This window comes from Cervus elaphus, chromosome 4, assembly GCF_910594005.1.
Source record: "Cervus elaphus chromosome 4, mCerEla1.1, whole genome shotgun sequence".
Classification (NCBI taxonomy): domain Eukaryota; kingdom Metazoa; phylum Chordata; class Mammalia; order Artiodactyla; family Cervidae; genus Cervus; species Cervus elaphus.
Window position 1 is genome coordinate 50,920,929 of NC_057818.1, and position 71,937 is coordinate 50,992,865.

A 71,937-nucleotide genomic window follows, 5' to 3' on the forward strand; every position below is an offset into this window, starting at 1 on the left:
TTGTTCTCCAGCTGGGACGTGGTGATTGGGTTTTTGATCTGCTTTCCTATCTTGTGCATCATTGGCCCCAACTGTTCATGTGGGGTCTTCCTGAAAGAGGGACTGAACTCTTGTCCCCGAAATTGGCAGGTGGACTCCTAAGCACTGGGCCGCTGGGGAAAGCCGGAACAATATATACAGAAAGGCCAGATCTGGGCCTCCTGTGGCCCTGGGCCTAAATGCTCACATCAGGAAGCCTGTGGGAGGTTTCTCTGCCCCTTTCATCCCCCTGACTTTATCCTCTAGGCGCCCATTTCTCCTCTGGGCTCCACTGGTATACTTCCTGATTAGGATGTGATTTGGTTTCAGAAATGGGCTTCTCAAACCATGCAGTGCCACCGCAGCCTCTCTGAATATTCGGCTACTGAGCAGGATTGTCTCCAAACCTGTCTGGTCTCAAGTCCACAATGTGAGCCTGCGGACCTCCACTCCCCTTCGCGTTTCTCTGAACCAGATGTGCACTCCAGCCGCCTGGCCTCCGCCCCCGACAGAGGGCTCCTGTCGACTCCCACCCCCACCCCTGCGCTTTCTCCTGCTGGAGACCCGCTCCCAGGCTAGGGTCCACGGTAGAGACCCTGGGCTGGACATCAGGCAGATCCCGCCAAAAAAACAGACCATCCACTGCACCGCATGTACTTATATCTTTATTTCACTCTGGTATCAGATTTCGAGTTTTTTTTCTTTCTTCGCGTTGTAGATGGAGGTCACCACGGGTCGGGGGAGTGGGGCATGGACAGGGTGTTTGGGGATGCGAGGAGAAGGAGTCTCATGGGTTGGATTCAGAAATAAGAATGTGAAGCGGAGAACGTGGCCATGTATCCATCTGCAGCCCTTCACGTGGAGCATTCGTGAGGCACGAGGCTTCCCATTTCAAAGAAAACTAAAGATTCAGCAAACTTACAAGATATTGCTTTGGAGGGAAAAGAAGGCTCACACGTCAGGCAAATCCCAGTGCACAGATCGGTACCCCAGGTGCAGGAAGGAGGACACCTTCCAAGGCCCGAACCTGGGCTCTTGTCTACCACTCAGAAATGAAGTGTCCCAGGAGACACACGTGCCGACAAAGCAGGAGATCTTCCTGGGAGAGGGCACCCGGGTGCAGAGCCGTAGGGGAAGGGAACCCAGGAGAACAGCTCTGTCACACGGCCTGCAGTCTCGGGTTTTATGGTGATGGCATTAGTTTCCGGGTTGTCTTTAGCCGATCATTCTGACTCAGAGTCCTTCTGGTGGTGCAGGCCTTCTTCAGCCCAGATGGATGCCAGAGAGAAGGATTCTGGGAGGTGGTTGGACATGTGGTGTCTCCTTTGGACCTTTCACAAATTCTTCCTGTTGGTGGAGGCCCATTAGTCCCGCGTTCCTTGCCAGAACCTCCTGTTGAAAAACAACTCATGGCAATGGTTACTAGGTGCCTGGCCAGGGTGGGATCAGTGCGCTTCCCCTAACACCCTGATCACCTGCACCATCTCCACTTAGCTGCAGAGGAAAGACTCAGCAGGCAGCTGAGAAGAGCTGACCAGTCCTGGGTAGAACAAGGTGAGCAGTCTTTGCCAGAAGACCGCCAAGGTCCCACTGACCAGGCTTTGTCTGAAGGACATTGTAGCCCTGAATGGCTTCCGCCAGAAGGACACTGTAGCAGTTGAATATACTCTGTGAAACGTTCCAAAGAAGAAGAGAACGACAAACAAGAGGCACAGGAAGCATATGAGCAAGCTACACCTGCTGCGCTGCAAAGAAACAGCAACTTGAGAGGCAAAAAAGGAGAGAGGAGAGGCTCCAAGGCTCTCCAAAAACAAGAAAGTGCAAGTGCTCAAAACGTGGAGCCAAAACACTCACAGTGGCCAGACAAATTCGAAATCAGAAATGGAGTATTTTCTAAGAAAATACAGGAGAAGAATTAACGGGAAAAATTTAGGGTACAAATATCTACTTGCTGTTGAGTACTTTTGTATAGGGACTGTCCCTCCTAACATGTAACTAGATTTGTCAACATAAACTGGGTTGCGAGGAGATAGAACAGAAAAAAAAAAAAAAAAGGTGTAGAATTCATGCTGTTTTCAAATAATTTCAATTCTCGTTCAGAGTTCAGTTGATCGGTTTCCTGGAGATGCGACAAGGACGTCAAGAATCATTCAACCAAACGTTTCCAAGTCGCTTCAAACGTCGTTTAAACCGGATTACTATCTATTGCTTCATCAGGTTATTTCTGAAAGCAATACGACATCTTGGGTGCAATGGAAAGGAGAATCCAGGTTCTCGTAGCACCAGCAATCTTTCCTGTTCGAAAGCTCCAGATAGGTTGCATTGCATGCAGACAAATCAGTTTAATAAATTCCTTTATCACGTTTTGGTACGGTAATTCATTTGGCAGGAAGGGCATCATCTTGCCCTCGAGATAAGCCCACACAATGTGGCTTAGAAGTCGCAGGAGTAGGTCTTGCATGAAGCAAGTCGTTATCGCTATGTCGCAACACATAACGGATATCTCGTTTTGCTTTTGGTCAGGCCTGCGTCTTAATTCATAGAGGTGCCTCAGTGGCTCTGCAGAGAGGCCAGTGTCATTACAAACAGAAGTTGAAAGTCACCTAGTGAGGAGAGGCACCGCGCAGGGTGAGAGACCCAAGGGGAAGCGCCAGGTTTTCAAGAGCTTGTGGCCTCTTGAAGGGGGCGTGTCTAAGGCAGAGCTGAGAGCTGGTTGTTTTCAGAAGAGGGGGCAGGAAGTGGCGAGTGGGGTGGGGCCAAGCCCCCTGCTCAATATCGGTTTTTGAATACCCCGGGTGTGTTTGGAGCTCTGGAGGTGGTCTCTGATTCCCGGGCCCTGGACGGGGAGAAGTTGGCTAGGTGTGTGAGAATCAAATGCGGAGGTGCTTGTGTCTCCATAGAGCTGAGAAAGCTTGCTAGGGCTAGTGTCGTTGCACCCGAATCCCTGGGCACGTTGTGGCCATCAGAAGCCATGCAGAGACTCCAGGTGGCGGGAGATACATTTCCCAAAGCTGCTTTAGTGCAGGAGTCTCTGAGGGCACTGACGGGCCTGTGTGTTGACTCTTAACTTGGAAGGAAAACGTGTAAATGAGCACTGGGTTGCCTCAGAACCCCGGGAAAGGACTAGGAGGTGTGAAATGTCTGTGTCCTTAGCACAGAAAAGGTGCTTGCACTGCATCTCCTTGAAGGCAGATGTCATCCTGTAGCCTCACACGGCCGCCCAGAGAAGTGTGGTGGGTCCGGCTGCTCCACACTCAAACCAGTAGAGCGGCCAGGTTGGTGGAAAGGAAAGTTTGCTTTGTTTCAGACGCCGGCAGGTCGCGGGGAGGATGGTGGACACCTGTCCAGAGGCCGACTGACCGCTCCCCCACCCTAACCCTTAGTGGCAACCAGTGGGGCCAGAGCTTTTCCAGACAGAAGTGTGAGGGGGCCGCTCTATGCAGAAACAGCCCAGGCAGCTGGTTGAGAGTCACCTTCAGATCGGTCATCAGTGGTCTGACCAACATCATCTTGATTGTTTTCGGGACAGTGAACTTTCAGGTCGAGGGTCGGTTCGATTGCTTGGCGAGAGGCCAGACAGGAAGTTCAGGCAAGGCTTTATTGGGGCTCTGGGTGCAGGAGGAAGGGAGCCAAACAAGTGACAGGTTCCCCTGGTTTGCACCCCAGCGGGATGGGGGGAGGGTGTCAGGGCATGCGGGGGACTGTGGTCCCTGAAGTGGGGCGAGTGCAGGCTGGGTCAGGGGTTGGGCTGGAGGGGTGAGATCGAGGTCTGCCCCCTCCCCACAGCCTTGGTGGGGTGTGTGCAGGCACCACAGCCAGGCTCCCGCTTTTGTTCTCCAGCTGGGACGTGGTGATTGGGTTTTTGATCTGCTTTCCTATCTTGTGCATCATTGGCCCCAACTGTTCATGTGGGGTCTTCCTGAAAGAGGGACTGAACTCTTGTCCCCGAAATTGGCAGGTGGACTCCTAAGCACTGGGCCGCTGGGGAAAGCCGGAACAATATATACAGAAAGGCCAGATCTGGGCCTCCTGTGGCCCTGGGCCTAAATGCTCACATCAGGAAGCCTGTGGGAGGTTTCTCTGCCCCTTTCATCCCCCTGACTTTATCCTCTAGGCGCCCATTTCTCCTCTGGGCTCCACTGGTATACTTCCTGATTAGGATGTGATTTGGTTTCAGAAATGGGCTTCTCAAACCATGCAGTGCCACCGCAGCCTCTCTGAATATTCGGCTACTGAGCAGGATTGTCTCCAAACCTGTCTGGTCTCAAGTCCACAATGTGAGCCTGCGGACCTCCACTCCCCTTCGCGTTTCTCTGAACCAGATGTGCACTCCAGCCGCCTGGCCTCCGCCCCCGACAGAGGGCTCCTGTCGACTCCCACCCCCACCCCTGCGCTTTCTCCTGCTGGAGACCCGCTCCCAGGCTAGGGTCCACGGTAGAGACCCTGGGCTGGACATCAGGCAGATCCCGCCAAAGAAACAGGCCATCCACTGCACCGCATGTATTTATATCTTTATTTTACGCCGGTGTCAGATTTCGTTTTCTTTTGTTTTTTCTTCGCGTAGTAGATGGAGGTCACCACGGGTCAGGGGAGTGGGGCATGGACAGGGTGTTTGGGGATGCGAGGAGAAGGAGTCTCATGGGTTGGATTCAGAAATAAGAACGTGAAGCAGAGAACGTGGCCATGTAACCATCTGCAGCCCTTCACGTGGAGCATTCGTGAGGCACGAGGCTTCCCATTTCAAAGAAAACTAAAGATTCAGCAAACTTACAAGATATTGCTTTGGAGGGAAAAGAAGGCTCACACGTCAGGCAAATCCCAGTGCACAGATCGGTACCCCAGGTGCAGGAAGGAGGACACCTTCCAAGGCCCGAACCTGGGCTCTTGTCTACCACTCAGAAATGAAGTGTCCCAGGAGACACACGTGCCGACAAAGCAGGAGATCTTCCTGGGACAGGGCACCCGGGTGCAGAGCCGTAGGGGAAGGGAACCCAGGAGAACAGCTCTGTCACACGGCCTGCAGTCTCGGGTTTTATGGTGATGGCATTAGTTTCCGGGTTGTCTTTAGCCGATCATTCTGACTCAGAGTCCTTCTGGTGGTGCAGGCCTTCTTCAGCCCAGATGGATGCCAGAGAGAAGGATTCTGGGAGGTGGTCGGACATGTGGTGTCTCCTTTGGACCTTTCACAAATTCTTCCTGTTGGTGGAGGCCCATTAGTCCCGCGTTCCTTGCCAGAACCTCCTGTTGAAAAACAACTCATGGCAATGGTTACTAGGTGCCTGGCCAGGGTGGGATCAGTGCGCTTCCCCTAACACCCTGATCACCTGCACCATCTCCACTTAGCTGCAGAGGAAAGACTCAGCAGGCAGCTGAGAAGAGCTGACCAGTCCTGGGTAGAACAAGGTGAGCAGTCTTTGCCAGAAGACCGCCAAGGTCCCACTGACCAGGCTTTGTCTGAAGGACATTGTAGCCCTGAATGGCTTCCGCCAGAAGGACACTGTAGCAGTTGAATATACTCTGTGAAACGTTCCAAAGAAGAAGAGAACGACAAACAAGAGGCACAGGAAGCATATGAGCAAGCTACACCTGCTGCGCTGCAAAGAAACAGCAACTTGAGAGGCAAAAAAGGAGAGAGGAGAGGCTCCAAGGCTCTCCAAAAACAAGAAAATGCAAGTGCTCAAAACGTGGAGCCAAAACACTCACAGTGGCCAGACAAATTCGAAATCAGAAATGGAGTATTTTCTAAGAAAATACAGGAGAAGAATTAACGGGAAAAATTTAGGGTACCAGTATCTACTTGCTGTTCAGTACTTTTGTATAGGGACTGTCCCTCCCAACACGTAACTAGATTTGTCAACATAAACTGGGTTGCGAAGAGATAGAACAGAAAAAAAAAAAAAAAGGTGTAGAATTCATGCTGTTTTCAAATAGTTTCAATTCTCGTTCAGAGTTCAGTTGATCGGTTTCCTGGAGATGCGACAAGGACGTCAAGAATCATTCAACCAAACGTTTCCAAGTCGCTTCAAACGTTGTTTAAACCAGATTTCTACCTATTGCTTCATCAGGTTCTTTCTGAAAGCAATACGACATCTTGGGTGCAATGGAAACAAGAATCCAGGTTCTCGTAGCACCAGCAATCTTTCCTGTTCGAAAGCTCCAAATAGGTTGCATTGCATGCAGACAAATCAGTTTAATAAATTCCTTTATCACGTTTTGGTACGGTAATTCATTTGGCAGGAAGGGCATCATCTTGCCCTCGAGATAAGCCCACACAATGTGGCTTAGAAGTCACAGGAGTAGGTCTTGCAGGAAGGAAGTCGTTCTCGCTAAGTCGCAACACATAACGGATATCTCGTTTTGCTTTCGGTCAGGCTGTGCCTGCGTCTTAATTCATAGAGGTGCCTCAGTGGCTCTGCAGAGAGGCCAGTGTCATTACAAACAGAAGTTGAAAGTCACCTAGTGAGGAGAGGCACCGCGCAGGGTGCAGAGACCCAAGGGGAAGCGCCAGGTTTTCAAGAGCTTGTGGCCTCTTGAAGGGCGCGTGTCTAAGGCAGAGCTGAGAGCTGGTTGTTTTCAGAAGAGGGGGCAGGAAGTGGCGAGTGGGGTGGGGCCAAGCCCCCTGCTCAATATCGGTTTTTGAATACCCCGGGTGTGTTTGGAGCTCTGGAGGTGGTCTCTGAGAGCCGGGGACCTGGACGGGGAGAAGTCCGGCTAGGTGTGTGAGAATCAAATACGGAGGTGCTTGTGTCTCCATAGAGCTGAGAAAGCTTGCTAGGGCTAGTGTCGTTGCACCCGAATCCCTGGGCACGTTGTGGCCATCAGAAGCCATGCAGAGACTCCAGGTGGCGGGAGATACATTTCCCAAAGCTGCTTTAGTGCAGGAGTCTCTGAGGGCACTGACGGGCCTGTGTGTTGACTCTTAACTTGGAAGGAAAACGTGTAAATGAGCACTGGGTTGCCTCAGAACCCCAGGAAAGGACTAGGAGGTGTGAAATGTCTGTGTCCTTAGCACAGAAAAGGTGCTTGCACTGCATCTCCTTGAAGGCAGATGTCATCCTGTAGCCTCACACGGCTGCCCAGAGAAGTGTGGTGGGTCCGGCTGCTCCCCACTCAAAGCAGTCGAGCGGCCAGGTTGGTGGAAAGGAAAGTTTGCTTTGTTTCAGACGCCGGCAGGTCGGGGGGAGGATGGTGGACAACTGTCCAGAGGCCGACTGACCGCTCCCCCACCCAAACCCTTAGTGGCAACCAGTGGGGCCAGAGCTTTTCCAGACAGAAGTGTGAGGGGGCCGCTCTATGCAGAAACAGCCCAGGCAGCTGGTTGAGAGTCACCTTCAGATCGGTCATCAGTGGTCTGACCAACATCATCTTGATTGTTTTCGGGACAGTGAACTTTCAGGTCGAGGGTCGGTTCGATTGCTTGATGAGAGGCCAGACAGGAAGTTCAGGCAAGGCTTTATTGGGGCTCTGGGTGCAGGAGGAAGGGAGCCAAACAAGTGACAGGTTCCCCTGGTTTGCACCCCAGCGGGATGGGGGGAGGGTGTCAGGGCATGCGGGGGACTGTGGTCCCTGAAGTGGGGCGAGTGCAGGCTGGGTCAGGGGTTGGGCTGGAGGGGTGAGATCGAGGTCTGCCCCCTCCCCACAGCCTTGGTGGGGTGTGTGCAGGCACCACAGCCAGGCTCCCGCTTTTGTTCTCCAGCTGGGACGTGGTGATTGGGTTTTTGATCTGCTTTCCTATCTTGTGCATCATTGGCCCCAACTGTTCATGTGGGGTCTTCCTGAAAGAGGGACTGAACTCTTGTCCCCGAAATTGGCAGGTGGACTCCTAAGCACTGGGCCGCTGGGGAAAGCCGGAACAATATATACAGAAAGGCCAGATCTGGGCCTCCTGTGGCCCTGGGCCTAAAACCTTCACATCAGGAAGCCTGTGGGAGGTTTCTCTGCCCCTTCAACCCCCCGACTTTATCCTCTAGGCGCCCATTTCTCCTCTGGGCTCCACTGGTATACTTCCTGATTAGGATGTGATTTGGTTTCAGAAATGGGCTTCTCAAACCATGCAGTGCCACCGCAGCCTCTCTGAATATTCGGCTACTGAGCAGGATTGTCTCCAAACCTGTCTGGTCTCAAGTCCACAATGTGAGCCTGCGGACCTCCACTCCCCTTCGCGTTTCTCTGAACCAGATGTGCACTCCAGCCGCCTGGCCTCCGCCCCCGACAGAGGGCTCCTGTCGACTCCCACCCCCACCCCTGCGCTTTCTCCTGCTGGAGACCCGCTCCCAGGCTAGGGTCCACGGTAGAGACCCTGGGCTGGACATCAGGCAGATCCCGCCAAAAAAACAGACCATCCACTGCACCGCATGTATTTATATCTTTATTTTACTCCGGTGTCAGATTTCGATTTGTTTTGTTTTTTCTTCGCGTAGTAGATGGAGGTCACCACGGGTCAGGGGAGTGGGGCATGGACAGGGTGTTTGGGGATGCGAGGAGAAGGAGTCTCATGGGTTGGATTCAGAAATAAGAACGTGAAGCGGAGAACGTGGCCATGTAACCATCTGCAGCCCTTCACGTGGAGCATTCGTGAGGCACGAGGCTTCCCATTTCAAAGAAAACTAAAGATTCAGCAAACTTACAAGATATTGCTTTGGAGGGAAAAGAAGGCTCACACGTCAGGCAAATCCCAGTGCACAGATCGGTACCCCAGGTGCAGGAAGGAGGACACCTTCCAAGGCCCGAACCTGGGCTCTTGTCTACCACTCAGAAATGAAGTGTCCCAGGAGACACACGTGCCGACAAAGCAGGAGATCTTCTTGGGAGAGGGCACCCGGGTGCAGAGCCGTAGGGGAAGGGAACCCAGGAGAACAGCTCTGTCACACGGCCTGCAGTCTCGGGTTTTATGGTGATGGCATTAGTTTCCGGGTTGTCTTTAGCTGATCATTCTGACTCAGAGTCCTTCTGGTGGTGCAGGCCTTCTTCAGCCCAGATGGATGCCAGAGAGAAGGATTCTGGGAGGTGGTCGGACATGTGGTGTCTCCTTTGGACCTTTCCCAAACTCTTCCTGTTGGTGGAGGCTCATTAGTCCCACCTTCCTTGCCAGACCCTCCTGTCGAAAAACAACTCATGGCAATGGTTACTAGGTGCCTGGCCAGGGTGGGATCAGTGCGCTTCCCCTAACACCCTGATCACCTGCACCATCTCTACTTACCTGCAGAGGAAAGACTCAGCAGGCAGCTGAGAAAAGCTGACCATTCATGGTGAGAACAAGGTGAGCAGTCTTTGCCAGAAGACCACCAAGGTCCCACTGACCAGGCTTTGTCTGAAGGACAGTGTAGCCCTGAATGGCTTCCACCAGAAGGACACTGTAGCAGTTGAATATGCTCTGTGAAACGTTCCAAAGAAGAAGAGAATGACAAACAAGAGGCACAGGAAGCATATGAGCAAGCTACACCTGCTGCGCTGCGAAGAAACAGCAACTTGAGAGGCAAAAACAGGAGAGAGGAGAGGCTCCAAGGCTCTCCAAAAACAAGAAAATGCAAGTGCTCAAAACGTGGAGCCAAAACACTCACAGTGGCCAGACAAATTCGAAATCAGAAATGGAGTATTTTCTAAGAAAATACAGGAGAAGAATTAACGGGAAAAATTTAGGGTACAAATATCTACTTGCTGTTGAGTACTTTTGTATAGGGACTGTCCCTCCTAACATGTAACTAGATTTGTCAACATAAACTGGGTTGCGAGGAGATAGAACAGAAAAAAAAAAAAAAAAAGGTGTAGAATTCATGCTCTTTTCAAATAGTTTCAATTCTCATTCAGAGTTCAGTTGATCGGTTTCCTGGAGATGCGACAAGGACGTCAAGAATCATTCAACCAAACGTTTCCAAGTCGCTTCAAACATTGTTTAAACCAGATTTCTACCTATTGCTTCATCAGGTTCTTTCTGAAAGCAATACGACATCTTGGGTGCAATGGAAACAAGAATCCAGGTTCTCGTAGCACCAGCAATCTTTCCTGTTAGAAAGCTCCAAATAGGTTGCATTGCATGCAGACAAATCAGTTTAATAAATTCCTTTATCACGTTTTGGTACGGTAATTCATTTGGCAGGAAGGGCATCATCTTGCCCTCGAGATAAGCCCACACAATGTGGCTTAGAAGTCGCAGGAGTAGGTCTTGCAGGAAGGAAGTCGTTATCGCTATGTCGCAACACATAACGGATATCTCGTTTTGCTTTCGGTCAGGCTGTGCCTGCGTCTTAATTCATAGAGGTGCCTCAGTGGCTCTGCAGAGAGGCCAGTGTCATTACAAACAGAAGTCGAAAGTCACCTAGTGAGGAGAGGCACCGCGCAGGGTGCAGAGACCCAAGGGGAAGCGCCAGGTTTTCAAGAGCTTGTGGCCTCTTGAAGGGGGCGTGTCTAAGGCAGAGCTGAGAGCTGGTTGTTTTCAGAAGAGGCGGCAGGAAGTGGCGAGTGGGGTGGGGCCAAGCCCCCTGCTCAATATCGGTTTTTGAATACCCCGGGTGTGTTTGGAGCTCTGGAGGTGGTCTCTGATTCCCGGGCCCTGGACGGGGAGAAGTTGGCTAGGTGTGTGAGAATCAAATACGGAGGTGCTTGTGTCTCCATAGAGCTGAGAAAGCTTGCTAGGGCTAGTGTCGTTGCACCCGAATCCCTGGGCACGTTGTGGCCATCAGAAGCCATGCAGAGACTCCAGATGGCGGGAGATACATTTCCCAAAGCTGCTTTAGTGCAGGAGTCTCTGAGGGCACTGACGGGCCTGTGTGTTGACTCTTAACTTGGAAGGAAAACGTGTAAATGAGCACTGGGTTGCCTCAGAACCCCAGGAAAGGACTAGAAAGTGTGAGAAGTCTCTGTCCTTCGCATAGAAAGGTGCTTCCACTGCATCTCCTTGAAGATGGATGTCATCCTGTATCCTCACACCGCTGCCGAGAGAAGTGAGGTGAGTTTGGCTGTTCCCCACTCAAAACAGTAGACAACCCTGGTTGGGTGAAAAGAAACTTTGCCCTATATCAATACCAGCAGGTCAGGGGGAGGCTGGTGGACACCTGTCCAAAGGCCTCTTGACTTATCCCCGAACCAAACCATTAGTGGCAACCAGTAGGGCAGGAGCTTTTCCAGAGAGAAATGTGTGGTGGTCGTTATGTGCAGGAAGAGCAGAGTCATCTGCTATATTTTGAAAAAAAAATAAAAGAGAATTAGTTAAGACTTGTTATCTGACTGACCAAGGTTTATAAAATCTAATTGCTAGTGAGTAATTCCCATATCGACTGTCCCTCCTAACAGGTAACAATTTTTCATCATAAATTGCATTCTGAAGGAAAACAGTGGCAACTTATGTCCTGGGTGCAGTCTGACCATCATGTACTTAACATCTCCACTTGGTGCTTTGGTATCTATAAGGTGGCTCATGGGATATGACTCAGAATATTATCTACAGCCCTTCGGAATCAACTAAATGTCCTTGACTGTGCTTAATGACTACGTCATTATTATTTAGTTTCCTTTGACTGTTTTCCTTTGCTTTCCCATCTCTCACTTCTTTGATTGCAGTCGTTTTTTCACTACAGTTTTCCACTGACAGAAGTCAGGCAGGTACATGGTAGGGAATGGGGGGCAAGGACCTTAGGGTCCTGGTCCTGCTTTGAATACCTGTGCTCCTGGAGAAAGGGGGATGCAGCTAAGACATTGTCTGCCCAGAGGGTGTGCAGTAGAGATGGTGAGGCCTTGGGTACCTGTGGGAAGCCTGGAAAGGGGGATTTGTGTCCTTTTGGGCGTGGAGGCAGTCTTAGATGAGAGACTGTTGACATAGGCACTGAACAAAACAAAACATGTGCCAATTGTTGACTGAACAGAGTTAGTGGTTTTGATAATATTGGATGTTGGGTCTGGGGGCTCTAATAGATGAAGCCACAGTATTAATAGTAGTCATCCAGTATGGAATGGCCTAAATTTTTCCCCAAAATTTCGGCTATCCAAGGTTTGGCTGTCAAATGGAGAAGTGGGGATAATCACCCCTTTAGTAATCAGGGTTTTACAAAATTTTCATCTTTGAAGACTATGTTTTCATTTACTTTGGAGCACATTAACTGTTTTAACTGGGGGTGGGGGGAGGGTCCCTAGGATGTTGTTTTAGGAAACCAATTTGCAATCACAAGAAAATTGGTTTAATTTTAATGTATGTTACAGTGTCTCTGCCCATAAAGGATATTTAAAACAATGGCTAGTATGACTATGGGAAATTTAGGGCAGGCCTCAGTTCAAGTGAAACATTATATTCTCTTTTATATGTAGTTGGGCTTCCCTGGTGGCTCAGATGGTAAAGAATCTGCCTGCAGTACAGTAGATGGGGTTCCATCCCTGGGTCAGGAAGATCCCCTGGAGAGGGGAATGGCCATCACTCCAGTGTTCTTGCCTGGAGAATTCCATGGACAAAGGAACCTGGAGGGCTACAGTCCATGAAGTTGCAGAGAGGTGGACACAACTGAGCAATTAACACTTTAACTTTTCATGTGTAGTTACCTTCATTGCCAGCAGATTCGTAACCACTTAGTCCACTAGGGAATCCCCAGATGTCTTTTTATCCAAGATATTTCTGCAAACACTTGGACACACAAAACTTCTCATATATACTATTTATTAAGACAGGATCACACCTGGGTATGAATGTGGCTGAACTTCTGGGCTTTCATTTGTAAAAGCATGAGGCAAACCAAACATCAGGGTCTCTTACTGGTAAAGAATGAGTGATTGGATGTGGCGGGGGGGACAAGCTTGCAATCAATGCTGATGACAGCTATTCTCTCCAGGCTCGAGTGCCCTGAAGTTACAACCCCTAAATCTTTCAGAGTGCATTTAGTGCAGTGAAAGTTGCTTCAGTTGTGTCCAACTCTTTGCAACCCCATGGACTGTAGCCCCTCAGGGTCCTCTGTCCATGGACTTCTCCAGGCAAGAATACTGGAGTGGGCTGCCATTCCCTTCTCCCTGACCCAGGTATTGCATTTCAGGCAGATTCTCTATCATCTGAGCCAGTGAACTTAAAGTATTTCTAAATGACTCACCTTGGGGAAGATGAATAATCTCTGAAGAGCAGGGCTGTAGGCACTTACATTGGGCTCATTTAAATCTGGGCACATAGGACCTAGAATCCAGGAGGTTCCAGATGACCTCTGTGCTCACAAGGCTCCTGCTATTCAGAGCTGTGGCTGATTCCCTCTGGGTAGATTCTGGGGAGAAAGGGCTTGTCTCTGATGAGGCTGGTGTCCCTTCCCTTGTCCTCAGCATCCCCTTTCTCACCTACAGCTTCCTAGTCTCTGTCTCCAATCCCTGCCCACATTATGCCCTCCTGGGGCCCATGTGGAAGCCTCCCCTAGCCTCAGTCTACCCTTTCCCATCCTGCCTATCATATTGTCTAGGCAGTCGACAGCCCTCCTCTGCTTGCTGAGCTCCTGATCAACAACGTGGGAAAAGGCAGGACAGAAGTGGGAGCTGTCTGTGTTGCTGGAGTGGATCAGCTCAGAAATCTTGCTAGGAAAGGAGGGCCCCAGGAAGGATTTACAAGGTAGATCACACTTGTGTTCTGTAGTGTTTTAGGTTGCTTCAACAGGACCGCCATGCCTGGACATGTGAGACCTTCTCCAGCAGGTGTGTTTCCTCCATCTCCAGCCCAGATTCTCACCCGAGTGGTCTAACCACAAATTAATGTTCCCTACTGTCATTTATTGTTATTGCAATATTTTTTTTCCTGTGTTTTTTTTTTTTTTTTTTTTTGTGCACTGGGTCTTTGTTGCTGTGTGTGGGCTTTCTGCTGTGAGTGGAGGCTACTCTCTAGTTGGAGTGCGCACGCTTCTTGTTGTGGTGGCTTCTCTTGTTGTGGAGCACAGGCCCTAGGCAGGCAGGCTTCAGTAGTTGTGGAGCATGGGCTTAAATGCCCCAAGGCATGTGAAATCTTCACAGACCAGGGATGGAACCCATGTCCCTGCATTGGCAGGTGGACCATTAAAAAAAAAACCACTGGAGCAGGAAGCCCTACATGTATCTTTCTTGGTACATGTAACTCTTCTTCATTTCAATGGTAGATTGAATCCTACTGCTGCTGTGTAACCACTAAGTTGTGTCTGAATCTTTTGTGACCCCATGGATTGTAACCCGCCAGGCTCCATGAGATTTGCTAGGCAAGAACCGTGGAGTGAGTTGCCCTTATCTCCTCCAGGAGATCTTTCCAAGCCAGGGGTCGAACCTGTGTCTCTTGAATTGGCAGGCGGGTTCTTTACCACTGAGCCACCGGGCAAGCCCAGGAGGACCCTGAGGTGTACCAAAAAGGGACTCAGAGCCAGGCCAAGGGAGATGATTGGCTAAAGGAAATCCGGAAGAAATGCCCCATAGAAGTGATTCTAACTACCATGAGGCCCGACCCCCCCACTCTTTCTGAGCCCTCTGGTGTGTCTATCCACAAGCACCCTTTCCCTCCTAAGAAACACTTTGCTTGCGTCACCACTTTCCATCTCTAGGTGGAGATTCACCGCTACATAGATAATGAGTCAGGTTTGTCACGGCCATTCTCCCTGGCGGTCCAGTGGTCAGGATCCAGTGCTCTCCCTCCACAGCCCGACCACGGCCTCTGGCCAGGAGCTGAAATCCTGCTTCGAGTCACTGCAGGCCGAGGTCAGCCTCCTGCCTGGCTGTGTGCTGACCTCCTCCCCCTGCTGAGCTGAGGCTCCAGCCAGGCACAGGGCAGGGGAAGGGCCAGATCTGGAGGAGCGAGGCCAAGGGATCTGAGCCCCCCTGGGGCTGAGGGCTGGGGAGGTTTTCAAAGGGCACATTCTGGAGGGGAGTCTGAGGGGCTCAGTGTGGGGTGCAGGGGTAGCGCTGTGGCCCAGACCCGGGAGCTCGAAGGCCAGTTCCTAATCTGAGCAGAGGGGCTCTGGTGGTCTTGAGAGAAGTTGAGGGTGCACAGGACCCAGACGCCAGTCTTCAAGGGACTGAACAGGGTCAGAGCAGAGGGAAGGAGAAGCTCTTGTGAACCCTTAAGGAAATGCATTATTGTGTTAGAGGACTTATCACTGTGGGATGTTTATGACCAAGATTTCAGTTTGCTTATGATTTATACATCCCAACTCTTGCCTGCCTAACCAACAAGACTTATTTGAACCTGGAGAGACATCACTAACATGATGATACAGTGTTCAGGAGACAAAGATTACCCAGCTTGCCTTCCTGTATTGGTTCCTCCACTGCAAGAACCAGGAAAAATACAGAAACCAAATATGTGCTGTTACCGGCAACGCACAGATGTCACCTTCCTGCCTGTGTGCCTGTTCAGTCGTTCTTTGTGACCCTTTGGACTGTGGCCCCCCCAGGCTCCTATGTCCATGGGATTTCCCAGGGAAAAGTACTGTAGTGGCATGCCATTTCCTCCTCCAGGGGATCTTACCGATCCAGAGACCAGACTCGAGTCCCCGGCGTGTCCTGCATGGCAGGCACATTCTTTACCGCTGAGCCACGCTGACAATGTATAGACTTCACCCTAAAGATCTGAAGGGCATCTGAACTCTCCTGTGGTCTCCTGCCTGTTTCTGGGCTGACTTCCTTCTCCTGGAGGGCTGAGATTCCAGTCAGGGGCAGACCAGGGGAAGGGCCAGATTGTAACCAAGCAGGACCCACTGAGGCATTCCCAGAATAAACCCCCAGACAAGCCCTCCACCAGCCTTTTGTCTGTAGAAATTCTTTCACCAAATAATCCATCTAGGGGCTTCCCTGGAGGTCTGTTGGCTAAGTCTCCACCAGTCAAATTCATGGGGTGAAGTCAGGATCCAGGTAGGGGAACAAAGATCCCTCATGCGTTCTGGTGAGGTTGGGGCGGGGGGGAAGGATAAATTTCATCAGAGCAGTAAGGACATCCTGAAGGGGAAAATGTCAAACAAGAAAAAATAATAAGACTTGAGCCATCAAACAAATTCAAGGACTTTTCTTCCTCAAGGTCTCTGGATAATATTCTGTGCCTTATGTGTGAGCTATTTTGCAGTTACCAAACCCCCACCAGGCTGAAGAAGTTAACTGCCGCCCACAGCAGATATACCCCAGACTGGTTGCAACAAGAAGGTTGATGCTGCAGCCTCCCCACTACCTCAACACCAGCCAGGGCTCCATAAACACTAAAGACTCCACATACCCGCTCTAGGCTGGGACTCATGGTCTTGGGGGCACTAGGCCAATGTGGCCTAATTTTCCTAGCAAAGGAGTAAAGCTCTTTCTTTCTACCTCACCCCAAATTCTTTCTTACAGACTTCACTCTGCCTTGGTGTGCAGAGGCTGAATTTTGGTAACAAATTTGGAGTCCTGTGTGGGGTTGGCTTAGGGGTGACCCCACGGGTGTCCCCTGGCTCCATCACACTCTCTAGATTTTTCCCCCATGCAGCCTCTTTCCAGAAGTTTGGAACAGTGGGAAGATTCCTTCAGAGGCCTGATCCCAGAAGACCCGTGTCAAGAAGGCTGAGCCCCAGTCATACTCAGGGACACCAAGGCGGTAGAGGAGGGAAGAGGAAGGGCCGCCCTAAAGGGTGGGGAGGCCACCTTCACCTCAAGGATGTTCCTCTCTTCCTCCAGCCCATGCCAGCTTGAATTGGTGCTCCAAGGAATTATTTTGAGGAAGGAGAAAGATAGCATCTGGGGCATCAAGACATTTTGGTCAGCATCTGGGTGAGTCCCCCGCTATGTATCCGAGGTTCCTTCAACAGGTCCACCTAAGGATGTTGTTTCCATGTGGGGAATGCTGAGTGCCTGTCTGGTTAGTTTTCATGTTGGAAATCCCATGTGTGAGGTCTAAGGACTAAGGTCATGGACGTGGCAGGAACTGGAAGCAGCCACTCTGAGCTTTATGCTTTCTGGTGTCTCTCGCCTGGTATAAGATTTCCATCAGTTAATGAGGTCTGGTTTGTATTTGGCTCATGGGTGTCTATTCAAAAATGGGAAATGCTCCTTTGATTCCCTCTGATAACCTCCTAGGACACATTTTGGAAGACTAGTCAACCTACAGAGAAGGCAACGGCACCCCACTCCAGTACTCTGGCCTGGAAAAGCCCATGGACAGAGGAGCCTGGTAGGCTGCAGTCCATCGGGTTGCCAAGAGTTGGACATGACTGAGCGACTTCACTTGAAGTTTACACTTTCATGCATTGGAGAAGGAAATGGCACCCCACTCCAGTGTTCTTGCCTGGAGAATCCCAGGGACGGGGGAGCCTGGTGGGCTGCCGTCTATGGGGTCGCACAGAGTCGGACACGACTGAAGTGACTTAGCAGCAGCAGCAGTCAACCCACAGGTTTAAACCTATCAACAAGGACAAAATAGTTTAACACTATGGAGTCACAATATTCTTTAGACTTTGGAGAAAATGGTTGAGATGAAACTCTTTTGAAATTTCAGAACTGGTTCCTTTTGCATGTGCAGTTGGAGAGAGATGGCTTGATAACACACTTTAGTTTTCTAGAACACTCACCCTGAGAGAACAAAGATACTCCTAGGAGAAAAGTTGATGTTAAGCCTCACCATGTCCCTGAAGTATTAATACAAACGCAGCCCACATGGCCTGCGTTTCAGCCTTGGCTTACTTAGAAGAATTGAAACCGAGTCGGGGGCAGGGGTGGAAGGAGGGAAGAAAAAGAAGCCTTTGACCTCAAGTGTGTACATTTGACTATTCTCATTGTTTTTCATAATCCAACAAGTTTAAATGCAGTGCCTGATTCATGAAATGTAAAATGATGAAACAGATCTCTGCTCGTGTGTATGTCTCAGTGAGTGTCTTTATCTTTAGAAAATATTCCTGAGACTAACTTTTAAATGAGCTCTATTCCATTGACTTAAAGAAAAATAAGCACTTACAAATTTCTAAGAGTCACAAAATCTGAGAAATGTTCAATATTATTTCTGTGTCTGGTACTGACATCAGTTTAGCTTCGTTAATTATGTCTGATTACTAGAGGCATGAGACACCAACATTTAGCCTCAGCACCAACTTTCATTGTACCGAGTTCTACTGCTAGTCCGTAGGTCACACCTGTTGCAAAATGTGTCAGCACGAAAGTTCACTCACGCTGATATATTGTCATAAATATCTGAGATAAATGGTATAAAGCCTTTAGGTAAGCTCTTTAAAAGAATTGTATTTTGTTTTTCTGGATTCTCGGGAATTTAAACAACTAGAGTTTTGTTAAATTAAGTTCAAGGATGAGAATTCATTGAAGATTAAATTAATTTTATATAAAATACTGAAACATTGACTTCTGAACAAGTCTATGTTTACTTACCTTTGCCTTTTATGAAAAAACACTAAATATATTTCAGTTTCATAGTAGATATCTTGTACCACATAAAGAAAAATTTTGCCATAAAATATGTATGTTTTATAGGGTATAAAATTTAATATTGTTAAAGAAAATAAATTGCTTGTTTCTTGGTTTTAAGTTTTAAGACATTAAAAATTCAATATGTTTTAATATCTGCTAAAAATATATAATAATAAATTATAAATATATAAATAAATAAAACATTACATATAAAATGATATAATATATAGCATAATAATATATAATAAGAGATTATATAGTCAGAGTATATATTATTTTATACAATATATTGATATTAATATATATTATAATCAGTTCAGTTCAGTTCAGTTGCTCAGCCGTGTCAAACTCTTTGTGACCCCATGAATCACAGCACGCCAGGCCTCCCTGTCCATCACCAACTCCCGGAGTTAACTCAAACTCATGTCCATCGAGTCGGTGATGCCATCCAGCCATCTCATCGTCTGTTGTCCCCTTCTCCTCCTGCCCCCAATCCCTCCCAGCATCAGGGTCTTTTCCAATGAGTCAACTCTTCGCATGAAGTGGCCAAAGTATTAGAGTTTCAGCTTCAGCATCAGTCTTTCCAATGGACACCCAGGACTGATCTCCTTTAGGATGGACTGGTTGGATCTCCTTGCTGTCCAAGGGACTCTCAAGAGTCTTCTCCAACACCACAGTTCAAAAGCATCACTTGCTCAGCGCTCAGCTTCCTTCACAGCCCAACTCTCACATCCATACATGACCACTGGAAAAACCATAGCCTTGACTAGATGAACCTTTGTTGGCAAAGTAATGTCTCTGCTTTTAAATATGCTATCTAGGTTGGTCATAACTTTCCTTCCAAGGAGTAAGCGTCTTTTAATTTCAAGGCTGCAATCACCATCTGCAGTGATTTTGGAGCCCAGAAAAATAAAGTCTGACACTGTTTCCACTGTCTCCCCATCTATTTCCCATGAAGTGATGGGACCAGATGCCATGATCTTAGTTTTCTGAATGTTGAGCTTTAAGCCAACTATTTCATTCTCCTCTTTCACTTTCATCAAGAGGCTTTTTAGTTCCTCTTCACTTTCTGCCATAAGGGGGTGTCATCTGCATATCTGAGGTTATTGATATTTCCTTTATAATACATTAATATAACATTATATATAAATTATGATTTAGATATAATATACAATGTACATTTATAATATATATTATATATATTGTAATATATTATATATAACATATTATATATAATTTTATATATGACTAAAATATATAATGACATATTATATAATGTTATATGTGATATTATATATTATATAATGTTATACATTTTAATTTCTATATATATTTTATATAATACATAAGATATAGTATAAGTAATATATAATTTAAATATGATATATATTTTATATAATTATAGTAATATGTACTGTACTTATTGTCATTAATAATATATTAATTAAATATTAATATAAAATTTATTTTAGATAAATTTATAAAAATTTTAAAATTCATGTAAATTTTAAAGATATAAATTATATAAATTTTAATTTATATTAATAGTTAATTAATATAGTATCATTATAGTATATTAAGGAAAGGTTGATGTTGAATCACATGAAGATGCCGGAGGAGAAGAATTCAATCCAGGGCCAGAGACGAGGCTTCATCGCTCAGAGCTTTTGTGTAATAAAGTTTATTAAAGTATCAAAGGGATAGAGAAAGCTTCCGACATAGACATCAGAAGGGGGCAGAAAGAGTACCCCCTTGCTAGCATTAGTCATGGAGTCATATACTCTCAAATTAGTTATTACAGTGAATCAAAAGAATGTCTGGAGTTTGTAAAGACCTCACCAGACCTACTCCCATAATTTACATTTTGAGATAACAGGATTAGCCAGAAGGTTTTTTTTCCAGAGACTGTCCTCAAGCAGGATACATTATTATTATATAATCCTAAGGAATGTAGAGGGAAAAAAAGTTTGTCCTTTCTTCCTCCTTGAGAATTCCAGACCCCTTTCTCCTTGGGGACCCCTAGACTTCCTATCAACCTGCCTAGGAATTGACTCTCTCATTCCCCCCTTTGCTTTTAGGAGAATTATGTTGCCAAGGGAAAGGGGCGCCGTTTTCGTTCCATAACTACTTCCTGCTGTTTAGGGGCGTGGTCCCTAAGTTGTTGAGGCAACATATTCTCCTAACCCTCGTATTGAGGGTCTCTCATCCAGGGGTCCCAAGTAATATTTGAAAGAGGCTGTGGCACTCCTAGGAGCTTGGACAACCATTTCTAACTTAAAAGCCTTCATGGACTAGAAACAAATCCAATGACACAGTTACAGATGCAGGGAGCAAACAACAAAAATAGAACAATCAGAATTATTGTAATTAAGATAGCTTTCCACCCTGGGGAAGTAGTTAACGTCTCCCAAAGTGAAGCAATTGAGGCTTCAGGAGTATCCCTAGCCCCAGTCATCTTGGTCATGTGTTTAGTAAAACGAGTGACATTAGTGCTCATCTCAGGTATATACGCGCAGCACTGGGTATGAATAATGGCACAAGTTCCTCCTTGCGTGGCTGTCAGAATATCTAAAGCCAATCTGTTTTGTAAAACCACCTTTCTAATCTGTGCTTGTTCAGCATTAAGAGCTGAACTAGCTTTTTGAGAATCTTGTAATGCCTGTTGAGTACAATTAGTCAAAGCATCCACTCGTAGCATAACATCTGTAGTTCCCAAAGAGGGGACAAACACTGCAGCCAAATAACCATACCAGTGAAATACAGACCGTGCCCACCGAGTTGTAAGGTGGGGTAAATTAGCAGGCTTCTCTGGAAGCTCTGAAAATATAAAGCCGTGAGTAAAGGCTAGACCTAGGGTGCATCTCCCTGTCCACCCAGGGGGAAGCCATGCCCATAGGTAAGAGCCACATGTCCAATAAGTCCCGTTTGGAGCAAGCCAGCATGACATAGATATCCAGTCCCAATCGGTGCCTGGCCAGACAAAGGGAGGACCTGAATTGGGGTTGGAAAACATGGGAATGATTACATTGCATATTTCCTGAGGCAAAAATCCCAAGGGTTTCCAATCACTATAATTTAAGTTGTTGACTAAATTCTGGGGATGGCTCTATTTGTTCCCAGCATATAGGGGCAGTAGATATTAGACGTCCTTTTTCAGGAGTTAACCATATAACCTCACCCCATATTTGATAAACATCAGGTAAAAAACCATTAGATTTAGACCTGTTTGCCTTGTGTGTAGCAAAATAGTCATTGAACCGAGACAATGAATAATCAAAATTAAACGTCACATTGTGTCCATAGTTAAAGAACAACGTGTTGCACCAGTCCATTATAGGGTTGTTAGATGTCATCAGTTTAAGAAGAGGCATCACATATGATTGTTGTCGAAGGTATTCACAGACTTGGAGAAAGTCTTTTCCTTGAAGTGGAGATGTCCACCACGGGAAGCCTTCCACTGATGAAGAGGGGAGCGCGCCACAAACCCAGCAGTTAGACCGATTGTGGAATGCAGCATAGGAGTGAGCCCAGGACAGGAAGGCGTTGTCTTGAGGATCAGACGGCAGACTCAGGATTTTTGGAGTCAGCATAAGTAGGCTCACATAGGTTATCAGGCCCATCTGAAAAGTACAAAGTCAGAGCATAGAAAGTAAAGACATAAAACGAAGTCACTTGGTTCTGGTCAGGGTGCCACCTCTTAACTCAAGTGTGATGTACCCACGAATAAATTCCTGGCACTCTGAGAGCTGTGGGAGAAGAAAGAATAACCTGGTAAGGGCCTTCCCAGAGGGGCTTGAGGGATGAGCCCCCAGACCCCAATGTTTTTATGAGGACCTCGGTTCCTGGCTTAAATAGAGGCTTGCTTGACTCAGAGGCTGGGTCAGGAGTCGTCTCCTGGAGTTCTGTTAATGCCAGTTGAAAAGCTGAGAGCTGAGTTACATAATTAGTTAATTCCAAGGCTTCGGGGTCTATAACAATGTCCGTGCATAAGAAAGGCCTTCGATAAATACATTCAAAGGGGGACAGTCCCTCCCTTTTGGGGACAGTTTGAGCCCTCATTAGGACAGGAGACCCTCCAACTGGCCACCGTTCACCGTCTTCCAGTGGGTACTGCGGTCATGCAGTATCACATAGGAAGACCAGGTGTGTCTTCTTTAAGCCCTGGGGATCAAACCTATCCCAGTTTTTCAGGATACAGTTCAAAGGGGTGAGGCTGGAATTGTCAGCTCCCATCTACAAGAGAGAAAAAAAGCGACCAGCGCCCTCTTTGTACCAGAGGCATTCCTCCCTGCTCTAGATGAGGGTGTAGACAGACTTTACACCAAAGCTTTTCTTTCCTGGTCGGACTTAGTCTGTCCCTTACTGACGCAGGTGACATATTCGGCCCTCCCGGTTCTACCACCGAGATGGGGTGGAGACGCACCAGGGGTAGACCTGATGGCATCCCTGACTGACGTCCAGCTCCTCACCATTAACACCTTGCTTACCTCTGATGCCACCCAGGGTGCAATCAGAGTAACCTTCCAGAATGCCTCCCAAGCTAAGACTGCTGGGGGAAACATTCTCGTCACCTGAGTGCCTGTGCACGACCCTCAGTATATTTCTGACCACAATAAGTCCGATACAAACATAAAACTGAGATGTTCCTTCCAAGCATCACCACACCAGTATAAGAGCCTCCTCTGGTCCACTAAAAGCCAGCGTTACCAAAGGAAAAAACCCCATTATAGTTTTAATCTGAGTAACCTTTAACCTCAGAGATGCTTTTGGAGCTAGAACTTAATCTAGCTTCCAAATTTTCCATGCCTAGCGAGGCTAGGCGCTTCCTGACTACCAATCCAAGTTTGGGACCTAAGTCATAGTACCCAGTAACAGCATAGATCACAAGTCCCTTGAAAGTCTATGATCCGACAGATTAGGTTAGTACTTCTAATTCCAAGGAGTTAGGAGATGGTCAAAGAGACCAAAAAGTTTGACCGAGAAAGGAGAGCTCGGTCCACACGCTTTGCCCATTTCTGGTCGGTCCCCGAAGGAGACATTGGGTGCCTCTTGGCATTGGCAGATGGTATAAACCCCTGACAGGTGTCTGCCATAAGCCGTATGAGGTCACCACGGAACTGCAGAGAAGGGCTCCTCACTTGCTTTGCGCGGGGCATGTCATTCATTCACACAAGCACACTGTAGAGTTAGTGAAGTACAGCAGGAAACATATTCGCTAGGAGAACAGAGAACTAGAGCTCCAAGCATCCTTGCCTTGTCCTGAAGAATCCCGGACGAGCCCCCAAGATGAAAGGCTATTGCTGAACCTCAGGAAAGACGCCGGGATTCTTGGCCTCTGGAGGAGAAGAAGAATTCAATCTGCGGCCAGAGACGACGCTTGATCGCTCAGAGCTTTGTGTAATAAATTTTATTAAAGTATAAAGGAGACAGAAAGCTTCTGACATAGGCATCAGAAGGGGGCAGAAAGAGTACCCCATTGCTAGTGTTAGCAATGGAATTATGTACTCTCTAATTAGTTATTACATTGAATCAAAAGAATGCCTGGAAGTTTTAAACACCTCATTAGACCTACTCCCATAATTTACACCTTAAGGTAACAGGATTAGCCAGAAGGTTTTTTCCAGAGACTGTCCTCAAGCAGGACACATTATTGTTATATAATCCTAAGGAATGTAGGGGCACAAAAAAGTTTGTCTTTTCTTCCTGCTTGAGAATTCCAGACCCCTCTCTCTTTGGGGACCCCTCGACTTCCTATCAACCTGCCTAAGAATGGATTCTCTCAGACTTACCCAGATGCTGGCCAAGGTGTCTCCATGTCCCCGATGCTTTCTCCTTCCTCCAAATAATTCTTTGGAGCAGAAAAATTCAGGCTGGTATAGGCTGGAGAAAGAAAGAAACTTCTTTAAGGCAAAGGTGGCCTCCCCAGCCTCTAGGATGGTCTTCCCTCACCCTCCACTTCTGACTCAGCCCCCACTGCCTGGATGAGTACCTGGTATGATGAGCTCAGCCTTCTTGATAAGGGTCCCAGGCAACCTGGCCGCTGAAGGAATCTTCCAACCCTCTGCCTTCTCAAAAGAGGCTGGCATGGAGGAATGACCTCGGAGAGTCTGGTCAAGCCAGGGGACCCCCGTGGGGCTGCCCCTAAGTCAACCCTATATTGAACGCCCAATTTGTTGCCAAAATCCGGCCTCCATACAGTGGTGCGGGATGAAACCTTTAAGGAAGCGTTGGGTGAAGTAGAAAGAAATTAGCTTTACTGTTTGGCCAGGCAAAGAGGGCCACAGCAGGCAACGCCTTAAGCCTGTGTCCCAGCCTGGTGGTGGTACTGAGGAGTCTCACAATTGTTTACGGAGCCGTGGTTGGTGGTGAGGTAACGAAGAGGCAGCGTCATCAACCTTCTGGTTCCAAGTGGTCTGGGGTTGGCGTACTTGTGGGCAACATACAGTTAACTTCCTCCGCCTGGTAGGGGTTTCAGTATCCACTAAACAGTTAACATATAAGGCACAGAACAATATCTATAGACCTTGAGGAAGAACTAAATAAAGGTCCTTGACTTTGTCTACTGGCTGAAGTATTATTAGTTTGGCTTGTTTGACTGTTTTCCTTTTCTTTCTGCATTTTCTCACTTCTCTGATTAAATTCATGCTTTTAAAAAATTTTTTACTTTTTATTTTCTGGCCACATCGCACGGTAAGTAGGATTCTTGTTCCCCAAACAAAGATCAAACCTGCGTTCCCTGCAGTGGAAGTTCAGAGTCCTCACCCACTGGACCCCCAAGGAAGTCCCCAAATTTATTCTTTGATGAAAGTTTTTCTACAGACAAAAGGCAGGCGGAAAGCTTGGCTGGGGTTCTTTTCTGGGAAAGCCTCATAGGGTCCTGCCCGCTCACCATCTGGCCCCTCCCCTGCTCTGCACCCGGCTGGAGTCTCAGTCAGCACAGAACCAGGCAGAAGACCACGGGACCGTTTCGTAATCCTTTTCTTCCCCAGGGTCACGTCTATTCACTGCCAGGAAGGCAGAGTGCGCGTGTTGCTTATAACAGCAAAAGTTCAATTTCTAAATGTTTGCCAGTCTTGGAGGAAATCACAGTTTAGGGGCCAACACAGTAAGCCAAGCTGGTAATATGAGTCTCCTGATCCTTGTTATCATGTTAGTGATGTCTCCCCAGTTTTAAATCAGTCCTCTCTCTTAGACAGAGGAGTTGGTATTTATAATTAATAAGGATATCCAAATCTCTACTGTTAACTTCCCTCAATGATGCGGCTTCTTAAACAATAATATACAATGTCGTCTTCTAAGATTTCGCAAAGATAGCATAGATTTCGAACAGATATATAAGAAGAAATTAAACCGTAATGACTTCTGCTGGTTGGCGACCAAACATCTTTTAAAAGATGCATATGATATTGTTTTCTGAACAATTCACGTTTAACTGGTTGCTATCTTGTGTAGTACAAATATCAGCATCCCTTGGACTGGGCAACCCAACAGTTCAAGGGTTTCAGGGCTTGCTTTGTTCCATCATTAATTTATCTATAAGAAACCCACGGAAAATATATATTATGCATACAAACATACGCGTCTGACCGTGACCCCCATAGACTATGTAGCCCTTTAGGTTCCTCTGTCCATGGAATTTTCCAGACAAGAGCACTGGAGTGGGTTGTCATTTCCTACTCCAGGGGATCTTCGTGACACAGAGATTCAACCTGCATCCTTGCATCTCCTGCATTGGCAGGCGGATTCTTTACTACCGTGTCACCTGGGAAACCCCATGTTATATATGGATTTTTTATTATACATACTATTATAATATATATCAAACACTGGTATGTATCTGGTACATGTATTTTGCTTTGACTTTCATTTTCTTTTCCATTGAGAGTTTTGTTCTTTTCATTACTTAAAATTTGTTTTCCCTAGGGGTACAGTTGATTTACAATGTTGTGTTAGCTTCAGGTATATAGCAAAGTGAGTCAGTTATACATATATCCACTCTTCTCTAGATTCTTCTTCCATATAGGTCATCACAGAGTACTGAGTAGAGCTCCCCGTGCTACAGAAGGCCGTTATTCCTCGTCTATTTTATACACAACCTCAGGCTTCCAATTCATCCCTCCCCGCCTTACCCCAGATAACCATAAGATTGCTTTCTACATCTATAATTTTGTTTGTTTTGTAGATAAGTTCATTTGTACCCTTTTTTCATTTCCCAGTTGGTGTGTTTTAGATACTTTTGGTTAGATAAAACGAAAGACTAAACATAATTATTAAGTAGGAGAAAACAGCGGCAATACTATATGATATCACTTACACGAGGAATCTAACAAAATACCACAAACTAGTATATGTAACAAAAAAGCAGCAGACCCCTGGATATATTGAAGTAAATAGGGGTTTCCAGTGGGGGAGGTGGCTACACATAGTGGAGAAGGAGTGGGAGGAACAAACCACCGCAGTAAGACAGGCAGGAGGATGAACTATACAATACGGGGAATATAGCCACTATTTTGTGATAACTGTAAATGGAAAGTAACCTTTAATCATTCAGTGCACTTCAGTTGCTCAGTCGTGTCCGACTCTTTGCGACCCCATGGACTGCAGCAGGCCAGGCTTCGCTGTCCATCTGCATCAACTTCAATCATCATAAACAGTGAAATAAACGTTACATTAGATTTTTTTAAAGGGAGTTGAGTCTGGGGTGGCCGGGAAAGGGGGGAAGTGAGGGAGGCCAGAGGAGGAGGTCTTGCGGTGGGACTAGAGCATGGGCCGGAGGGCAGGGTTTCCAGGCTCCCGCTGGGACCCGGCTGGGAAAGGCAGCGCTGCTCTGAGCTGGGCAGGGCATCCAGCATCTGGGGAAGCCCTGGCGGAAAGGGAATGTCCGTCTCTGGGCTTCAGATGTCCTCCGCTGAGTTTCCAAAGTGCTGAGATGTGTGAGGAAGTGAAACTGAGACCACAGTGGTGGCTGAAGAGGAGCCAGAGCCAAGGGGAGAGGGGAGCGCGGGCAGAAGCATCCAGAACATGAGGGCACAGCATGAGTGAGAATGACGAAGACTGTGGTAGGCAGAGCCCAGAAGGATCTAGAAAAGCCCGGAAGCGGCTCTAGGGGGCAGGGCATGAAGAGCGGGTTCCTGCCTTGGGGGAAGGGAAGGGAAAGCGGGGGTGAGGGCGGGGCCGCTTGTGCAGTTTCATTTCTCGAGGCAACAAGAGGCCTCAGTCTCATCTTCAGCTGTTGGAACCGCCAGCCTCCAGGCCCTCCTTGGAAAGCACAGAGCTTGTTGGGGTCCACACCGTCCACACTTTCCCTCCCAGAACGCTCCTTACACTTTGAGGGTTCCGCGGTGGCGTGGCGTGGAGCTTCTCCTTCCCTCTGTTCTCACCCAATTCTCTCCTTTGCCTGGAGCCCCACGCATCCCTGACTCCTCTCAAGGCCCCACGGCTCCTCGCCCTCCCCTCAGGTCGGGATCAGCCCGCCCCAAACTCCCAGGTCGGCACCCACAGGGCACATGTTGGTTGGTTTGGCACACCACCCCCCCACCGTTGACCAGACCCCCAGATAGAGTGGGCAACTTCCTGGCCAGCCAGGCGCCCTTCCCCAGCAGACTGGGTGACCCTGCTGCGAAACAGCATCCAGTCCAGGACACGACGGAAAAACCATTCCTCCAGGGAGAGGAAGACCAGAAGCCCTTTTGTAACCTCTGCCCAGCAGTAACCGAATAAAGCCTGTGTTTCTCAAAGCGGGGAAACAAAATGAAAAGCCACCCTCCCCCCACAAAGAAAAAAGAAATCCAAACACAGTTCACAAAGATAGTATAGACCCCAAGTGGATATATAAATAGAAATCAAGCCACAATCACTTCTGTTGGTTGGTTACCCATCTTTTCAAATATATTTTTGCTCTTATTTTTAAAAAATTTCACGTCCAGCCACTTGTATGCCACCGAAGCTATCTTGCGTAGTAAAAATATCAGTATCCCTTTGGTAGGGTATGGGATCAACCAATTTAAGGCTCTCAGGTCTTGCTCCATTCCACATGTTGTTAAAATATCTTTTATAAATTTTGTTACCTTCTGTGTGAGAAGTTCAGCCAAAACCTGCGCAGGAACTTCCAAGAACTTGTCCATGATCAGCGAAACAAGTGTCGGCATGGAGAAAGCTGAAGTTGTGAGTGTTCCTCTGCGACTGCACCCTGAATTTATAGCCTGGCGTGGGCGGTGCCGTTCTACAGAGGAAGTGTTTTGGCCAATGCGCAGGTGATACGTAACAGGGCATCACTTGATGTATAAGGTTACTTTCGCTTTCACTTGTTTGATGGCCAAAATGTTGGATCATAAAAATTTTCTTAAAAAAAAAAATTAAGAAAATGATCAGATGCTCTGGGAAACTATATCAGACCCTTTGGAAACAGAGGTGGCAGTGAGGAATGATAAGAAAGCTTAGGGTTCTGACCTGGGGTGAGGTGAGGGACCATAAGATGCCAAAGGACCGTCAGGGTTAAACTGTCACTTAGAGAAAGGACGCTCTCCAGACCCAGCCCAGGGGCGGGGTTTTCAGAGAAGAGCTCCATGTAGTACCTCTTAGAGTCTCGGAATCAAGGCCTTGGTGTGGGAGATCTCTGGGTTGAGTGTGTGTTTGTGTGTGAATATGTATCCATATATGTCCATCTGTGTGTATGTATGTAGGTATGTGCCTACATACGTGTGTGTAGACGGGTGTGTGTGTGTGTGTGTATTTGTGTGACTATATCTATTTGTATGTGTGTCTGTGTTTCTATGTGTTTTGCATCTGTTTGTAAAGGGAGTCAGCGACACGCAGCACAAGTCTCCTGGCACACAGGAGTCCCCTTTGGGAAGAGGAGCGGGTGGAGAAAGGGTCCAGGAAAGCAGCTGCAGAAGGAGACTGGAATCCTTTGGGGCTAGAAAGGCAGAGTTTGAGCAGGAGTGGGGGATGTCAGGACCCCGGAGGAGACAGAAGTCTCGAGCTGAGGGCACAGGCGATTCAAAAGAGGAAGGACATGAGGAGTGGGGGTAGGGGCCAGAATAGGGTTCCTGGACTCCAACCCTGGGGAGGTGAGGGAAGGGCTTGGGGTAGGGCCTAGAAGGTAGGACAGGAGGGCAGGGTTTCCAGGTTCCAGCTGGGACCAGGCTGAGAAGGCAGGGTTGCTCTCAGAGGGCGTCTCAGACGCCGCCAGCGTCTGCGGAAGCCCTGCAGGAAAATGAGTGTCCACGTGGGGGCGCCAAACGTTCTTCCATGGAGTTTGCAAGAGGGTGAAATGAGTGGGTGAATCTAACTGAGGCCACACGGAGGCTGAAAAGGATCCAGGCCCCAGGGAGCGGAGAGTATAGTGGGCAGAAGAATCCAGAATCCAAGGAGTGGGAAGGGGAGGAAATGGAGGATGGGGCAGGCCTAGGAGTGTGGGGGGCCCAGAATGATCTAGACGAGGGACGAATTTAGGGGGCAGGGGATGAAGAGGAAGTTGCTGTCCTGGGGGATGGGAGGGGAAATCGGGGTGAGGAGTAACTCTGCAGAGATGGGATTACTTGTGTAGTTTCTGCTTTTCAGGCAAAAAGAGGCCTCAGGCGCATCCAGCCTTTGGAACTGCCAGCCTCCCTTGGGAAGCTCAGAGGTTGTTGGAGTCCGCAAGACCTCACACATGTGGCCTGGGGCAGGACTCAACAAGTTCCTCTTTTTAAATATTTATTTATGCATTTGGCTGTGGTGGGTCTTAGTTGTGGCACACAGGCTGTAAAGCTCGCAGGCTCAGTAGTTGCAGCTCACAAGCTTAGTTGCTCCAGCCTGTGGGTTCTTAGTTCCTCGACCAGGGATGGAACCCACGTCCCCTGCATTGCAAGACTGATCCTCAACCACTGGACCACCAAGGAAGTCCCACAAAAGAAGTTCTTGATGCACCTCGGAGTGTCCCGTTAATGCCTAATCTCAATGTTAATTCTGAACCACGTCTTACCTCAGAGAGGGCTGAGAGCCTTTTCTGCCTGCTGTTCCACTCCCCATTGGAATCACCTGGATAATTGCCAGCAGTCATCCTTAGTCAGGGATATCCCAGGTGGTGGAGTGGTGAAGAATCCACCTGCCAATGGAAGGAAACTCAAGAGAAGTGGTTTCGATCCTGGATCAAGAAGCTCCCCTAGAGGAGGGAATGGCTGCCCACTCCAGTTTCCTTGCCTGGGAAATCCCATGGACAGAGGACTTGATGGGCCAAGTCCATGGGGTCACATGGACAGAGGAGCCTGGCAGGCTACTTTGTGTCAGACACACACGCACACACGCTCTGCCTGTCTCTGTCTCTCTCTGTGTGTCTCTCACTGTATCTCTCTCTGTCTCTGTCTCACTGTCTCTCTCTCTCCCCCTGTCTCTCTCTCCGTCTTTCTCTTCTGATCTGAGGAGGAGGAGGATTGTGCCCAGGAAAACATTCGCTTCTCATTGGAGACGCAGCAGATGCTCCCTGCAGACGCAGACGGTGTCTCTGATGCTGCAGCTGGTGTGGTGATGGCATCTCTGTGGGCAGAGCGGGTCTCAGGACCCTGTCCCTGTAACTATAGACTCAGGAGCCCCTGGTCCATCCTGCGTAACTCTTACCTGCACAGAACTCTGGAGCAAAGAGCAGTCAGGGGAGTGCTTCTTTATGCTCCATCTCTGAGCGAAAAGCAGAGAGGGTCTCCAAGAGGAGAGAACCCTGGAGCTGTGTTTACACACTGACATTGTTCAGGACACGTGCTGACCCTGCCCCACTGACCACACACTGGCTCCGGCTGGATGGAGGGATGATTGGGCAGCAGAGAGTGGGGTTTCCAGTGGGGCTTTACTGAGCAAAAATTCAAGTGAGGTGTTTTTTGGCTAACATTTTATGGGATTATTATAACATTTTATGGGATAACATTTTATGGGTTTTATGGGATTTATTGAAGGTACCATATAAAACCTAGCTTCCTGGAGTCCCTGGGAATTTGCAGGTAATTATAATTCAGAGGAGAGCTCAGGACGCATGAATGTCTGTATTTCCTCTGTCTGTCGTGGGAGATGCTGGGGAGGAGACGGCGGGGAGGCGCCCTGTGTGCAGATGCTGAGGGGGGAGCATCCGTGAGTGGTAAGGAGAGCAGAGCTCGCCCTCACACGGCTCTCAGTGTGTTAGGAAGACAGGGGACAGAGGGGTAACAAGCAAAACAAAGTGTGAATTTTGTTTTGAGAGGAACAGAGCGGCTTGGTCGTGCTGATTGAGGATGACCAGCAGCTGTGTCCGGGCAGGCGAAGCCCGCTGGGCTGGAGCTGGGGAAGGAGGGAGGCGAGTGCAGTGCTGGGAGGGGCTCCCAGGAGGAGGGAGAATGTGAATCGCTGTGATGAAACCAGAACGTGTTTCTTGCTTTTTCAAGGGAAATTAATTCAGCCAGATCTAGAGAGGAAGGGAAGCCAGGATGGAAGTGAGCTGCTGAAAGTCTTAGGTGCCTGACGGAAGCTTGCCCTCCCCCATGTCCCTACCAGTGGTAAGTGATGAAACACTTTCTTTTGAAAGAGGAAACAAACTCTTGGTTTCACTCATCTGTTTTATTATTTTTTTTTTCTGGTCTTTATTTCATTTACTTCTGCTCTGATTTTTAATATTCTTTTCCTTCTGCTAACTTTGGGCCCAGTTTCTTCTCTTATTATCGTTCCTTGAAGAATAAAATTAGCTTGTTAAGTATAAAGTTAACCTGTTAAGAAGTTAGCTTGTTAATTGAGATCTTTCCTTTATAGGAAATGTTCTTTATTTTAAATTTTAGGGGAAAAACCTCCAAACTTCTCATTATCAGTAAATAGAGATAAAGCATGTAATACAGGGCTAAAATAATACCCAGAGAACCTGAATTTGTCTAGAAATAAATAACAGTAAAATGCTGTTTCCTTTCTGGATTCCCCCCCCCCAAACCTAATTAATTCACCTTGAAAAACATTTTGTATTCTAATTTGTATTGATGTTGGAACTCTATATAAGAAAGATCGTGCTGTTATTGAAAAACAAAAAAAACAAGTTTAATATGTAGCCAGTTTTTACTGTAGTGGTGAGTTCTGTCAGGTATATTCTTACTGTTATGCCATAGAGTAGCACTCCCCAACATTTTTGGGACTGGTTTTGTGGAAGACAGTTTATCCAGGGGCTGGAGAGGGGGCTAATTTCTGGATGATTCAAGTGCATTCACAACAACTGGAAAAACTGTGCTCATGGGCACTTAATATTCAACAATTAATAGTCACTTAATTTTTACCATGCTGAGGGTTTTCTTTTTCTTTCTGTTTATGGTTCCCCTTGCTGGGCAAATGCTTTTAAAGTCAATGAGGTCTTTCATTTGTTTAGTTTTGTTTTGTTTTGCATTACTCTAAGAGGTAGACCAAAAAAAGTTGTGATTTATGTCAAAGCATATTATACCTATCTTTTCCTCAAGAGATTTAGATTACTGGCCATCTAGTTAGCTCTTTAATCAGTGTGGAGTTTCTTTTTCTCTCTGGGAGTGTCCTAATTTCATTCACTTTTTCCTTGAGAAACCTCCCCGCTGTTCTGTGTACTGGCTGTTAACAATCGACATTGCCAGCATCACTGTAGGAGGGTTCCCTTATCTCCACAACCTCCCCAGCATTTATTGGTTTTAGACCTCTTGCCGATGTCCGTTCTAACCTGTGTGAGGTGATATCTCATTGTAGTTTTGATTTGCATTTCTCTAAGATTTCACCATGTTGAAATATGTTCATGTGATTTTTTAGAAAACAGTGAGAGTAAAACTGACCTCCCAAGATCGTCCTCTTGACTGTCTGCTGTGTTTTGAATTCTTTCTCCGTTACCAACCCAAGGACATTTGTTGAGGGCTGGTGTATTTTACTTACAGCCCCACAGACGTGATGCCTATTAAGTGCCCATGAGAACAGGTTTTTCAGTTGTTGTTACCAAAAGTGGCCACTAGGAGACAGCACTTCTCAAGGTTACACTGTTTTTTTTCTTTTGTAATTTAGCTTTCATTTTCTTTTGGAGAAGAGCTGATTTCCGATGTTGTGTTTGTTATAGGTATACAGGAACTTGGTTTAGTTATATATGAACGTTTATCTGTTTTTCTTTTTTTTTCAGATTCTTTTCCCATATCGGTTCCTTCCATGTATTCAATAGACTTGTGTGTGCTATTCACTAGGTCCTTTTGGATTATCTATTGACAAGTACTATGTATATGTTGGGAGGGATTGGGGGCAGGAGGAGAAGGGGACAACAGAAGATGAGATGGCTGGATGGCATCATCGACTCGATGGACATGAGTTTGAGTAAACTCCGGGAGTTGGTGATGGACAGGGAGGCCTGGCGTGCTGCGATTCGTGGGGTTGCAAAGAGTCGGACACGACTGAGCGACTGAACTGAATTGAACTGATGTATGTGTTAATCCCAACATCTTAATGTCTCCCTTCCCCTACCTTTTTAAAAAATAAAAAATAATCATAAGTGGGTTTTCTAAGTCTGTGTGTTTCTGTTTATAAATTAGTTCATTTGAATAAAATTATAGATGCCACCTGTAAGTGACAAGACATTTCTCTTTCCCTCTCTGACAGACTTCACCCAATATGATAAATCTCTTGGTCCATCCATGCTGCGGTCAATGGCATATTTTTGTTCTTTTTCATGGCTGAGTGTATTCCAGTATATGGAGGACTAGTTACTCTTCATTTCTCTATGGATGGACATTTTGGTTGATGCTCTGTCTTTGATATTGTCAATAGTGCTGCCCTGAAAAGAGGGGTGCACGTGTCATTTAAAATGAATCTTCCTTCCGGATCTAAGGCAAGGAGTGGGCTTGTCAGATCATGTGGTAACTCTATAGTTAATGTCTTAAGGAACCTCCATACTGTTTTACTTCATGGCTGCACCCACACATTTACTTCCCCGCCCACAGTGTAGGAGGATTCCCTGTTCCCCTAGCCTTCAGCAACATTTAATCTTTGTAGATCTTTGAGAAGATGGACATTCTGAGGGGTGTGTGGTGATACCTTGTTGCCATTTTGATTTGCATTTCTCCAGTAATTAGTGATGCTGAGCAGCTTCTTTGGTGCTTTATGCCCACCTGGATGCCTTCTTTGGACAAACGTCCATTTAGATCTTTGGCCCATTTTTCTATTGGGTTGATTGTTTTTTCGGTATTGAGCTGCATGAGCTGTTTGCATGTTTTGAAGATAAATTCCTTGTTTCTAAATTCAGTTGCAAACATTTATTCCCCCCAGTCCAAGGTTTTTTAAAGTTTGGTTTATGGTTTCCCTTGACATGCAAAAGCTTTTGAGGTTAGAGGCTCTTTTGTTGAGTTTTGTTTAATTTTTCATTATTTTAAAAGTGGATCTGTTAGGAGAAGCACACTGACTGAGACTGCCCACCCTGGCCAGGCACCATAGTAACCATTGCCATGAGCTGTTTTACGACAGGAGGTCCTGGTAAGGAGCGGGGAACTTATAAGCCACCCACCACCAACCAGGAGAGGTTGGGAAAGGTCCAAAGGATACACCACATGTCCAACCACCTACCAGAATCCTTCTCTCTGGCATCCATCTGGGCTGAAGAAGGCGTGCATCACGGAAGGGCTCTGAGTCAGAATGATCAGCTAAAGACAACCTGGAAACTAATGCCATCACCATAAAACCCGAGACTGCAGGCCGTGTGACAGAGCTGTTCTCCTGGGTTCCCTTCCCCCCCTGCTCTCCACCCGGGTGACCTTTCCAAAGAAAATCTCCCGCTTTGTCAGCACGTGTGTCTCCTGGGACAATTCATTTCCGAGTGTTAGACAAGAGCCCAGGTTCGGGTCCTGGAAGGGGTCCCCCTTCCTGCAACAGATCCAAAAGGGCTTGCTGCAATTTATGTCAAAGCGTGTTTTCCCTCTAAATCCCTCAAGAGGTTTAGAGTAATTGTCCCTCAGTTTAGCTCTTTGGAATTCTTTTTTTCTGTAGGGAGATAGGGAGTGTCATAATTTCATTCACTGTTCTCTTGTTTAAGGAACCTCCACCGTCTCCTCTCTATGGACTCTTAACAATTTACATTGACAGTATCAGTGCAGGAGAATTCCCTTTTCTCCAAAACCTACCAGCATTTATTGTTTGTGGACTTTCTGACAAAGGTCATTTTGACCAGTGTGAGGTGATTCCTCGTTGTAGTTTTGATTTGCATTTCTATAAGATTTTAGTGTGTGGAGGCTTTTTATATGATTTTTAAAAAATAACAACAAAACAGTGTAAAACTGACCTGTGGAGATTGGCCTCTTGGCGTCTGCCCTCTTTTGAATGCTTTTTCCAGGACCTACTTGAGGACATTTGTTGAGGACAGGTGTTTTTTCCTTACATTCTTGCGGGCCTGGTCAAAGTGTCCAAGTGAAAGTGAAAGTCGCTCAGTCATGTCTGACTCTTTGCGACTCCATGGACTATACAGTCCATGGAATTCTCCAAGCCAGAATACTGGAGTGGGTAGCTGTCCCCTTCTTCAGGGGATCTTCCCAACCCAGGGATGGAACCCAGGGCTCCCACGTAGCAGGTGGCTGAGTGTCCAAGAGCAGAGGTTTTTCAGTTGCTGATACAAACGTGGCCACAAGGGGGCAGCATTTCTCCCTGCTCCAGCTGTGTTTTTTGTCTTGGTTTAGCGTTTCTTTTCTATTGAAGTAGAGTTGATTTCCGATGTTGCGTTTCTTTTAGGTACAGAACTTGGTTTTGTTATACATGAACATATATCTATTTTGGGGGGAGGAGGTCTTTTCCCATATAGGTTCTTTCAATGTATTCAATCAGTTCAGTTCAGTTCGGTCGCTAAGTAGTGTCTGACTCTTTGCCACCACATGGACTGCAGCAGGTCAGGCTTCCCTGTCCATTACCAGCTTCTGGAGCTTGCTCAAACTCAGGTCCGTGGAGTCTGTGATGCCCTCCAACCATCTTGTCCTCTGTTGTCCCCTTCGCCTCCTGCCTTCCAAATGAGTCAGTTCTTCACATCAGATGGCCAAAGTATTGGAGTTCTGGCATTTCCATCAATCCTTCCAATGAATACTCAGGACTGATTTTTTTAAGGATGGACTGGTTGGATCTCCTTGCAGTCTAAGGGACTCTCAAGAGTCTTCTCCAATACCACAGTTCAAAAGCATCAATTCTTCGGCACTCAGCTTTCGTTATGGTCCAGCTCTCACATCTATACATGACTACTGGAAAAACCATACCTTTGACTAGATGGACCATTGCTGGCGAAGTAATGTCTCTGCTTTTTGATATGCTATCTAGGCTGGCCATAGCTTTTCTTCCAAGGAGCACACTTCTTTTAATCTCATGGCTGCAGTCGCCATCTACAGTCATTTTTGAGTCCAAAAAAATAAAGTCTCTCATTGCTTCCATTGTTTCCCCATCTATTTGCCATGAAGTGATGGGACCAGATGCCATGATCTTAGTTTTCTGAATGTTGAGTTTTAAGCCAACTTTTTCACTCTCCTCTTTCACTTTCATCAAGAGGTTCTTTAGTTCTTCTTTGCTTTCTGCCATGAGGGTGGTGTCATCTGCATATCTGAGGTTATTGATATTTTTCCCGGAAATCTTGAGTCCAGCTTGATTCCAGCTTGTGCTTCATCCAGCCCAACATTTCTCATGATGTACTGTGAATCTAAGTTAAATAATCAGGGTGACAATATACAACCTTGGCAGACTCCTTCCCCAATTTGGAACCAGTCTGTTGTTCCATGTCCAGTTCTAACTGTTGCATCTTGACCTGCATACAGATTTCTCAAGATGCAGGTCAGGTGGTCTGGTATTTCCATCTCTTGAAGAATTTTCCACAGTTTGTTGTGATCCACACAGTCAAAGGCTTTGGCATAGTCAATAAAACAGAAGTAGATGTTTTTCTGGAACTCTCTTGTTTTTTTGATGATCCAGTGGATGTTGGCAATTTGATCTCTGGTTCCTCTGCCTTTTCTAAATCCAGCTTGAACATCTGGAAGTTCATGGTTCACGTACTGTTGAAGCCTGGCTTGGAGAATTTTGATCATGACTTTGCTAGCTTGTGAGATGAGTGCAGTTGTGGAGTAGTTTGAGCATTCTTTGGCATTGCCTTTCTTTGGGATTGGAGTGAAAACTGACATTTTCCAGTCGTGTGGCCATTGCTGAGTTTTCCAAATTTGCTGGCATATTGAGTGCAGCATTTTCACAGCATCATCTTTTAGGATTTGAAACAGCTCAACTGAAATTCCATCACCTCCACTAGCTTTGTTCATAGTGATGCTTCCTAAGGCCCACTTGACTTCCCACTCCAGGATGTCTGGCTCTAGGTGAGTGATCACACCATCGTGATTATCTGGGTCATGAAGATCTTTTTTATATAGCTCTTCTATGTATTCTTGCCACCTCTTCTTAATTAATGTCTTCTGCTTCTGTTTGTCCATAGGGAAACCCGAAAGGAAAACAAAGATAATCCCCAGGAAAAAAAAAATGTTTGCAACCAAGGAAAAAATAAGGAATGCATTTCCCAGACATGCAAACAACTCATGCTGTTCAATTAAAAAAATTAAAAAATGGGCCGAAGACCTAAATGGACATTTCTCCCACATAGGCATCCAGATGGCCATAAGGTACATGAAAAGATGCTCACATCACTAATTATTAGAGATACTGCCAATCAAAACTAGAACTAGGCGTCTTTTCAAGCCTGTCAGAATCGCCTTTGTCAAAATGTCTACAGACAATAAATAGCAGAGAAGTTTTGGAGGATAGGACTCTATCCTGCCTTGATGCTGGGAATGTAAACTGCTAACAGCCTGCTCAAAGGAGAGAATGGAGGTTCCTTAAACAAGTGAAAAGCAAATGAAATTTCAACACTCCTTAACCCCATACTGGAAAAGAAACTCCAAATCAATTAAAGAACGCAAAGAAGGGACAATTACTCTAAAGCTGCTGAGGAAAATATAGGCAGAACACACTTTGACAGAAATGGCAGCAAGTTGTTTTTGGACCCACTCTTAGAATAATGAAAAATAAGACATAACTCAGCAGAAGGGCCCTCAGTAACCTGAAAAGCTGTTGCCCAGCAAGGAAAACCCTAAAAAAAGAAAGGAAAGCACACAGCATAGGAAAAAAGCAGTTTGCAACCAAAAATAAAAAGTCAGAATTTATCTAGAAAACAGGCAGACAGCTCATAAAACTCAGTAAAGAGAATAATAAAAAACCCAACCCAATAGAAAATGATGCCAAATATCTAAATGAATATTTCACCAAAGAAGGCAGCCAGAAGGACATAAAGCGCATAAAAGATGCTTAGCGTCACTGTTAGATAAGTGCCAGCCACCTCACACAGGGCAGAATGGCCCTCCTCCAAAAGAGAAACAGAGAGGAAACGCTGCTGGGAAGAAGGGATTCTTCTACACTGGGGGCGGGGCTGGCAATGGGCAGGGCAGGTCACAAAGGAAAACAGTATAGAGGTTTGGCAAGCCCACCTCTTGCCTCAGATCCGGAGAAAATCATAATGTAAGGTGCTATTTGCTCCCCTATGTTCAGGGCAGCACTACTGACAATATTCAAGACAGCAGACGTGAAAGCGTTAGGTGCTCAGTCCTGTCCGACTCTCTGCAACCTCCGTGGACTGCAGCCCAGCAGGCTCCTCTGTCCGTGGGATTCTCCAGGCAAGAATACTGGAGTGGGTTGCCATTCTCTTCTCCAGGGATCTTCCTGACCCAGGGGTTGAACTCGGGTCTCCTGCATTGCAGGCAGATTCATTACTTTCTGAGCCACCAGGGAAGCCAGATAGAAAATTAAAATTAGCTAGAGAAACAAAAACAAAACACAACAAAAGCCAGTGTGGAGCATGAGGAAATGCTCCCCCCTTGTGGCCATATTGGGTAACAACAATGGAAACCTCTGCTGATGGGTACTTAAAAGTCAGTCACCAATCCTGAGGGGATGGGGGACAAAACACCTATCCTTAACAAATGTCCTTGGGTAGGTTCTGGAAAAAGATTTCAGATCAGGGCAGACGGTCAACAAGACAATCTTGAGAGATCATTTGTGCTCACAGTGTTGTTTCTTTTTAATCACATGAAAAACTTTCAACATCATGAATCTTATAAAAACTCAAATCAAATACCTGTCAGAATGGCCTTTGTGAAAAAGTCTAAAACAATAAATTCTGGAGAGGTTGTGGAGAAAAGGGAACCCTCCTACACTGACGCTGCCAACGCATGTTGTTAACAGCCAGGACGGAGGACAGGGTGGAGGCTCCTTAAACAGTGAAAAGTGAAAGAATGTACATCTCTCCCTAACCACTTGCAGAAAATGAAACTCCAAATCAATTAAAGAGCTAAATGGAGGGGCGATATGCTAAACCTCTCAAGGAAAATATACGCAGAACTTGCTTTGACATGAATCGCAGCAAGTTCATTTTGGATCAACTCTTACAATAAGGAAAATTAAAGCAAAACTCGACCAAAGGGACCTCATTAACCTCAAAAGCTTTCAACAGCACGGAAAACCCTAAAGGAAAGAAGGAGACAAACCTCAAAATGGGGAAGAAAATGTTTGCCACCAAATTTAAAAACAAGGAGTTCATCTCCAAAACATGCAAACAGTTCATACACATCTATCTATCTATCTAAATATATATATAAAACAGTCAACCCAATAGAATATGGGCCAAAGATCTAAATGGACATTTGTCCAAAGAAGGCATCCAGATGGACATAAAGCACATGAAAAGATGCTCGGGATCACTGTTAGTAAAATGCCACTCAAAACTGCAATGAGGTGTCAAATTACCTCCCTCAGAATGACCATCTTCGAAAAGGGAAAGTGTTAATCCTTCAGGCGTGTTTGACTCTTTAGCAATCCCATAGACTGTAGCCCTCCAGGCTCCTCTGTCCATGGGAATTCTCTCGGCGAGAATACTAGAGTGGGTTGCTGTTTCCTTCTCCAGGGGATCTTCCCAACCTAGGGATTGAACCCAGGTCTCCCGCCTTGCAAGCAAATGCTTTACCATCTGAGCCACCAGGGAAGCCCTTAATCTTCAAAAGATCTATAAAAAATTAAGTGCAGCTGAGGGCAAGCGGAATAGGGAATCCTCCTACACCGTTTCAGAGATGTATATGGGTGGGTGCAGCCATGAAGGAAAACGGTGTGGTGATTCCTTAAAATACCAAATACAGAGTTACCACCTGATCTGGCAAGCCCACTCCTTGTCTTAAATCCAGAGAAAGTCATAATTTAAAATGATACCTCCACCTCTATTTTCAAGGCAGCACTGTTGACAACCTCCAAAACAGACCATCCACCAAAACATCCATCAATAGAGAAATAAAGGGTAACTGGTCCATCTATATACTGGAATACACTCAACCATCAAAAAAAAAAAAAAGAAGGAAATAATGCCATTGGCAGCAGCATAAATGGACCTAGAGATGATCATAAGTAAGTGAAAGACAAAGATCCTAAGATATCACTTCTAGATGGAATCTAAACATGGATACAATGAACTTCTTTACAAAACAGTAACAGCTTCCCAGACTTAGAAACAGTACTTGTGGTTACCAAAAACTGAAAGTTTGGGGGCAGGGAGAAATTAGTAATAACATGAGAATAACAGATACACTAGTGTTTATGAAATAATCCACAAGGACCCACTGCAAGGCACAAGGAACCCTACTCACCGTTCTGTAATGACCTACATGGAAAACGAAGCTGACAAAGAACATCTAAGTCATGTGTAAACTATTCAAGTTGCTGTGCACCTAAAAAACCAAAACCCACCACAGTGTAAATTACCTACGTATTCCTATTCAAAATAGAATTGAGACAATAGAAAGACAAAAAATAAATAAATAAATAAATAAAAAGAACTGAAGACTCTATCCTCCTCAAGCCTTGGGACCTGGGCTGATGTCACATCCTTGGAGCCTGAGTAGGCTTGGGTCCCCAGACTGGACTGTAGTGGGGCTGAGGGTCTGGGGAGGGTGCCCAGCAATGAGCCCCCCACCACGATAGACATGAACTTTCTTTTCCCCTCTGTATGAGCCCACAGTCTCCAGAGCCAGACGGGCCCTCCTGCAGCAGAACCAACCATAGTGCCCCCAAAGGATGGCGGAGGCTCGGGGCTGGAAGAGCTTTGCAAAGTCCTGGCTCTGCGTCTCCTGGTGGTGGGGTTCTCACCTCCAGCTTCCTTCCTTAGCGTCAGCCCACCTGTGGATGACACCACCTTCTGCAGAGTGGTGTTGCAATCGGCATCTATCTTGGGGATGGAGGGTAAGGGGGAGGAAGTAAGGAGCCACAAGCCTTGCGCATAGCCACTCTCACTGACAACCCAGGCATAGGACTTGTCCTAAGGCTCTGGTTGCCCAGGTACCCAGAGTTGGGCATGAAGAAATGCTGCCGCCTTGTGGCCTTTTCCCAAAACAACCGCTTGAAAACCTGGGCTGATGGGTATTCACAAGCCTGTGGGGCTGGAAATAACACCTGCCCTTAAGAAATGCCCAGGGGTAAATCACCGGAAAAGAATTCAAAACAGGGCAGACCTTCAAAAAGCTAATTTCAAGAGGTAAGTTGTACTCGCAGTGTAGAAGGTAAACAGGGACCTGGAAAGATACTGAACGTCACAAATTATAAAGAACTGCAAATCAGTACTAGAATAAGGTTTCACCCTACACTGGTCAGAATGACCATCATCAAAAAGTCTATTATTCCAGTGTTCATTGCAGCACATGGAAGCAACCTAGATGTCCATGGATAAAGAAGTTGTGGTATGTGTGTATATACAATGGAATATTCAGTTCAGTTCAGTTCAGTCACTCGGTCGTGTCCGACCCTTTGCAACCCCATGAATCGCAGCACGCCAGGCCTCCCTGTCCATCACCAACTCCTGGGGTTTACCCAAACCCATGTCCATCGAGTTGGTGATGCCATCCAACCATCTCATCCTCTGTCGTCCCCTTCTCCTCCTGCCCCCAATCTCTCCCAGCATCAGGGTCTTTTCCAACGAGTCAACTCTTTGCATCAGGTGGCCAAAGTATTGGAGTTTCAGCTTCAACATCAGTCCTTCCAATGAACACCCAGGACTGATCTCCTTTAGGATGGACTGGTTGGATCTCCTTGCAGTCCAAGGGACTGGTTGGATCTCCTTGCAGTCCAAGGGACTCTCAAGGGTCTTCTCCAACACCACAATTCAAAAGCATCAATTCTCCGGCGCTCAGCTTTCTTCAGAGTCCAACTCTCACATCCATACATGACCACTGGAAAAACAATATTACTCAGCTATAAAAAGGAAAAAAGTTGAGTAAGTTCTAGTGAGGTAGATGAACTGAGACCCTGTCACACGGAGTGAAGTACGTCAGAGAACAACAAATATTGTATATTAATGATATATATGGAATCTAGAAAAATGATATTGATGAACTGGTTTTCAGAGAAGGAATGGAGACACAGATATAAAGAAAGGACTGGTGGACAGCACTGGGGAAGGACAGAGTGGGATGAATGGAGAAAGACGCATCGACATGTACACACAGCCACGTCTCACACAGATCAGCCGAGAAGTTCCTAGATAGTGCAGGGAGCCCAGCCTCCTGCTCTGTGATGAGCTAGAGGGGTGGGCTGGGGGAGAGGGAGGGAGGGAGGTTCTCGAGGGATGGGATATATATGTATATATATATACACACACATATATATGTAATTATGACTGATTCACACTGTTGTATGGCAGAAACCAACATAACATTGTTAAGCAATTTTTCTCCAATTAAAAAATAATTTTTTTAAAAAAGATTGCCATGCTAAGACTCTTCAGTCATGTCTGACTCTTCGCGACCCCATGGACTAGACAGTCCATGGAATTCTCCAGGCCAGAATACTGGGGTGGGTAACCTTTCCCTTCTCCAGGGGATCTTTGCAACCCAGGGATCAAACCCAGGTCTCCAACACTGCAGACGGATTCTTTAGCAGCTGAGCCACCGGGGAAGCCCAAGAATACTGGAGCGGGTGCCTATCTATTCTCCAGTGGATCTTCTCGGGCCTAATGAAGTTGAAAAGTTTTGCACAGCAAAGGAAAACACCGACTAAAGAGTGATAACAGCCTGAAGGGGAGAAAATAGTTACAAATAATGTCGGGTTCACTAACATGAGGAACCTGACAAATAAGCAAGATAGTGCGTACAACACAAAAGCAGCAGACTCACTGATACTTTGAATGACTAGTGGTTTCTCGTAGGAGAGCAGTGGCTTAACTATGGGGAGGAGGAGGTACAAAATCTGGGAGTAAGACAGGCTCCCCTGTCCATGGAATTTTCCAGGCAAGAATACTGGGATTGGGTTACCATTTCCTTCTGCAGGCGATCTCGCCTACCCAGGGATCGATCCCGTGTCTCCTGTGCGTCCTGGATTGGCAGGAGGATTCTTGAATACTAGTGCCACCTGAGAAGCCCTAAGACAGCCTCAAGGATGGATCGTGCAACACGGGGAATATAGGCAATATTTTGTAAGAGCTGTAAATGGAAAGTGCCTTTCAAAATTGTCAATGAAATAATTTTAGAATTTAAAACAAAGGAAGGGAGTTGAGACAGGGTGTGAGCGTAAAGGCTTCCCGGACTCGAGCCCAGGGGAAGTGAGGGAGGCCAATGGTGAGAGGTCTTGGAGTGGGGTCTAGAGTGTGGGACAGTGGGCAGGCTTTCCAGGCTCCAGCTGGGACCAGGCTGAGAAGGGCAGGATTTCTCTCAGAGAGGGTCTGGCTGGGGCGTCCAGCATCTGGAGAAGCTCTGTAGGAAAGCGAATGCCCACCTTGGAAGTTGAAGCCATGCTTCAACCGCATCTGGGAGATGCTGATACGTGTGAGTAGGTGAAACAAACTGAGACCACAGTGGAGGGAAACGGATCCAGGGTCCAGGGAAGGGCTGGCACCGAGGACAGAGCGTCTGGAAGACAGGGAGGGGCAGGGAGCAAAGGGAGGACAGGGCTGACCCAGGAGTGTGGAGAGCCAGAAGGGCATGTGACCCACCAGGGTTCTTGGAATCCTAAGTCAACAGACACTGATAAGAGGCCAGACAGGATATTCAGACAAGGTTTTATTGGAGCTCTGGCTGCATCAGGAAGGGAGTCAAACAAGTGACAAGTTGCCTTGTTTGCTCCTGGGGGGTGAGGGGGTGTCAGGGCGCGTGTGGGAAATCCGCTCCATTAAATAGGGAGAGGGCGGGCTGGGTCCAGCATTGGGCGGGAGGGCTGAATGCGAGGTCTGTGCAGCCCCTTGGTGGTGCTGTGTGCAGGCATCACGTCCAGGAGCCCACTTTAGTTCTCCAGCTCTGAAGGGGGGACTGGAGTTTTGATCTTTTCTTTCTGATCTGGTGCATCACTTGCCCCCACTGCTCGTGTGTGCAGTGATTGTTAGTCCCTTGTGGTTGCCGTGCTGTCTGTGGCTCAAGAAGCTGTGTGTCCACGAGGAAGCACTGCAGCCCAGGTCCCAGCCTGTCTGAAATCTAGAACCTGGAGATCGGGGAGGGGGAGAGAATGGAGGATGGGGCAGGCCTAGGAGTGTGCAGAGCCCAGAAGAATCTAGAAAAGCCAGGGATGGGGGACGAGTTTAGGGGGTGAGGGGTGAAGAGAAGGGCACTGCCCTGAGGGGTGGGTGGGACAAGTCAGGGAGAGGAATAACTGATCGGACGGGACAGACGGGGCTGCCTCCCCAGTTTCCATTCTTGAGGCAAAGAGGCCTCAGGTGCATCCAGCGCTGTTGGAACCGCCAGCCTCCTGGGCCCCGCCTTGGGAAGCACAGAGCTTCTTGGAGTCCACACCCTGGTCCACACGCTTCCCCTCCGGGCCGGTCCTTACACTCCGGGGGGCGCCTCCGTGGCACAGAGCTTCTCCTCCTCTCTGTTCTGACCCTGTTCTGTCCCTGGATGACTGGCGCCCGGGCCCTGTGCGCCCCGACCCCTCTCAGGGCCGCCCCGGCTCCTGTGGCCGATCTGCTGAGATCGGGAGTCTGCCTCCGCAGCCCCGGGTCTGCGCCGCAGCGCTGAGCCTGCTGCCCGCAGGACACCACCTCCGGGCTCCCCTCCTGAAGCCCCATTTGGCCCCTCGCAGCCTTCCACCCCAGTGAGACTCAGGTCCCTCAGCCCTCCTGCCCCCAGGACCCTGTTCTTCCAATGGCTCCTGGCTTCTCTCCAGATCTCCTTGCCAAAATTGGGCCTCTGTGTCCTGGGGCCAGATTACATCTGAGAGAGACAGTTTTAAGAGAAATGGAAAAACTAGCTTTACTGCTTTGACACACACGGGGGACCAAGCAGGCTAATGCCCTCAAGACTGTGTCCTGGGACTTCCAGTCGTCCAGTGGCTTAGAGTCCATCTTGAAATGCAGCGGACCTGGGTTCGATCCCTGGTGGGGAATCTAAGATCTCACAGCCCAGGAGCAGCTGAGCCCTTGCCCCACAGCTGGTGAGTCTCTGCGCTACAAGCAAGATCCCACCAGAGGGAGGGACTATCCCGCACCTGCAAATCAGAACCAAGGCAGCCAAATAAATAGATCAATAAAATATTAACATAAATAAAAGTCTGTGTGTCTGGTCCTGGAGGGGTCTGAGGAGTCTTATGGTGTTCAAGGAGCAGACCCTGATCAACGCGAGGATGCTCTTCCGTTGGGTCTGTGATGAGGTCTCGGGCAGCAGCAGCATCACCCTTGTGGTTCCAGCCGGTCTCAGGTCTTCCTGCTTGTGGGTGGCATAGTTCACTTCTTCCATCTGGCAGGGGTTTCAGATTCTGTAAAACAGGTCAAATGGGACATTTGGAACCAGGACGGCTCCAAATATTTATCGATAGCCCTTGGGGAAGAGCTAACAGCCCATGAATTTGTTTAATAGCTACGATATTATTATTTTGACTTCCTTGACAGTTTCTTTTCTTTCTGTATTGTCTCACTTCTATGATTGAATATATTCTTGACTGAAGTTGTTTTTCATAGATACAAGGCAGGTGCACATGCGTGGGATCTGCGAAGGCCTCATAAGTTCCTTCTTGGCTCCAGTTCCAAGGGGAGTCAGCCTGTGTAATTTGAGGAAAGGACACAAGAGCTGGAAATAATCTCATGTTCCAAGCTTCGTTAGCATCAACAGTTTATGTTGAGGAAATATTATTTCTCTCTTTGATTGCCTTCTTATAGCCCTTGGACCAACATTTGAAAAACATGAAAGCATATTACCATGAGGATAATGATTAATGATTTGTGATATTTTCCAAAAGAGTCTTCCTATTTTAAAGGGCAACAAGGAAGATGAGTTTTTGAGTGTTTCCATCTGATAAATATGTAGTGTCCCAGTGGTCTTTGCCGTGAGGCTAGAGCTTGAACTGTCTCGTTCACAATTAGTGTTGCAACTAGAGAAAGCCCGAGCTAGGAACGAAGAGCCTGTGTGCTCCATCAAAGACCCAGCCTCCAAGAACGAGTAAATAAGTCAATCATAAAACTACATGTACAAAAGAGAGTCTCAGACTGAATTCCAGAAAACAAGCAACCAACACCATTTTAACCTCAGGAAATCCAGGCCCAAATCCTGCCATTTGATTTTGCTTGCGGATTTCTCTCTTCTAAAGGGCCCCAAAATATGAGGATTATTGCAAATGTCAGGAGATAGTCATTTATTTACCTGATAAGGCTGCTCAGAGTTAAGTATCTCTAACTTCTGGAGAAACCTAGAGAGAGAAAAGTAACATATTTCCGTTTTACTCACAGAGGGCATTTATTCAGTTGCTGTCAATCATTAGTAGCTTGAGGGGAAGGGCTGGGCTTTATCTAGAAAGCCAACAGATCAATAATATTTCAGAGCAAAAAAAAAAAATAAACAAACAACCCATAAACTTTAAAACTATATTTACAAGTTGACTCAGTATTTCATCTTTTGTTAAACACTTTTATAATACCAGCAGGTTTTTTAAATGGAGATTTTAAATTTTCTTATCCACTTAGTTGCCTGGTATAATGTGAAATTGATCAGACATCAGTGCTTGTCAAAATGGTCTCTCCTATGAATCTTCTTGGGCGATGAAGACCTTTTGCAAAACCATCAGAGTATAGTAACTGTGTGCGCCTGACTTAAAGACGGAAAGACATGGTGATACACCTGAGCAGAATGTGACGGGTTAAGAAACTTGGTCACAATAACCAGAACTGTGACTTGGTAGCAGAACTTGGTATGCCCTGGTATGTCCTAATTATGACGTAGGGACCTACTAGGTTTGTAGGAATTCCATAATTTTTTTTAGCAAATCTCTATTAATAATATCCATCCCAGTTTAACCTGAGAAGGCTTCTCATTCACTTGATAATGCTCCCCATGGTGTTTAACATACCGGTGATGCTAGTTAATCTAATATTTCCCTCTGAGATGCCTCACAGTTCCTCTGGAACACTCAGAGTTAGCTAGAGAAAGAGACTTACCATCTGTTCTCCAAGGCAGCTCAATATTCCAGGAAAGTTTGTTCTGTTAACAGAGAGAGAAAACCAAATTCCAGTATTGTTGTAGCTTAGTATTAATAATAAAAGTCATTTACTTAATTAAATTATATTTAATTTTAATCAATCCTGAACTGTACACAATTCTTCCTAATGTCACATCATGAGAAACGCTGGGCTGGAAGAAGCAGAAGCTGGAGTCAAGATTGCAGGGAGAAATATCAGTAACCTGAGATATGCCGATGACACCACCCTTATGGCAGAAAGTGAAGAAGAACTAAAGAGCCTGTTGATGAAAGTGAAAGAAGAGAGTGAAAAAGTTGGCTTAAAGCTCAACATTCAGAAAATTAAGATCATGGCATCAGGTCCCATCATTTCATGGCAAATAGATGGGGAAACAATGAAGCAGTGAGAGACTTAATTTTTTTGGGCTCCAAATGACTGCAGATGGTGACTGCAGCCATGAAATTAAAAGACGCTTACTCCTTGGAAGGAAAGCTATGACCCACCTAGAGAGCATATTAAAAAGCAGAGACGTTCCTTTGTCCACAAAGGTCCGTTTACTCAAGGCTATGGTTTATCCAGTAGTCATGTATGGATGTGACAGTTGGACTGTAGAGAAAGCTGAGCGGTGAAGAATTGACGCTTTTGAACTGTGGTGATGGAGAAGACCCTTGAGAGTCCCTTGGACTGCAAGGAGGTCCAACCAGTCCATCCTGAAGGAGATCAGTCCTGGGTGTTCATTGGAAGGACTGATGTTGAAGCTGAAACTCCAATACTTTGGCCACCTGATGTGAAGAGCCGACTCATTTGAAAAGACCCTGATACTGGGAAAGACTGAGGGCAGGCAGAGTAGGGGACAACAGAGGATGAGATGGTTGGATGGCATCACTGATTCAGTGGACATAAGTTTGGGTGGACTCCAGAATTGGTGATGGATGGGAGGCCTGGCATGCTGCAGTCTGTGGGGTCACAAAAGGTCGGACACGACTGAGCAACTAAACTGAACTGAAGAGAAAATGTATAATAGATAATATTATATTATATTATATTATATATTTATATTCTATATAATCTATCATATAACATATACATTATATGTTATATAATATACATTATTGAATTATATAATGGCATTTTATAGTATATATAATAAGTAAAATATATGATAATAAAGTATATATAAACATACTTTACGGACAGTAAACTGTATATAATAAAGTATAATGATAAATATTATTTTATATATATTTGTTGTATATGATATTATCTGATATATCTTATATTATGTATCATATATTTTCTATCACATATATTTATATGTGATATATATCATAAATATTCATATAAATATTTATATATTATATTTATATAAATATAATATTTATATTTTTATATAAATTCTATTTTACATAAATTTTTATTTATATTTATTCAATAACTAATACTTTAATAGAAATATATATTACATAAAAATTAATGCATTATTAATTTATATATAAAATATATTTTTTACACATTCATATATATGGGTATGTTACAACTTATAGTATACAATTATTTAGATAGTTATGTTTATGTATATAGTTATATTATATCCAATATTAAATATATATCATGGATATAATATGTACAGTTATATAGAAATATATATTATATGATAATAATAGTTATATATTATATTATATTATGTAATAATAAAATAATGAATATATTACATATAGAAAATATATATCAATAAAATAATTATATTTTATGATTATATAATTGTCAATTAGATATTATTTATTAATTAAATATTATATTACATACATTTAATATTATATAAATATTATATTACATTATATATATGTTACTGTTCAGGATTATATTGAATTAATATACATATTTGTTAAATAGACAATATATTATTATAATAAACATAATAAGTTACACTTTATATATTATATAAATTAATACATATTAGATGGTAATGATGATATTGTATTAATATTGATAATGATAATATATGTAAAACAATATAATATTATATATTTCAATATATATTCATATATGATATTATGTGTTATGTTACATACATTATATATAATAATTAAATTAAAAATACTCAGCATATAATAATATTTATTACACATGTTATATATTTTCATATTTAATATAGTTATATATAATCCATTTCAATTATCTATTAATATTAAATGGTGTTGTTTATATATTATATAAATAATACAGGATATATATAGAGAGCTATAAAAACTATAATATAATAATAAAGTATATGTAAATATACTTTATATGGATATAAACTAAAGTATATATAATAAAGTAAAATCAGCATTATATGTAATATATAATATACTTTGATATATAACATATATTTTAGATGATATATATTACTATATATCACATATCAATATTATATATATATATAATAGTATTTATTATATATTTAAGCAATATATGCACAATATATATATCAATTTTACAAAATATAATGGTTGCATTTATATATAATATATATATAATTCTTATATATATATAATTACTTTATATAATATATAATATAGCAATTATATATAATGAAATATATGATGTAAATTAATTATATCTCTACATGTATATATTATATATTTATACATAAATTTATATGTATAATCCTCTATATAAATATGTGTTTTATTATTAACATATAGTTATATATATTTAATGTACTTTTGTATAAATTCTATATTTATATTTTATATATCCTAAATATATCCTTATTAATATGTATAATATTATATGTAATGGTAATACATATTATATATTTAATTTTTTAATAAGTATACAATTGTTTAATGAAAATTTAAAAACTTTTTCATTAAATGTTTATAAGTATAAGAAAAATTTTACATATCAGATATAAGAATTGTAATATAATATAATTATAATATAATACACAATAAATATACTATATATACATACATGTAATAGATTTATATTTTAATATATTTATATATTCCTATGTCATTATGTCATATATTATTGTATTATTTTTATATATTATGTTTTCATTTTCATTTCATTTATTTATATTTTTTATTTTTTATTATTTTACCATTATTTCTTTTTAGTAGATGTTAAGTCATATCGCATTTTTAAAATGCCTTAAAACTTAAAACCAAGAAACAGGCAATTGAATTTTTTTATCAACAGTAGATTTTGTAACCTATAAGACATACATATCTTAGGGCACAATTTTCCTTTATGTCATACAAGATATGTACTTAATAAACTCAAATATGTCTGTGGTTTTTCATAAAAGGCAAAGATAAGTAAACATAGACTTGTTCAGACCTCAATGTGTCTGTATTTTATCTATGCCATTTATCTCAGTTATTTATGACAATATAGCAGTGTGAGTGAACTTTCTTGCTGACAAATGTTGCAACAGGTGTGCCCTAGTGACTTGCAGTAGAACTAAGTACAATGAAAGAATGTTGCTGTCTCCTGTCCTAGTAATAGACACAGTTAAACGGGCTAAAATGATGTCAGTACCAGACAAAGACTTCATGAACATTTCCTAGATTCTGTGACTCAGAAATACAACAGTTGTAAGCGCTTATTTGAAGTCAGTGCAATAGAGCGCATTTAGAGCTCTATATGAGATAATGTATAATATGATCTCTATTTAGTAATCTCAGGAATATTATCTAGAGACAAAGACACATTGAGACATACACACGAGCAGAGATCTGTTCCTCACTTTACATTTCATGAATCACGCACTGCAATTAAACTTGTCAGTTTATGAAAAACAGAGAGAACAGTCAAATGTACACACTTGAGGTCAAAGGCTTTTTCTTCCCTCCTCCCACCCCCCTCTCCCGGCTCAGTTGCAATTCTAAGTAAGCCAAGGCTGAGACACAGGCAATATGGGCTGTGTTTGTATAAATACTTAGGGACATGGTGAGGCTTAACATCAACTTTCCTCCTTGGAATATCTTTGTTCTCTCAGGGTAAGCGTTCTAAAAAACTGAAGTGTGTTATCAAGTCATTCTCTCCAACAGCACATGCAAAAAAAAAAAAAGTTCTGAAATTTCAAAAGAGTTCCCTCTCAACCATTTTCTCCAAAATCTAAAGAATATTGTGACTACATAGTGTTAAACTATTTTTTCCTTATTGATAGGTTTAAACATGTAGGTCGACCAGTCTTCCAAAATGTGTCCTAGGAGGTTCTCAGAGGGAATCAAAGGAGCATTTCTCACTTTTGATCAGACACCCATGAACCGAATGCAAACCAGACTTCATTAGCTGCTGGAAATCTTATACCAGGGGAAAGACACCAGAAAGCATAAAGCTCAGAGTGGCTGCTTCCAATTCCTGCCAAGTCCTTGCTAGACAAGCAGCCGAGGGCTTGGGGGTGACAAGCGAAGCCCCTGTTAAAGCTCTGGTATTGGCAGAGCTGCCTGAGCTAACGCTAGACTCTGCAAAGTACACTGAAGCCCACAACCATCTAGCCAAAGCACAAGGGGCCATCACGCCTGAAAAGGGACGGTGGGAATTGCCAAGTGGCAAATTATTGGTACCAGAGGAACTGGCACCCACCCTGGTAAGCCAAACACACCAAGCGACCCATCTAGGCCATGATAAACTGGAAGAGCTCATTTGAAAATATTTCTTGGTTCCCCGCCTCTCTTCACTATGCAGGACAAAATCTCAGAACTGCACTGCCTGCTCACAGGTCCATGCTGCCTCTCAGCACAGACAGAAACCTCCAGGGATTCAGCTAAAAGGCACGCTGCCCTTTGAACACCCGGAAGTGGACTTCACTGAAATGAAACCTCACCGACACTACTGTTTCCTGCTGGTTATAGAGTGTGCGTTCTCGGGATGGGTAGAAGCTTTTCCTACCCGGACTGGAAGAGCATCAAGAGTAGCCCGGTGCCTGAGTAGAAAGACGGTTCCCAGATTTGGATTTCCTACCAGCATTGGACTGGACCATGGCCCGGCTTTCATAGCTGATTTAGTATAACAAGCAAGCAAAACTTGAAACATCAAGTGGAAATTACATACAGCATATAGGCCCCAGAGTTCTGAGATGGTGGAATGAACCAACCGGACACATACAGAGACGCTCTCCCAGTGGATCTCAGAGACTGACTGCTCCTGGGGGGACTTGTTTCCGACGACTCTGCTCAGACTCAGGATGACCCCGCGGTCCCATGGCTCTTCTCTGGACAAAATTGTGCATTGTTGGCCCCCTCCCAGAATAAAACAGGTGTCAACAAATTTGCCTCAGGTAAGGGGAGATGAGATTTCACAGCAGATGGAACAACTGGGTAAGGTCATAAATCAGGGAATGAAGTTTGTACAAGAAAGGGTGCCGTTCCCCCTTGGGGAGCACATTCACGAATGTGTGCCCGGGGATCAGGAGTGGTCAAGGACTGGAAACACGACTCGTTGGCCCCACACTGGAAGGGCCTGTGTACTGTTGTTCTAACCAGCCCGACTGAGTTAAAGTTGCAGGTGTCACCCCCTGAATCCATCACATGAGGGTGAAGAGAGCATATCACACAGGCCTGGAGGACACCAAGGGGACTACACAAAGGACCCCGCTGATCCCCGGGAAATCAAGATCATCTTAAAGAAGAAAAAGAGATGAAGCTCTACAAGCATCTGTTGCAACAAACACTTTCCGGTATCACCTTGAAACTACCCTCAGTTTCAGGACAAAGAGGGACCTGTGCTGTCATTAAAGTTCAATGTTGTGTATATATTCCTGATTTGTCTGGCTATAGATCAGCCACCCTAGATGACATGAAAGCTCAGGTAAAATTATGTCTGATGATAATCCTCCGTTTTGACCTTCAGTCCTATCTTGGGTGAAGGGTGATTGGTGGAAAACTATATTTACCATTGTTACAGTTGCCTTGATAGTTCTGCTTTGTGGACCCTTTATTTTACAAAGTATTATGAACTTTGTAACCCAAAGGTTGATGTCGTTCTCCCAAATTGGAGGTCGAAGAGTCAGGGTGCAATATATCCCTGTGAATGATGCTCATACTATGAGTTAGGAGCATCAAGCGCGGGGGGATGAAAGAGAAAACAGACAGAACTGGCTCCATTTGAAAGCAGGGCTCCATCTTGGGCCGGACTGTGGACTTTCAGCTCTATGCCCAGTATCTATGGAAACAACATGCCAACTGGAAAACCAGGCCCCCTGGAAGGAAGAGCCCCAGGGCTCGTACCTAGACTCTCTGTTGCCTGAAAGAATACCCTAATTATCTGTGTAACAGAATAGAATCATAAATTCTATTATGCTTATTGGGGTATGACCACAGGCCTATTGATAATTGTCCACTGTTAACTACCTAGGCTTAAGGCATATGAATCATGGGTTAACTTTGATTGTGTCTTTCTTTTCCTTTGTTCAGACTAGTTTCAGGGAATTTGGGGAGCTGGGTTTGGGCACGTACACTTAGGGTATAACAGGTTTTCAGAAAAACTGGTCAGGGTCCTTGGCTAAGAGGAGACTCTGCCTTGGGCCCGCCGGTGTAAAAAACTGCGCTCCACTATCTGAACTGTCCTTCTGAGTGAGTTTGTTTCCCAGAACACGTGGCTACAACAGCACAAGTAACACAGGGACTGAAAAAGGGCTGTGACAGACAGAGACCAGAGGAGGCACATTGCGCAATAATTTGAGGCAGTCAACCCATGTCTGCAATAAACACCCCTAGGGCAAGGACTGAACCTGAGATGTGATGAGAAAAATCTGCAAAAATACAGTGACCACAATGGAAGTAAAGCTAGGGAAGTTCTAGTAACACAAAACATTGAAAAATAGAACATCAAAATCCTGGTGAAACTTATCTAACATAACAGTGAAAACTGCAACCTCTAACTGGGGATTTCCTGCTGCCCTTTAGAGCTCTTTAGTGCCATTTTTGTATGTACTGTTTGCTAAAGAATGGGCCGATTACTGCTCCTTCAGCCAAAATAAATTCAGGGCTCGGACTGAGTGGAGCAGATGCGCCCGGAAAAGCTGAAGTTCAGACAAGCTGAAGCTCAGAGAAGCTCACTTTCTCGGCATGGAGATATTTATTTCTTTTACCAAGACCAAGCTAATGAAAACTCTTCAAAATGAACTTGCTGATGTTCTTACTGAGAAATTAAGTGAATTTGTAAAGGATGAGTTACAGAGTTTACAGAATGTCTTCTACAGAATTACAGTATATCTAATGGAGCAGGCTCTGACGCTCCTCAAATGGCTGCTTAAACACCTAGTTAAATGTTTCATCGGATGGGCCCTAGAGAAGATAGGTTCCATGGCATGGAACCAGCTGGGCCTGAGTTCTTTACAGAATAAGATCTTTTCTATATTTAAGGCGATGTGTGGTCACAAGCGATCTGAAGTCTTTATGGTTTAATCTCTATTTATGAAAGAGTCTTTTGGGCCTAGACAAGAGAACAACAGTCTCAAAGGCCCCTTGCTGAATCGTCTAACTTCGCAGAAAACGAAACAGAGCTTTAGTTGGGCCCTGATGCTCCAGGCCGGTTGCATCTATCTGGGACTTATCGCCCCCTGTCGGGAAACCTTCCACTCCCTACACCCGCCCAGAAGACTTATCACCCTCTGCTTACAAAAGAATACTACAAAAGAAATCTTACTACAAAAGAATTCTAGCTACAAAAGAATACTCAAAATAAAGAATCTCAACAAAAGAATACTCAAAATATCCTGCCTGATTAACGTGTCCCTTATCACTTCCACAAACCTCCCTATAAATGTGAAGCCTCCTGGATCCCTCTCCGCGCTCAGCCTGGTCCTTAGGCCAATTGTCGCCCCTCTTGCCTGAATAAAGATAGCCTACTTCTGTTGAGGTCGTCTTTCCTTTTCTGCCTCGCCCGAACTGTACTTCACAATTTTTCTAAAGTAAAAGATTTAAGTAAATGCAGTGCAGTGGATGGTCTGTTTCTTTGGCGGGATCTGCCTGATGTCCAGCCCAGGGTCTCTACCGTGGACCCTAGCCTGGGAGCGGGTCTCCAGCAGGAGAAAGCGCAGGGGTGGGGGTGGGAGTCGACAGGAGCCCTCTGTCGGGGGCGGAGGCCAGGGCGCTGGAGTGCACATCTGGCTCAGAGAAACGCGAAGGGGAGTGGAGGTCCGCAGGCTCACATTGTGGACTTGAGACCAGACAGGTTTGGAGACAATCCAGTTCAGTAGGCGAATATTCAGAGAGGCTGTGGTGGCACTGGATGGTTTGAGAAGGCAATTTCTGAAATCAAATCACATCCCAATCAGGATGTATACCCGTCGAGCCCAGAGGAGAAATGGGCACCTAGAGGATAAAGTGGGGGAATGAAAGGGGCAGAGTAACCTTCCACAGGCTTCCTGATGTGAACCATTTAGGCCCAGGGCCACAGGAGGCCCAGATCTGGCCTGTCTTAATATATTGTTCCGGCTTTCCCCAGCGGTCCACTGCTTAGGAGTCCACATGCCAATTTCGGGGACAAGAGTTCAGTCCCTCTTTCAGGAAGACCCCACACGAACAGTTGGGGCAAATGATGCACAAGATAGGAAAGCAGATCAAAAACCCAATCACCACGTCCCAGCTGGAGAACAAAAGCGGGAGCCTGGCTGTGATGCCTGCACACACCCCACCAAGGGTGTGGGGAGGGGGCAGACCTGATTCTCACCCCTCCAGCCCAACCCCTGACCCAGCCTGCACTCGCCCCACTTAAGGGACCAGATTCCCCTGCGTGACCTGATACCTTCCCCCCATCCCGCTGGGTTTGGGTGGGGGAGCCGTCATTCGGCCTTTGGACAGGTGTCCACCAACTGTCCCCGGCCTGCCGGCGTTTGAAATAAAGCAAACTTTCCTTTCCTCCAACCTGGCCGGTCCACTGGTTTGAGGGTGGAGCCGCAGGACCCACCACACTTCTTTCGGCAGCCGTGTGAGCTTACCAGATGACATCCGCCTTCAAGGAGATGCAGTGGAAGCACCTTTCATGTGCTAAGGACACAGATGTCTCACACCTTCTAGTCCTTTCCTGGGGTTCTGAGGCAACCCAGTGCTCATTTACACTTTTTCCTTCCAAGTTCCAGTCAAGAGAGAGGCCCGTCAGTGCCCTCAGAGACTCCTGCACTAAAGAAGCTTTGGGAAATGTATCTCCCGCCATCTGGAGTCTCTGCACGGCTTCTGATGGCCACAACGTGCCCAAGGATTCGGGTGCAATGACACTACCCCTAGCAAGCTTTCTCAGCTCTGTGAAGACACAAGTACCTCCACATCTGCTTCTCACACACATAGCCGAAATTCCTCCGGTCCAGGCCCCGGGCTATCAGAGACCACCTCCAGAGCTCCAAACACACCCGGGTTATTCAAAAAGCAATACTCAGCAGAGGGCTTGGCCCCACCCCACCGGGCACTTCCTGGCGCCTCTTCAGAAAACCACCAGCTCTCAGCTCTGCCCTAGACACGCCCCCTTCAGGGGCCACAAGCTCTTTCAAACCTGGCCCTTCCCCTGGGTCCCTGCACCCTGCGCGGTGCTTCTCCTCACTAGGAGAGCCCTGAGTGACATTCAACTTCTGTTTCTAATGACACTGGCCTCTCTGCAGACCCACTGAGGCACCGCTACGAGTTAAGACGCAGGCACAGCCTGAGCGAAAGCAACGAGATACTCATTATGTTTTGCGAGAAAGCGAGAACGACTTCATTTATGTGTTAAAGGAATTTATTAAACTGATTTGTCTGCGTGCAATTAAACCTATTTTGAAGTTTTTAACAGGAAAGATTGCTGGTGCTATGAGAACCTGGTTTCCCGTTTACATTGCACCCAAGATGTCATATCAGGTTCTTCAGAAAGATCCTGATGAAGGAATATGTAGAAATCCGGTTTGAACAACGTTTGAAACAATTTGGAAACAATTTGTTGAATGATACTTGACGTCCTTATTGCATCTCCAGGAAAACGATCACATGAACTATGAACGAGAATTGAAGGTATTTGAAAAAGGAATGACTTCTACACCGGTTTATTTTTTCCTATCCCTTCACACCCAGTTTATGTAGACACATTTAGTTACATGTTAGGAGGGACAGTCCCTATACAAAAGTACTTAATAGCAAGTAGATATTTTTACCCTAAATTTTTACCCTTCTTTTCCTGTAGTTTCTTAGAAAATACTCCATTTGTAAATTTGACTTTGGCTGTCCATTTTGAGTCTTCTGGCTCCTCATTTTGAACACTTCCATTTTCTTGTTTCTGTAGAGCCTTGGAGCGTCTCTTCTCTCTCTTTTTTGCCTCTCAAATTCTTGTTTCTTCACAGCACGTGTAGCTTGCTCCTATTCTTCCTGTGCCTTTTGGTTTGACGGTTTCTTTGGATTGTTTGATAGAGTATATTCTCGTGCTACAATGGCCTTCTGACAAAGCCAGGTCAGTGGGACCTTGGCGGTCTTCTGGGAAAGACTGCTCACCTTGTTCTAACCAGGACTGGTCAGCTTTTCTCAGCTGCCTGCTGAGTCGTTCCTCTCCAGCTAAGTAGAGATGGTGCAGGTGATCAGGGTGTTAGGGGAAGCGCACTGATTCCACCCTGGCCAGGCACCTAGTAATCATTGCCATGAGTTGTTTCATGACAGGAGGTCTGGCAAGGAACAGGGAGCTAATGAGCCTCCACCAACCGGAAGAGTTTGGGAAAGGTCCAAAGGAGACACCATATGTCCGACCACCTCGCAGAATCCTTCTCTCAGGCACCCATCTGGGCTGAAGAAGGCCTGCACCACCGGAAGGACTGTGAGTCAGAATGATTGGCTAAAGACAACCCAGAAACGAATCCCATCACCATAAAACCCGAGACTGCAGGCCGTGTGACAGAGCTGTTCTCCTGGGTTCCCTTCCCCTTCGGGTTCCCTTCTCCACCGGGTGCCCTCTCCCAAGAAAACTTCCCATTTTGTCAGCACATGTGTCTCCTCGGGTGATTCATTTCCGAGTGTTAGACAAGATCCTGGTTTCGAGCCCTGGAAGGGGTCCCCCTTCTTGCAACTGGAGGATGAAGCAGACAGAGCTGGGCTCCGTCTCAGGCCAGGCTGCGAACACTAGGCTACACGCCTGGTCACCCTCCCAATGGACTCTGAACTTTGTGCCCGGTGTCTTTAGAAGTGGCATACCAATGGGAAACCAGACCCCCGGGTCAAAGAGCCTCAGGACTGGTACTTGGACTCTCCATTGCCTAAAAGAATATGCTAATTATCTCTGTAACAGAACAAAGTCGTAAATGCCATTATGTTTATTGGGATATGACCACAGTCCGACTGATACATGTCCACTGTTTATCTAGTCTTGTGACACATGAATCATGGGTTAACTTTGATCGTAGCTCTCTTTTACCTTGTCCAGACTAGTTTCAAGGAATCTGGGGAGGTGGGTTTGAGCAAGTACACTCAGGGTATATAAGGTTTTCACAAAAGCTGGTCGGGGTCCTCGGCTGAGAGGAGCCTTTGCCTTGGGCCCGCCGGTGTAGTAATCTGCACTCCACTATCTGCATCGTCCTTCTGAGTGAGTTTGTTTCCGGGAAGCCATGGCTACAACACAACACATGGCGAGTCTGGTGGGATCCTTCTTGGCTGCAACTGACAGCCTGACCACTCAGGGTACTCAGCGGCCAGCTTGCCTGCCAATGGACCAGACCCAGCGGCCTCAGCCGGGACCTGTTTGTCCCTGGTTTCCTCCTGACACAGAGCACTGGCCAGAGTGCCCCGACCGGTAAGGAACAAGAGACTTTATTGACCTCTCTCCCCTTCCCTCTCTCTTTCCTCTCCTTCCCCTTTTTTCTAGTGTCCCCATCCTGGATGCAGGAATCTCGTCGAAGGGCCTCAGCCTGAGCTGAGGTTTGGAAAGTCATCACCTCCTCTTGGCAGAGAACTCGAATTCTGGTTCTGTTCTGGTCTGACTCTGGCAGGGCCGAGATCCAGTCCTCCCTTGTCTGGAGGCCCAGGGTAAAGTCCCATAACACCTGGGTATCTGCAGGTGGCAGGAGATATCTGCAAGGCCACCCCTTTTGCCGCCTTCTCCCGAGTCCTCCCCCTTCTTCTTTCAACCTGGCTTCCTTTCCTCCCTTTGAAATCTTTGAAGATCTGAGATATTTTCCTTTACTCTGTTAGTACTTGGATCTGAAGTTCTGTGTCTCTATAGGAGGTTTTTTGAGAGACCCTATTCTTGTATTTAAGGGAGTGTCCAATGAGAACTGCCAGGTTTATATGTGTGTGTTTCAACTCTGTGTTCTGTGTCGTCCTTTATGTTGGCCATTTTGCTTTGTTTGGCCATCATTTGGCTTAGACCTGCCACCATTCTGTTAGAACCTGATTTTCTTTCCCTGTGCCTTGAGACCAGGGCTCTGGCTCTGTTCTTAGGAACACTTATCTCGACCATCTCTAACTCCTGAGACTGAACCACAGCTACTCTATTTTGACTTTTAATTGTAAAATTTTGAAAAATCGGAAAGTTCTTTTAAAAGTTTTATTTATTCAAACTGTTTTTTTTATAAATGAGTCAGTTTTATATTGTAATATCTAATTCACAACTAAGCTTAGAAAATCAAGCTAGATCTTGGATACTGTTTTATGACCTAGTCCAGTAAACAGCACATTGAGTGGCCTGTCAACAAAATCTTTGCCAAACCTGAGAACGGACATTCTCAGCACCATGGGATCAAATGGTCATGAAATGCCCCCTCAGAATCATGGTCAATTATATGAGCAAAAAGTGGCTCTGCCAGCTGAAAACTGACACTTGCCATCTACGCCTACAAGGATTAAATCATGGCCACTGCAACTGCTGACTTTCAACTCCCCTCAAAGGAGTTCAGGGTGAAAATCAGAAATGAGGCACTCTGTGCTCTGGGGAAAACTGGCAGAACAGGCCTTCAAATAGTTAGATCTTTTCAGGAGAAGATTGTATGAGTGCCAATTCTTGCATCTTCTCTTCCCTGGAGAAACACTGACGTCATTAATGGCAACATCTGCCTTGGCTATTAAGGAAAATCTTAGAATTAAGAGTCAAAATAGAGGAGCTATAGTTCAGCCCTCCTGGGAAATAACTAGCTGATACTATGGGTGTTATTTCAGACTAGACCTTGTATTGCTAAGCACTTGAGTTTCCTGAGTCGTGTCAGGTTTGGATGCCACCATTCTCAAAACAATGTCTGTTGGAAGCTACTAAGTGCAACCTTACTTTTTACCAAACTAGGCAACTGGCTACCTGGCTACAAGTCTCCCCAAAGTGGAAGTCCAGACTGGGTTTCAGGCCTATTCTTCTAAAAAGAAATGAGATTTATTTTATCTATTCAAATTCCAGTTATCACTCCTTCAACTACTTCTAATTGAGTCTATTACACCAAAACGGCAGGCCAGGGGATTGAGATTTTAACCACACAAGACTCAGATCTAGCACTTAGAACTCAGGAATACTTCCAATTCAGTGTCTATTCTCCAAGCTGAGGCAGTCCTATGCCCCATTTTGACAGGAAGTTATCACAGTCATAGTTGCCTAGTTCCCTCAATTAAAACTGAGCAGGATTCTGTGGGGCTCTGGAGTACAAATCTGTTCTGTGTTCTCTGTTTCTTGTGTGGAGGATCTAGGCTTCATTCAGCCTCCTTGACCTTCCCTGAGTTCCAAAGGGTTATTCAAACAATTGCTAATCAGGGAAGGGAGGGGATATAGAAACACAGGAGAAACAATCAAAGGGTGGTACAGCCTCCAGACAGGGTCCTGGTTCTTACTCAAAGAAATATGCCTAACAATATCTTTGAGTCCTCCTACTGAACCAGAGCCCCCACCCAGGTGGAGGATGGTAACTTCAGACTAAACACAAGATTCCTGGAGCACGGGTCTGCTGCCTTACCATCAACCGATCCAAAAAACAAACAAACAAAAAAGTCACAAACCCTGCAGCCCTCACCCCAAATATTGCCTCCTGTTTCTGGGGACCAGTGATGACCATCCTGTTAGGTCTCCTGCTTGGCCCCTGTATATTTCATCTCTGAGAGGAGCCAACAGTTTCAAACTAAATTCCTGTTACCACAAGGGTGAGTGCTGGTTTCAGGCAAAAAAAAAATACCTTGACTTACATGGGGTAGAGAGAGACTTCTGTTCTGCTAGGCAGGCCTACGCCCATGGAAGCACACTGATTGAAACTGCCCAGCCTGGCCAGGCACCATAGTAGACATTTGCATGAGTTGTTTTATGACAGGAGGTTCTGGTAAGGATCACTGAAGTAATAAGCTTCCACCAACCGGAAGAGTTTGGGAAAGGTCCAAAGGAGACACCACATGTCCGACCACCTCCCAGAATCCTTCTCTCTGGCATCCATCTGGGCTGAAGAAGGCCTGCACCACCAGGAATGACTCTGAGTCAGAATGATCAGCTAAAGACAACCCAGAAACTAATCCCATCACCATAAAACCCGAGACTGCAGGCCGTGTGACAGAGCTGTTCTCCTGGGTTCCCTTCCCCTATGGCTCTGCGCCCAGGTGCCCTCTCCCAAGAAAATATCTTGCTTGGTCAGCACCTGTGTCTCCTCCGACAGTGCATTTCCCAGTGGTAGACAAGAGCCGAGGTTCGAGCCTTGGAAGGGGTCCTCCTTCCTGCAACAAGGGTACCGATCTGTGCACTGGGATTTGCCTGAGGTTTGAGCCTTCGTTTCCCTCCAAAGCAATATCTTGTAAGTTTGCTGAATCTTTAGTTTTCTTTGAAATGGGAAGCCTCGTGCCTCGTGAATACTCCCTGTGAAACGCTGCAGATGGCTACATCGCCACGTTCTCTGCTTCACATTCTTATTTCTGAACCCAGCCAATGAGACTCCTTCTCCTCGCATCCCAAAACACCCTGTCCACGCCCCACTCCCCCGACCTGTGGCGCCCTACATGTACAACGTAAAGAGAAAAAAATCGAAATCTGATACCGGAGTAAAATTAAGATATAAGTCAATGCAGTGCAGTGGATGGTCTGTTTCTTTGGTGGGTTTGCCTGATGTCCAGCCCAGGGTCTCTACCGTGGACCCTAGAGAGGGAGTGGGTCTCCAGCAGAAAGCGCAGGGGTACGGGTGCTAGTCGACAGGAGCCCTCTGTCGGGGGTGGAGGCCAAGGGACTGGAGTCCAGATCTTGTTCAGAGAGACGGGGAGGGGAGTGGATGTCCACGGGCTCAAATTGTGGACGAGACCAGACAGGGTTGGAGAAAATCCTGCTCAGTAACCGAATATTTAGAGAGGCTGCGGTGGCACTGGATGGTTTGAGAAGGCAATTTCTGAAATCAAATCACATCCCAGTCAGGATGTATACCAGTGGAGCCCAGAGGAGAAATGGGCGCCTAGAGGATAATGGGGGAATGAAAAGGGTGCATAGAAACCTTCCACGGGCTTCCTGATGTGAACGTTTTAGGCCCAGTGACAAAAAGGCTCAGATTTGGCCTGTCTTAATATATTGTTACAGCTTTCTGAATATTATAATATTATATTAGTATAATATCATATTAGTGAGAGAGGCATTTCCTAGGCAGGTTGATAGGTAGTCTAGGGGTCCCCAGGGAGAGAGGATCTTGAATTCTCAAGGAGGAAGAAAGGACAAATTCTTTTTTTAGCCTCTACATTCCTTAGGATTATATAACAATAATGTATCCTGCTTGAGGACAGTCTCTGGAAAAAACCTTCTGGCTAATCCTGTTATCTCAAAATGTAAATTATGGGAGTAGGTCTGGTGAGATCTTTACAACCTCCAGACATTCTTTTGATTCACTGTAATAACTAATTTGAGAGTATGTAACTCTATGGGTAATGCTAGCAAGGGGGTACTCTTTCTGGCCCCCTTCTGAGGTGTATGTCAGAAGCTTTCTCTATTTTAATAAACTTTATTACACAAAAGCTCTGAGCGATCAAGCCTCATCTCTGGATTCAATTCTTCGCCTCCAGAGGCCAAGAATCCTGGCATCTTTGCGTGACTCAGCAACAACCTTTCATCTTGGGGGCTAGTCCGGGATTCTTCAGGACAAGGTTAGGATGTGTGGAGTTCTAGTTCTTTGTTCTAGCGAACACGTTTTCTGCTGTACTTTAGTAACTCTACAGTGCGCTTGTGTGAAGGAATGACACGCCTTGCGCGAAGCAAGTGAGGAGCCCTTCTCTGCGGTTCTGCGGGAGCTCATACGGCTTATGACAGAAACCTGTCGGGGGTTTATACCATCTGCCAATGCCAAGAGGCACCCAATGTCTCCTTCGGGGACCGACCAGACATAGGCAAAGCGTGTGGACCGAACTCTCCTTTCTCAGTCAAACTTCATGGTCTCTGACCATTTCCTAACTCCTTGGAGTTAGAAGTACTAACCTAATCTGTCGGATCACAGACTTTCAAGGGACTTGTGATCCATGCTGTTACTGGGTACTATGACTTAGGTCCCAAACTTGGATGGGTAGTCAGGAAGCGCCTAGCCTCGCTAGGCATGGAAAGTTTGGAAGCTAGATGGAGCTCTGGCTCCAAGAGCATCTCAGTGGTTAAATGTTACTCAGATTGGAACTGCAATGGGGTTTTTTCCTTTGGTAGCGCTGGCTCTTAGTGGACCAGAAGAGACTCTTATACTGGTGTGGGGACGCTTGGAAGGAACATCTCAGTTTTCTGTTTGTATCAGTCTTATTGTGGTCAGAAATATACTGAGGGTCGTGCACAGGCACTCAGGTGACAAACGGTGCCCCCAGTGATCTTAGCCTGGGAGGCATTCTGGAAGGTTACTCTGATTGCACCCTGGGTGGCATCAGAGGTAATGGTGAAGGGCTGGACATCAGTCAGGGATGCCATCAGGTCTACCCCTGGTGCATCCCCACCCCGTCTTGGTGGTAGAACCGGGAGGGCCGAGTACGGTGCCTGCATCAGTAAGGGACAGACTAAGTCCGACCAGGAAAGAAAAGCTTTGGTGTAAAGTCTGTCTACACCCCCACCTAGAGCAGGGAGGGATGCCTCCGGTACAAAGAGGGCACTGGTCGCTTTTTTCTGTCTTACAGATGGGAGCTAACAACTCCAGCCTCACTCCTTTGAACTGTATCCTGAAAAACTGGGATCGATTTGATCCCCAGGGCTTAAAGAAGACACACCTGGTCTTCCTATGTGATACTGCATGGCCACGGTATCCTTTGGAGGATGGAAAACGGTGGCGGGCTGGAAGGTCTCTTAAGTATAACATTGTTTTACAATTAGACCGGTTCTGCAGAAAACAAAGGAAATGGGTAGAAGTAGCACATGTGTTGCCCTTTTTCTCTCTGTGAAATATGCCAGACTTATGTCCTAAGGGTATAGATTTGGGTGTGAAGCCTTCAGCTCCCTCCTGTCCTCCTACTTTACTAGATGAGATGGAGGATAGGAGACAGAGAGATAAAGAAAAGCAGGTTTCTCCAATCTATCCCTGGGATCCTATGCGCAGAGCAGCCAGAGAGACTGAGGAACAGTCACACAAGCTATCGCCTCTTCATGAAACACTCACCAGGAGAAATAAGTCTATGAGAGTTAATAAGCCTTTTTCTTATCAAGAAATACAAAAAATCAAGGAGAATCGGGGAGACTATTTAGAGGACCTAGAAAAAATACATTAGAGCTTTTAAAGGTGTTACTCTGCCTTATGACCTTACTTGGAAGGATGTGATGTATATCTTGGGACAAACGCTGACTCTCAACTCATAGACTCGAGTTTTGGGAAAAGCGGTTGCTTGTGGAGATGAATGGTTTGGTAACAAATCAGTAGGGAAGAGGGAGGATGAGATAACCGCCCTCCCCACAGGAAACCAGGCGGTCCCAACTGCAGAACTAGACTGGGACTACAACACAGCTAAAGGAAGATGGGATCAGAGTCATTTTGTCAGATGTATTCTTGAAGGACTCAGGCAGGCGCGTGCTAAGCCTTTAAACTATGGCAAATTTGCAGACACAGAAGAGGAGGAGAAGGAAGCTCCTGGTACATTCCTAGCTAGACTGAGAGAAGCCCTTGATAGATTCACTGAGACTGATCCTGAAAGTGAAGAGGGAAAAGTGACCTTAAAGGATAGATTTCTCACTCAGTCGGCTCCAGATATCCGCCGTAAGCTATTAAAACGGGCATATGGGCCAAATCAGTCCTTAGATACTCTGTTACAACTGGCTCAGACAGTCTATTACAGTACGGAATATGAAGAAACGAAAGAAAGGCAGAAAAGGACAAAGGAACAGGCGGAAGCCCTTGCAATGGCTATGAAAACTGTTCTTAAACAGTCTGAGAAAAATGCCCAGAGGGACCCAGGTGAAAAGGGACGGGCTTGCTATTACTGTGGAAAGGAGGGGCACCTCAAGCGGGATTGCCCTCAGGCATCTAGGCCGCCCCCGGCTCCATGTCCCTTCTGCAAAGGACCACACTGGAGGAGAGACTGCCCCCAGAGGCGTAGGTTTCAGGGGTCGGACTCTCAAGACAATCAGGACTGAAGGTGCCCGGGGGTCCCCACACAAGCTCCTGTCCTAATTACACCTGAGGAACCCCAGGTATTAATAACTGTGGGGGGCCAACCTATCGATTTCATTTTAGATACTGGGGCAAGTTACTCCATGCTTACTGAAGCCCCTGGCCCACTTTCTTCCTGATCTGCTTCCGTAATGGGACTGTCTGGATGAGCCAAAAGGTATTACTTCAGTGTTTCTTTAAGGTATAACTGAGACTCTGTGCTATTTTCACACGAGTGTCTGATCATGCCAGAGTCTCCCTCACCCCTTTTGGGGAGGGATATACTGAGCAAGGTCCATGCCTCTGTTTTCATGAATACGGAGCCTTCCCCTCCGCCTCCTTTAATTGAACAAAATGTAAATCCTAGAGTATGGGCTGATGGAAAATCTGTGGGTCGAGCACAATAGGCTACGCCTGTAGTTGTCAAGCTCAAAGACCACACTTCCTTCCACATAAGAAGCAGTATCCACTGAAACCTGAGGTTAAGGAAGGGTTACAACCCACCATTGAGAATTTAAAGGAACAGGGACTATTAATTCCCTGTAACAGTCCATGCAACACTCCTATTTTGGGTATAAAGAAATCAAATGAAAAAAAAAATCAAATGGTAAATGGAGACTAGTTCAAGATTTATGAATAATAAATGAGGCAGTGGTTCCTTTAAACCCCGTAGTAGCTAATCCTTATACACTATTGTCTGAAATTCCTGAACGAGCCAAATATTTCTCAGTAATTGATTTGAAAGATGCCTTCTATTCAGTGTCTTTGGCAGAGGAAAGTCAATTTCTATTTGCCTTTGAGGACCCTACGCAGCCAGCTTCTCACTTAACCTGGACAGTTTTGCCCCAGAGATTTTGTGACTGTCCTCACTTATTTGGACAAAGTTTGTCACAGGATCTACAAAACTTTAATAGCTCCAAAGCAGTGGCGTTACAATGTGGAGATGATATTTTGCTCTGTACTGATACAGAGGAAGCTTGTTCACAAGCCTCAGAAGACTTAAACTTTCTGGCAGGCTGCGGTTACAAGGCATCAAGAGAAAAGGCTCAGCTTTGTCAACAATCTGTTAGATATCTGGGCCTAATCATATCAGAAGGGACTAAAGCTCTCCTGTACTATTCTACTCTTAAAAATTTACTTATTTAATGTGGCTGTGCCGAGTCTTAGGTGCAGCACCAGGATCTTCCATCTTCATTGCGGCTTTCAAGATCTTTAGCTGCAGCACTCAAAGTCTTAGCCGCGGCATGAGGGATCTAGTTCCCTGACCAAGGTTGGAACCCAGGTCCGCTGCACTGGGAGCAAGGAGTCTTAGCCACTGAACCACCAGGGAGAGTCCCAGGGTAAAGATTCTTATGAATGTCATCCTTTCCTGTTAATATCCTACCCACCACGTTCTGCCACCAGAACTTCTCTCTCCCAGGAAACAGTGGTGGAGGTTAGGATAGTTTAGATATAATATTTTTCTGTGTAGCCCTGTGCCCCCAGTACAGAGTGGACTCAGAGTTACAGGTGAATTTCTGCTTACGAGACCATTCCCCCAGGCAAAATAAGGACAAATGAGGGCCTTCCGCCGTAAAGCCCTGTCGGTGGTCCCCCCGTGAATGGGTTGACCAGACTACTTCCAGGTGAAAAAAGCTAAGTTTTAGGGGCGGGCGGATTTGAGTTGCTTACCATGGGCATATGTGGGAGCTGGAGCTGCAGCCAGCGGCTCGGCTCCCAGACTTAAACGCAGAAGCATCTTTGAGATTTCGACGAGGAACATGCCTTCTAAGACAAAGTTTCCAGAAAGGAAGCAAAACCACAGACTTGTCAACTATCAGAGAGCTCAGATACTTCAGGTTCTGAAAGTGAAGCAGAGAGTGAACCAGAACAAGTGTCTGGTTACCATCGCTTACTCACCACATTAAAGAATGTTTCCAAGGAAGATGAGGAGGAGGAGGAGGAAGAAGACGGTGTTCCGGATGAGACAGAAATGAATCTTGAAGATGGCGATAGTGACATCAGTGATGAGGAACAGATGGCGGTGGAGTCTGCTGACATGCAGAGGAGTGTGTGTGGCCTTACCTGCAGACCCGAAGGGAAAAGATGGACACGGGCACCAGGCGCATCAGAGGAGTCCCCTGAGGAGTTTCAGTTCAGTTCACTTCAGTCGCTCAGTCGTGTCCAACTCTTTGCAGCCCCACGGACTGCAGCATGCCAGGCCTCCCTGTCCATCACCAACTCCCGGAGTTTACTCAAACTCATGTCCATTGAGTCGGTGATGCCATCCAACCATCTCATCCTCTGTCATTCCCTTCTCCTCCTGCCCTCAATCTTTCCCAGCATCAGGGTCTTTTCCAATGAGTCAGCTCTTCGAATCAGGTGGCCAAACTATTGGAGTTTCAGCTTCAGCATCACTCCTTCCAATGAACACCCAGGACTGATCTCCTTGAGGATGGACTGGTTGGATCTCCTTGCAGTCCAAGAGACTCTCAAGAGTCTTCTCTAACAACACAGTTCAAAAGCATGAATTCTTCCACGCTCATCTTTCTTTATGATCCAACTCTCACATCCATACATGACTACTGGACAAACCACAGGTTTGACTAGGCAGAACTTTGTTGGCAAAGTAATGTCTCTGATCTTTAATATGCTACCTACTTTGGTCATAACTTTTCTTCCAAAGAGTAAGTGTCTTTTCATTTCATGGCTACAGTCACCATCTGCAATGATTTTGGAGCCCCCCAAAATAAAGTCTGTCACTGTTTCCACTGTTTCCCCATCTATTTGCCATGAAGTGATGGGACCAGATGCCATGATCTTAGTTTTCTGAATGTTGAGCTTTAAGACAACTTTTTCCACTCTCTTCTTTCAGTTTCATCAAGAGACTCTTCGGTTCTTCTTCACTTTCTGCCATAAGGGTGGTGTCATTTGCATATCTGAGGTTATTGATATTTCTCCTGGCAATCTTGATTCCAGCTTGTGCTTCATCCAGTCCAGCATTTCTCATGATGTACTCTGCATCTAAGTTAAATAAGCAGGGTAACAGTATACAGCCTTGACGGACTCGTTTCCCAAGTTGGAACCAGTCTGTTGTTCCATATCCAGTTCAACTGCTGCTTCTTGACCTGCATATAGATTTCTCAGGAAGCAGGTCAGGTGGTCTGGTATTCCTATCTCTTGAAGAATGTACCACATTTTGTTGTGATCCACACAGCCAAAGGCTTTGGCATAGTCAATAAAGCAGAAGTTGATGTTTTTCTGGAACTCTCTTGCTTTTTTGATGATCCAACGGATGCTGGCAATTTGACCTCTGGTTCCTCTGCCTTTTCTAAATCCAGCTTGAACATCTGGAAGTTCACGGCTCACGTACTGTTGAAGCCTGACTTGGAGAATTTTGATCATTACTTTGCTAGCATGCGAGATGAGTGCAATTGTGCTGTAGTCTGAGCATTCTTTAGCATTGCCTTTCTTTGGGATTGGAATGAAAACTGACATTTTTCAGCCCTGTGGCCACTGCTGAGCTTTCCAAATTTGCTGACATATTGAGTGCAGCATTTTCACAGCATCATCTTTTAGGATTTGAAACAGCTCAACTGGAATTCCATCACCTCCAGTAGCTTTGTTGCTAGTGAAGCTTCTTAAGGCCCACTTGACTTTACATTCCAGGATGCCTGGCTCTAGATGAGTGATCACACCATCATGGGGGATAGATTCATCCTTAAGGAATGATGCCAAGGTACATGATTCTGAAAATCAAAAGAAATTCCTTCTCTTTCTGACTTACTTCTCTCCGTACAATATGCTCTAGGTTCTTCCACCTCATTAAGAGTGACTCAAATGCATTCTTTCTTAAGGCTGAGTAACATTGCATTCTACATATGTGCCACAATTTCTGTATCCATTTATGGCACTGGACATCTAGGCTGCTTCCATGTCCTAGCTCTTGTGAAGAACGCTGCAGTGATCATTGGGAGATGGGAGGGAGGTTCGGGAGGGAGGGGACACATATATACCTGTGACTGCTTCATGTTGATGTATGGCAGAAGCCAGCACAATATTGTAAAGCAAATACCTTGCAGAGAAAAAGAAGAGAAATTCCTATGATATAATCTTCTTAGTAAGATATTTCTTCCAAATGATAAGGGGTCTTGTATTCATTGTTAAGACTTTCAGATGGTAATATCATAATAGCCTGTCTAATGACAATGTGTATGGGTTTGTTACATATTGTTTCTTTCCAGTGTCTACAGAATCACCCTCATCATACTTTCAGTATAACCCAGAGGGTGACATTCTGACATGTGGCTAACCCCTTTGGAAAACTAGTCTTCCCACTTGGGAGCTACAGGCAGCCGTAAGTTTATCTCCCCTAAATATGCCTCCTGAACCCGACTGTGCCCTTTGTCCAAGGTCAGCCCCAGTCTCAGCTCCCCAGGGTCCTCTTTGCTCCTCTTCTAGCACGATCAGTCCACTAGAGGGCACTCACGCTCTGCTTTTGCCATCACCTGAGCCCAATGCCCGTGTGTTCACTGCCACACCCACCAGCCCTCAATCGCTCTCTAGGTTTGCTCAGGGCCAAGCTCCTGGGACAGACATCAAGGTCCTCCAGGAAGAACCTCATGTGGAGGAGGTGGCAGGGTGGACGGATGACCTGGAACCCACCGCAGGACCCAAGTCACTGCTGCAGGGGACGGCTTCAAGCGCAGAGGGCAGTGTGGGATGGACACGGGTGCCCAGACACCTAGGCCACCGGCGCGGGCACTGGGGGAAACAGCTGTGAGCCTGCGGCCCCGTCACTGAGGATCTGTGTACGTGGCCTTGGCTGGGCTGCTGAGGAACCTTCCAGAATGGACCCCCCACAGCAGGAGACAAGTCCTCCCGGGCACTTCAGGAGCCCCGTGCCAGGAAGAGTCAGGGGAGATGCGGCCATCACTGCGGTACAGGTTCTCCCGAGGCCTGAGGAAGCAGGTGGGGTCCCAGGTTCACCGTCAACCTCAGATCAGCACCCAGGGTGCTGGGACGGTGAGGTCCTGCCACCCCGCCTCTCAGGACACCACTCCTACGCTTGACACCCCTCCCCACTCCCTCCAGTGCAGGAAAACAGATCCCAGAGTCTCTTCAAGTAGATTGGACAATGTAGGCACACAGGTGAGATTCAGCAGGTGGACGTGAGGAGAGGCTGCTGCTCCTGGAGGGAGAGCAGTTAGATGATGGCCTGTGCAGTCTGCCCAACTGCTGCCGCTGAACCAGAGGGTGGGTGGCTTTCCTCGGAGACTCCAGCCTCGTCCCTGCAAATATCTGAGAATTTCTCACTTCATTCCTGTGCTTCCCGGGTGACTCAGATGGTAAAGAATCCACCTGCCAATGCAGGAGTCGCAGGTTCAATCCCTGGGTCAGGAAGATCCCCAGGAGAAGGAAATGGCAACCCACTCCAGTATTCTTGCCTGGAGGATTCCATGGACTGGTGAGCTACAGTCCATCGGGTCACAAAGAGCTGGACACGACAGAGCGACTAAACAACACCACTTCATTGCTTCTAGCCGAGGTGCCTTAATTCTGTTCCCTCAGCCAGTCCTGCTTCAAGTCTGTGTCCTGACCACACTTGGGCAACTCAGTTTGACGGCCTCAGTTTTCCAGATACACCCAGGTCGTCAGAATGGTCACTGCCGCCTCTGAC

The 71,937-nt window shown here is 45.9% G+C and overlaps 3 long non-coding RNA genes across 5 annotated transcripts; 1 reads left to right on the top strand and 2 right to left on the bottom strand.

The window, feature by feature from the left end:
- Window positions 1-10,600: 10,600 nt before the first annotated feature.
- Window positions 10,601-33,840, top strand: LOC122692079. Of its 2 annotated transcripts, none has more exons than XR_006340586.1 (4): window positions 10,601-10,963; window positions 16,439-16,719; window positions 31,752-31,862; window positions 33,473-33,840. It is a non-coding gene; the product is annotated as an uncharacterized LOC122692079 (long non-coding RNA). The 2 variants fall into 2 exon arrangements; XR_006340587.1 differs by having other exon boundaries at window positions 16,627-16,719.
- On the bottom strand, window positions 21,990-26,892 carry LOC122692078. The gene is made up of 3 exons (XR_006340585.1): window positions 24,353-26,892; window positions 24,153-24,243; window positions 21,990-23,698 (listed from the first exon to the last, which is right to left on the bottom strand). It is a non-coding gene; the product is annotated as an uncharacterized LOC122692078 (long non-coding RNA).
- Window positions 33,841-45,243: 11,403 nt separating the features above from the next.
- On the bottom strand, window positions 45,244-57,222 carry LOC122692083. Of its 2 annotated transcripts, none has more exons than XR_006340592.1 (4): window positions 57,061-57,222; window positions 47,783-47,825; window positions 46,992-47,037; window positions 45,244-46,110 (listed from the first exon to the last, which is right to left on the bottom strand). It is a non-coding gene; the product is annotated as an uncharacterized LOC122692083 (long non-coding RNA). The 2 variants fall into 2 exon arrangements; XR_006340593.1 differs by lacking the exon at window positions 57,061-57,222 and adding an exon at window positions 56,669-57,051.
- Between the last annotated feature and the right edge of the window lie 14,715 nt (window positions 57,223-71,937).